This window comes from Capra hircus, chromosome 3, assembly GCF_001704415.2.
Source record: "Capra hircus breed San Clemente chromosome 3, ASM170441v1, whole genome shotgun sequence".
Lineage (NCBI taxonomy): Eukaryota > Metazoa > Chordata > Mammalia > Artiodactyla > Bovidae > Capra > Capra hircus.
This window is the reverse complement of record NC_030810.1, coordinates 2951096-3021372: the sequence shown is the minus strand read 5'-3', so window position 1 is coordinate 3021372 and position 70277 is coordinate 2951096. Positions and strand designations below refer to the sequence as shown.

The following is a 70277-nucleotide window of genomic DNA, read 5'->3' as shown; positions in this document are numbered from 1 at the left end:
CCGCTTAGCTCAATTACTTGATCACTTTCTGCTCTAGTCTGCACCTCCGGGGCCACCTGTAGGGTGTGTAGAGTATAGACTACGTGTACTTTGCTCGCTCCAAAGTCGGTTGTCACTTTGGGCTAAGGCTGGAGTATTTACATCAGGGAAACCGGAAGATCTGACCCAGTGAGAGTGATAATAAAGTGTCTGTATCTGCAGCCATTCCAAGCGGAACAGCACAAAAGAAATCGAGGCAGTTCATTTCAGTATTCAAAAATGATCATTCAGTTCAGCAGAGTAATCACTCACGTCATTGCTGAACAAGCAGGTTCCTCTGCAGAAATTGGTCGAATATCTTTCCTCTCACTTGTGAAAACAACTGGAACTGTTAACCCACATTTAGGCCAGGGCTATGTTTGGCTACTGCAACCGTAGGTTGACTGTGAACCCAAGTGTTCAGCAAAAATCCACAAAAGCATTCTGTGAGACTTGATTATCGACCTATATGGCATTTGTGATAAAGAGTATTGTGTATTTTATGGGGTTTCCCAGGTGGCTTAGTGGTGAAGAACCCACCTGTCTACGCGGGAGACCTTGGTTTGATCCCTGGGTCGGGAAGATCCCCTGGAGAAGGAAACGGCATCCCATTCCAGTATTCTTGCCCGGGAAATCCTGTGGACTGAGAAGCCTGACGGGCTACAGTCCACGGGGTCGTTAAAGAGTCAGACCTGACTTAGTGACTAAACAACATCGTGTGTTTTATTATTTGTGAATTATGTGCTACACATACTTGCACCACTGCCATTTCGAGACTATATTGTTACCTATGGTCTCACTGATGCTATTTGTCATTCCCCTCCCTCCGGTCAGGGGAGGAGAGGTCTTCCGTGTGGCCTCTGGTTCTGACGGGGCCTCCTCAAAGTTCTGGGCCTCATCCCTGCGGGAGGCAGGGGATCTGGGCTCCGGGAAAGATCAGGGGCTCCCAGCCCCGGGCAGGTCTGCAAACTCTTCTCAGGAGCAGTGATGGCGGGGGTGGGGGTGTCTGTCCCCCCTCCCAGACCTGACCTTTCGCAGTGGGGTCTTCAGGCTGCATTTCTGCCAAGTCCCCAGGTCCTTGTAAAGGGCCAGTCCACTGGAGCTGCAGGGGACGCAGGCGAGGTGTGCCGATTGCTTTCTAAGTGACCACACCTGTCCTGCTTCCTGACAAAACAGCCTTTGAGCTGACAGCTCCTCCAGGCTCCGCTTTCTCAAACACACACACTCAGGGGCTTTGGGTGTGGGCCCCTGCCCCTGGATTTGGTGGGCTCGGGTACTGAGGTCCTCCCCAGGGTCAGCTGGGTCTCCAGGATCAGAGAAGAGCCAGAGGATTTGGGGGCGGGGTGGGATGGGAGCACTGCAGACAGAGCGGATCTGGCCTCATGGACCCGGGCCCGCCAGTGGCACCCTGCACCTGGGAAGGCAGGGGGCGGAGGCGCAGGTCTCTGACCGCCCAGCACCCTTCCGCTGACCCTGCTTGAGTGGCTGGTCCTGGGGACCAGAAGGTGGCCCTGGGGGTTCCCTGGGCTCTGCTCACACAGCTACTGCTCTACTTTCTCTTAACGGCCTTCATTGTTTTAGCTTTCCGCTTAGTTACTATTTGTTCAGGGGCTTCCCTGGTGGCTCAGTGGTAAAGAACCCGCCTGCCGATGCAGGGGACACAGGTTCGATCCTTGGTCCAGGAAGATCCCACATGCTGTGGGGCGAGTGAGCCCACGCACGGCAGATACTAAAGCACGTGTGTCCAGAGCCCGTGCTCCCCGACAAGAGAAGCCGCTGCGACGAGAAGCAACAAAGGGCGGCACCTCGACTGTGGACCTACATGGAGTTTATAAAAAGGTATTGTACGATTCGTGGGGCCTCCTGGTGGCTCAACAGTAAAGAAAGGCAGGAGACACGGATTCGATGCCTAGGTCAGGAAGATCCCTTGGAGAAGGGAATGGCAACCCACTCCAGTGTTCTTACCTGGGAAATTTCATGGACAGAGGAGCCTGGTGGACTATAAACCATGGGGTCGCAAAAAGCTGGGCACGACTTAGTGACTAAACAACAGCCCACTATGATGATTGATTTCTCCTTGATATGTTTTTTCATCCTTTGCTTTTAAATCTTTCTTAATTTTTATATTTTATCCGTGTCTCTTGTAAACACTTAAGCTGCGTAGCCTTTGTTTTTAACCTGGACAATTTACTCTACTTGGATTTATTATTCTGTCTTATTAAGAATACTGTACTTTTCCTACTCTTTTGATTTTTGTTTTTCTGGCCTTGTTTTGGAAACCGGAAAGTTTTTAGCCTCTTTTTCATATTCAGTTTTCCTAGAGCTCTCTAATTTGGGAGTTATGCACTATATGGTTGTTAATTTGATATTTAATCTACTTTAATCCCACTAAGTTTGATCAATATCTTTACTTTCTTCCAAGAATACAAGGGCAACCTCAATTAAATACTGTATCATCTGATTTTTAGCTTTATCCTGTTGTTTTTTGCTCACAAGTAGTTTTAAAAGTTTTTTAATTTTAATTTTTAAAATTTTATAGATTTACTGTTTTCGAATTAGTTTTTTTATTTTATACTGGTGTTCTTGCCTGGAGAATCCCCGGGACGGGGGAGCCTGGTGGGCTGCCGTCTCTGGGGTGGCACAGAGTCGGACACGACTGAAGCTTTAGCCGCAGCAGCAGAGTCGATTTACAATGCTGTGTTTGTTCCAGGTGTACAGCAAAGTGATTCAGTTGTATATATAGCTATGTCCGATCCTTTGCAGAGTCTTTTCCTATGTAGGTTATTGTAGAATGTTGGCTAGAGCGGCCTGTGCTGTCTAGTGAGTCATTGTTCACCGTCTACTTTGTGCCGGGTATTGTGCATGTGGGGACTCCCAGGGACGGGGGAGCCTGGTGGGCTGCAGCCCATGGGGTCGCTAAGAGTCGGGCACGACTGAGCGACTTCCCTTTCACTTTTCACTTGCATGCACTGGAGAAGGAAGTGGCAACCCCCTCCAGTGTTCTTGCCTGGAGAGTCCCAGGGACAGAGGAGCCTAGTGGGCTGCCGTCTAGGGGTCGACAGAGTTGGACACGACTGAGCGACTCAGCAGCAGCAGCGGAGCATATGTTACCCTCAAACCCCTAATTTATTGCTCCCCCTCCCTATCCCCTTTGTTAACCTTAAGTTTGCTTTCGAAGTCTGTGAGCCTGTTCCTATTTTGTGAATAAGGTCATTTTATCATGTTTGAGATTCCACACATGTGACGTCATATATTTGTCTTTGTCTGACTGAGTTCACTTAGTATGATAATCTCTGGGTCCGTCTCTGTTGCAAATGGCATTATTTCATTCCTTCTTATGGCTGAGTGGCAGTCGCTTATATAGATGTATCCCATCTTCTCTGTCCATTATTCTGCTGATGGACCTTCAGGTTAACTGCATGTCCTGACTATTGTAGACAGTGCTGCAGTGAACATCAGGATGCGTGTATCCTTTCAGACCATATTTTTCTCTGGATATATGCCCAGGAGTGAGGCTGCAGGGTCGTGTGGTAGCTCTATTTTTAGTTTCTTAAGGAACCTCCCTTACTGTTTTCCATCCTGGCTGCACCATTTTACATTCCTACCAATAGAGTAAGAGGGTTCCCTTCTCTCCACACTCTCTCCAGCATTTATTTACAGACTTTTGATGATGGCCATTCTGACCAGTGTGAGGTGGCACTTTGTTGTACTTTTACAGATTAAGGATTTTGTTGTTGTTTAGGCAACCAAGGTTTGTCAACATTCACTCACAAATTTACCAATATCTGCTTATCATTTCTTCTGGCATCTTAGACCTTCCTTCTGGAACCATCTCCTCCTCTCTGTAAGTGTCCTTTTAAAAAACTGGTCCTTCAAAATTTCCTTTAAGGAACCCGTGATGCAGCAGGCAGAACTGGGTAGGAATAGCCCTGCCGTCCTACTAAAGCTTGGCGAGTCAGTGGGAGGCACGCCGCCCTCCGTCACTTTGCTTCGTCTCCATGGGGTTGGACCGCTCACCCAGCATCCCCAGCATCCGCGCCCACGACGTTGCCATCTCTGGGGCTGCTGGCTGCCTTCTCAGGACCCCTGTCTTTGCAAAAAGTTGTGCTCAAAGTGGGACTTAAACTAAACAGACTTCCTCTAGGAAACACACACAATCACACTGCTGCGAACGTTGCTTTTATGGACATTTCCCCGAGAAATATTTCTCTCTGGAAAAAAAAACTCACAGGATGTAATTAAAACCATTATATGTGTATGTTGGCCTGGGCACGTCTTAAGTGCTTCACCAAATGGGCCACCAAATAAAGAAATGAAGGCCGGCTTTGTTCACGTCTCGGAACAATGACCTTTATTAACTGTAACCCAGGGTGTTTTTCTGTTCCTATGTGGATTCAGAAGCAGCCTTTCACCGGGACCCGGGTGCCGGGTATGCGCCTTTGGTCCTGACCACAGTGTGACCGACCGCTGCCGGGAATGGCAGAGCAGTCCGCGCGGTGTCACTTGGACTAAGGTGACCGTTTCAGGGCCCGTGGACGGTTGAATGGCCTGTGTTTTCCGACTTGCCACCTTTGAGAGAATAAAATACATGCCTCTTATCTTCAAACATCATAAATTCTAAAGGAGAAAGTGACCAGAGTCCTGAGCCTTGAGCTACACGGCTTAGGGAGCTGTGTGGTATATTGTCTCCTTTTTAAAAAATTTTTTTCGTTTATCTATTTCTGTTTGTGCTGGGTCTTCCTTGCTGTGTGAGTGCTTTCTCTAGCTGCAGCGAGTGGGGGCTTTTCTCTATTTGCGGTATGCAGGCTTCTCACTGCGGCGGCTTCTCCGGCTGTGGAGCACAGGCTCTAGGCTTAAGTAGTTGTGGCTCTGGGGGCCCAGTTGCTTCGTGGCCTGTGGGGATGAAACCTGTTTGCCCTGCAGTGACAGGCAGGTCCCCAGCCACTGGGCCGCCAGAGAAGCCCCTGCATTGTCTCCTTTTTCCAGTTCGCTGGGGAGTTCTTCCTTCATCCCAGCGCCCTGGTGGAAGACACAGCCACGGTGTGCACCAGTCCTCACGGTGGGCGTGTGGCCCAGCAGGCCAATCAGAGTATTCTCCGGGATGGCTGTGTGATGCCGGCGGAGGGGTTTCTCCTGCAGTTACTGAGCGAGGAGCCTGAAGGCCTGTGGGGATACAACACAGAAGAAACGCGGAGGAAAGCAAGCCTGGAGAAGGACGAGACCTAGTGCCAGGCCCTGAGCCCCTGGATCCAGCTGCTCCTGAAGACCGTCCCATCCTCAGCTTCCCATTCTATAGACGTCTTGGTGGGTGTGATGATTCAGTGCTGTGCGTCGTCTTGGCTAGGTCACGATGCCAGTTATTTGGTCGAACACCTGCCTGGGTGTTTCTATGAAGGTATACTATAAATAGGATCAGCATCTACAATCCACTGACTTATTTATTTAAACCCTTTGTCTGTGCGATGGACGTGTGGGATCTTAGCTCCCTAACCAGGGATCAAATCCACGCCACCTGTATTGGGAGCACGCAGTCCCAACCACTGGACTGGCCAGGGATTTTAAATTAAGGAGATCACCCTGAATAATCTCGGTGGGTCTTAGGCAATCAGTCAAAGGCCTTGAGAGCAAAAACAGGTTTCCCTGAGAAAAAGGAATCCTGCCCCAAGACTGCAGCACGGAAACCCTGTCTGAGTGCCCAGCTTGCTAACCTGCTAAAGAGTCAGACATGTCTTAGTGACTGAATGAACAACAGCAACAGTTTGCCCTACAGACTTTGGACTCAACACCGTCTCTTGTCTGAGTTTCTACCTGCCAGCCAGATCTCAGACTTGCCAGCCAACTCTTCGTCCCTAGGACAGACCCCAAGGCAAGGATTGTGTGCCTGTGATTAAGGGTGGAAATGGTGGATTCTGATTTCAGCTGGATTCTGGGGCCTCTGAGGTGTGAGCCACAGTCAGTTCGCCCTGCCTTAAGTAAGGGCTGCCACTCCCAGGCCCTCCTGTCTCTTCCCCCGGAGACATTCCAGAGCCCGTGGGCTACAGCAGGCCAACAGAGTCTATTGTCCTTCACTGGCCTGAGTAGAGCCTCTTCTGACGCCTGCTCCCTGTGTGAATGAGGGCTGCCCTCACCCTCACCTACAGACCATGCCAAAGGCTTTTAATTATTCAGGCGGCCAGACTCTGCTGGGCAGCACAGCCTTTGGAGTTCAGGCTTGGAACGGTGGTTCCTCTGCCACAGGAAGCTGACTGCAGCCAACTGGCTGGCCAGGGCTCTGTCCCCAGAACGTCCACACTTGGGAGAGGTGGACACCTTAACTGATGGTCATGTAGGGTCCGATTGGAGTTTCTCACATAGCCCTAGTGAGACTGAGGGCTGCCAGGGCAGAAGCCGAGAGGAAGTCCATCGGCAGAAAGTGGGGGCATGTGCCCAGCACAAGCAGGCAGAGAGACAGGGAGAGTGCTGGAGAGATAGAGAGATGGAGAGACAGAGAGAGAGACAGCAAGGGTCAGGGGAACAGTGAGAGGAGGCGAGACTGTATGACCCCAGACAGCTGCAGCAAAGTATATCCCCTCTCACATCTGTCCTCTGGAAGTGACGCTGACGCTCCTGCACAGAGAGATGGGCGGGGTCCGTGCTGGCCCCCTGACCTCGGGTGGACATCGGTCACTTCTTGGACCAACAGAATGTGGTGGGAGTGATGCTCACAGCTTCCAAGGGGTCATAGGACAGGCGTCCCCCCCAGTTCTCTCCCTCTCTCCCCCTGCCTGCTCTTGTCTTCCCCACCCCCGGACCTCCCACTGGCATCCAGTCACCATGCTGTGAGAAGCCCAAAGTGTGGGTGTTCCTACCGCAGCCCCAGATTTGAGATACAGCGTGAGAAGGCCATGTGAGCGGACAGAGCTGGAAGGGATGGGGCCACAAGCCAAGGAAGCCGGGACCACCAGGAGCTGGAAGAGACAGCAAGGCTGCCCGAGAGCCTCCAGAGGGATCATGGCCCTGATGACACCTTGAGTTCAGACCTCTGCCCCCAAGAACACGTTTCCTCTGGTTTCCAAGTCTGTAGTAATTGTCATGGCAGCCACAGGAAGCTCACACCCAGAATCGCTAATCCCCTGGGAGTGAGGGTTGAGAAGGATGGAGTGGAGCCAGGGAGCAGGAGGCTTCCATGGGAGTCAGGGAAGGTGAGAAGTTAACCACAGACAGAGAGGCGGCCTCGCAGCCAAGAGACTGGACAGCCAGCAGCAGCCTGGGAGCCCTGTCCCTTCAGGCCACCCCACCCCAGCCTCGGGGTCTCCCGGCCGAGGCCCCCGTCGTGAAGCAGAGACAAGCCGCTCCCGCTATGTCTGTCCACACTCCTGTCCACAGAAACCACGTGCTGTTACACGTGGTGACACCAGCTGGTTGTGGCTTGAGGCTGTTGCTTTGTTAGCCGGTGACACAGAGACACAGGCTCGGCAGGTCAAGGAGAGAGACAGGATCAGAGAGGCTCCTGGGTCCCAGGCAGCCAGGCTTCTGAGGTCAGCTCAGCCAGACACCCTGGCTACCCTGCGTCTCCAGACCAAACCAAAGGCTCCTTGGACTTGAACCAGCTTTAGGGGATGTCTGGCTAAGATCGTGGCATCTGGTCCACTTCTTGGCAAATAGATGGGGAAACAGTGACAGACTTTACTTTTGGGGGCTCCAAAATCACTGCAGATGGTGATTGCAACCATGAAGTTAAAAGATGCTTACTGCTTGGAAGGAAAGTTATGACCAACCTAGATAGCATATTAAAAAGCAGAGACATTATTTTCCAAGAAAGGTACATCTAGTCAAGGCTATGGTTTTTCCTGTGGTCATGTATGGATGTGAGAGTTGGGCTATAAAGAAAGCTGAACACCGAAGAATTGATGCTTTTGAACTGTGGTGTTGGAGAAGACTCTTGAGAGTCCCTTGGACTGCAAGGAGATCCAACCAGTCCATTCTAAAGGAGATTAGCCCTGGGTGTTCATTGGAAGGACTGATGCTAAAGTTGAAACTCCAATACTTTGGCCACCTGATGCAAAGAACTGGCTTATTTGAAAAGACCCTGATGCTGGGAAAGATTGAAGGTGGGAGGAGAAGGGGATGACAGAGGATGAGATGGCTGGATGGCATCACCGCCTCAATGGACATGGGTTTGAGTGGACTCTGGGAGCTGGTGATGGACGGGAGGCCTGGCGTGCTGCGGTCCGTGGGGTCACAGAGTCGGACGCGACTGAGCGACTGGACTGAACTGGTCTGTGTTTTGCCACCTGGCCGTCTCTTGCAGGACAAACTCTTCGCTCCCGGGGATGCGCACAACCATGCAGTGTTGGATGTGAGGGCAGCGGCCCTACAAAGGCCCTCATCTTCTGTCCCCTTGGGTGGCATGGCAGGCTAGGTTGCCTGGGTCTCTCTGGAGCCCCCCCACCCTGTTCTTCCTTGATTTCCCAAGCAGCCAGTGTGGCCTGTCCAAACTTGGGTCAGATCACAACACTGCTTGGTAAAACCCAGTGACACAGGACAGGACCGGGCACCACTCAGCCGACAGAGCCTCCCTCCTGGGTTCAGAAAGGGCCTCTCCCGCCTGTCTGGTCCCTTGACTTCGGGGCCTTTCTCTGTGGTTAACTCCCTACACCTTGCCTCCTGTTCCCCAGCCTCACTCCCTCTTTCTTGGCCCTCACTCCCAGGGTGATCTGTGATTCTGGTCCGTGACTGGGTGTGAACTTCCTGTGGCCACCATGACAATTACTACACACTCAGAAACCAATGGAAACGTATTCTTGCTCAGTTTGGGGGCAGAGGTCTGAACTCAAGGTGTTGTCAGGGCCATGATCCCTATGGAGGTTCTCGGGCAGGACCCTTCCTGTCTCTTCCAGCCCCTGGGTCCTGGCTTCCTTAGCTCGGGGCCACATCCTCGGGCAGGACCCTTCCTGTCTCTTCCAGCCCCTGGGTCCTGGCTTCCTTAGCTCGGGGCCACATCCCTCCAGGCTCTGTCTGCTCGCACGGCCTTCTTGCTTCATGTCCGAGTTTCAAATCTCCCTTTTTGTTTCAGACTCAAAGGCCTGCTGGATTTAGGGCCACTCTAAATCCAGGATGACTGAGATCATTAAGTTAACTACATCTGCAAAACCCCTTTCCTCCAATCAGGTCCGTTTCACAGGTCCCAGGAGTTAGGAGGGGGACTTATCTTTCCTGAGAATCCTATTTACTCCCTTACTGAACCACAGGCTCCGTGGTCAGCGTCCACTCCGGTTCACCCGCACCAGGCCGAGTGGCTGTCACTTCTGACTATTTGTTCAATATCAAGTCCTGGTGAGCTCCTGTGAGTGAATTAAGACATCTGTCTGAGCAGAAACAGCTTTCGAGGGAGCCACGTCTCTGCCCGGAGAGATAAGACGGCTCCTCCCGAGCTGTAAGTCAAGGTGAGATGAGATGGGGGCCCAGAACGTGCGGGTGGAGGCTGGCAGGGAGCCCGGTCACCCAGCTGGCGGGGTGGGGGCTGAGGGAGCTTCTGGTGAGCTGGGGGGGAGGTCTATGGCCGAGGGTGCAGACAGGGGGCACCCTGGGTGCGCAATTTCTGCTCAAGGATTACAAACGTTTTATGCCAAGCTACCTTCCAGAAAGATTGGGCCAGACTTCAAGGAGGGGTCATCTGGGGACGTTGGGTGTTTTATTTTGGGGACACAGATGAGTGGGTGGCTGTGGGACAGCCCTGAACTACCAGACGGCAGGAGGCGATGCAGGTGGGAAAAAGCTAGCATGCCCCTGGGACCTGGAAGGGGCAGAGACAGTCTCCACTCTGCCAGAGGCAGCGCTGGCCCTGTGTCCACCCAGGACGGGTGTGCCCAGGGTGGTTGCGTGGTCTGATCATTCTGTCTGTAGATCCCCCCGCAGCTGGGTGTTGGTGGGTGTTTTGGGCTTACTGGACCCTGGCGGGATGGCGAGGCCTGAGGAGAAGCTGCAGGGCTGGATAGTCCTGGGTTTGAGCCCTGGCTGGGCCGCAGTGTGTTGTGGGCACAGCACTGAGCCTCCCTGACCTCAGGGCCCTGGGGGTCCGTGCCACCTCCAGTTCCTGCTGGTGTTGAGAGCACTGGGCCCAGCAGGCAGTTAGGGGGCGGGGTGGGACGCCTCTGATCCAGAGGGATCTCAGGTCTATCTAGAGAGCAGAGAAGATTCCCCAGGGCAGCATCAGATCCAGGTGCACACAGGAAGTGACACTCGCTCAGGCCTTTTAACCCCTTGGAGCCCAGGCCCTCATGAGGGGACAGGGAGCTGGGGGACAGGGCTGCTGAAGCTGGCGGGGACAGAGGTCTCAGCCTGGCTGCATGAGAATCACCTGGGCACCTCCAAAATCCCCATGCCCAGCCCACACCCTACATCGCCTGCATCAGGAGCTCTAGGGTGGGGTGGTACCAGGCCTGCCTTAGAAACAAAATTGCGGTAAGATGGGCTTCCCTGATAATTCAGTTGGTATAGAATCCGCCTGCAATGCAGGGGACCCTGGTTCAATTCCTGGGTCGGGAAGATCTGCTGGAGAAGGTATAGGCTACCCACTCCAGTATTCTTGGGCTTCCCTTGTGGCTCAGTTGGTAAAGAATCTGCCTGCAATGCCAACCTGTAACTCGTGCCCATTAAACAACTCCCCCTTCCCCCAGCCCCTGGTTCCACCATCCACTTTCTGTCTCCATGAACTGCCTCCTCTAGGAAACTCGTGAGTGGAATCAAGCAGCAGTCTTCGCCTTTGGTGACTGGCTTTTTTCATTCAGCATCGTGTCCTCAAGGTTCGTGCATGTCCTCCTATTTGTTAGGACTTCCTTCCCTTTTAAAGCTAGTAATAAGCCACCCCGTGACAGGCCACACTGTTTACCCAACATCTCTGATGGACACTTGAACTGTTACCAGGTTTCCCTGACTTTCGAGCTCCCAGGTGTTCTGAGGTGCAGGCCAGGTGGCTCTGGGCATCCCCCCCGGCTCCCTGGAGTGTAGCGTGTGGGCATCACGCCCAGCTCTCCTTCTGCTGGTGCTCTTGGGTGTTATCACGTCCAAACAGAGCTGGAGGCAGCCCCCTTCCCCCCAGCCAACACCCTTGCAGACCTGCAGCCCGGTGGTGCCACCAGTGCGTTTGAGCACCCCCCTGGGGACACCAGCCCCGCTGCTGTGGCTCCCCTTACACCGACCTGGTCCTTTAATTACAAGGCAGGACAGGCCAGCGGGTCACAGCACAACTGTTGGGGGTCTCCAGTCTCACCTGTCCTCAGCCACCTGCCCTCCCCCCACCCCTCCCCAACACCCCTCTCCTCCACCCCTCCCACCCCCCACTTGCATCTGCTGGAGCCCTTCTCCCAGGGGAGCATGGAAGGAGCCAAAGGAATCCCTGCTTACAAACCAAAACTCAGGTCTGACAATATTTCAATAAGCGAGTGTGCAAGAAAATGATCACCTTGTTCACTAACTTATTCAAGAAGCACTTTGTGTCAGGCACTGGGCTATACTTTGATAGATAGGATCCTTGACTTCAAGCAAGGAATTAGGCTTCCCTGGTGGCTAGTGGTAAAGAACCCTCCTGCTAATGCAGGAAAATCCCACGGATGGAGGAGCCTGGTAGGCTGCAGTCCATGGGGTCGCTCAGAGTCAGACATGACTGAGCGACTTCACTTTCACTTTTCACTTTCATGCATTGGAGAAGGAAATGGCAACCCACTCCAGGGTTCTTGCCTGGAGAATCCCAGGGACGGGGGAACCTGGTGGGCTGCCGTCTATGGGGTCGCACAGCGTCGGACACGACTGAAGCGACTTAGCAGCCAATGCAGGAGACCTAAGACACGTGGGTTTGATCCCTGGGTCGGGAAGATGCCCTGGAGGAGGGCCTGGCAACCCATTCCAGTATTCTTGCCTTGAGAATCCCATGGACAGAGGAGCCTGGAGGGCTACAGTCCATGGGGTCGCAGAGTCCGACATGACTGAAGCAACCCCAGAGCACTGCCCCATCAGATTGGCTCCCCTGGGATTCGAACCCGGAGCTAAACCCTCCCTTGGTCCCTCCCACATCCTCCCAGTGGGGGCGGGGACGGGCCCGACTAACCTGAGTTCTTAGGAGATGCAATTTAGACCCCGCCCCCAGGCGCCGTATTTTCCCAGACTCCTCCGCTCCCCCTGTGGACAAACACAGCCCAGGCGGTGCCCGACAGCCCGCCCCGCCCCTCGCCCCACCCCCACCCCCCAGAGCTCGTCCGCGGCAGCGCGCGCCCAGGCGCCGGCGCCCGCTGGGCCTCACGTCGCGAGCGTAGCGGGAGCGGGAGGCCCCAGAAGCCCTTGAGGGAGGCGCGCGCCCGCCGGAAGCCGCGTCCTCGCACGGCCACTGCCCGTGGCGCCGGAAGCGGTCGCGCGCGCTGTGGCTCCGGAAGTGGTTCCGGCCGGCGGGGTCTCTGAGGCGGGCCGCGCGGGGGCAGGCGGCCTCGGACGGGCTGGAGGCCGGAGCCCATGGCGGAGGGCGGCGGGCGGGCCGGGCCGGCGCCCGCAGGTAATGTGCGCGCGCGGCCGCCAGGCTGTGGGGGCGGCGGGGCCGAGGGGGCCGAGGCAGTCGCGCCCAAGCCGCGTCGGCTCGTGACCGGCAGGGCCTCACGGAGCCGCCGGGGTCGGTCAGCGCGCCTCGCCGGGGCCCGGGTGCTCGGCTTCCCCTCCTGTGGAGCTTGCCTGGGGGGTTGGAGGCGACACCCCCCGCCCCCAACCGTAAAGAGGACGTAGGTCATTCTCCAGTTCTGAGCGCACCCAGAGGTGTGAAAAGCCCCAGGGGTCAGCCCCTGGGAGGGCGGGTGCCCTTTTTTCTGTTGCCCCGACTCCAGCCCTAGCACGGGCAAGGGACCGCGATAACGCCACCCCATTCGAGCTGTCAGTGACACAGCAAGTCCGCTGCAGGGGCCCTGGCCCACCGCCGGGGAGGCAGCCCCGACAGAGTTTAGTTTAGCGGGCTAGAAAGGCGCACGCCCACTGCCCAGAATAGCCACGGGACTGGGGGGGTCTCCACCTTGAAATCTTCCTGCTGTGCAGGTGTGAATCTGCAGGGGAGTGCATTTGCTCGCGGTCGGGAGCGGCTTCCTCATAACCTGTGGGCTGGGGTGGGTGGGTGGCGGTTCCCCTCCTTGCCTGTTTGAGTTTGCCCTGGGTACCAGGTGCTTCTATATGCTGCGGACGGTACAGGCACATCCAATGAGACACCCCTCCACAGAGTTCGTTAGTTTGTAATAAACTAAGAATTTTTTTACTCTTACTCCTAAATGTGCCAGAATTTAAGGTATAACGTTGATTTGGAGACAGGTGCAAGTAGTGCTTTTCATCCTTCCCTCCATTCATTATCCAGTAAACAGTTGTTTGAGGAACTGATACCCCAGTGAGCAAAAACGCAAACAAAGTATCCCAGGCTTTGGTTGGTATCGACTAGCCCCAGGTACAGCCAGACCTTAGGGTCCTGGACACCATTTCCTGTGAGCGTGAGGGAGGGGCGGAGAGGTGTCCAGGAGGAGGAGGAGGGTTGCCTGCTGCTTCCCGGCGTGGAGGGTGGTCTGGTGGAAGGAAGGCAGACTGACTCTGCCCTACGCATAGGCACTCTAAGATCCAGGCGGTGCTGTTTCAGCGTTTACTGTGTTGCTGGCCTGGGAGTAGGGGTGTCAAGGTTGATGCCTAAATGGTGTATTGTCGTTGGAGAAGCTGATCAGAAAAATGCAGACATAAAGTTATCTTGAATCTGGAGCTGGGCAGGTGGTAGGTTGGAAGAGGCCAACAAAGGCAGGCTTGGAGGAGAACTTAGCACAAGTGTGTCAGTCTCCTTACAGCTTCCGAGTCTTATTCCTCCTTTGAACTTTTCCACTCTGTGGGTAACTCAGTGGAGAATAACTTCTGGAGGAGGATTGGCCTGGGGGCCCAAGGGCTTCTCGATGCCTTCTTGTTGATCTGCTGAGGCCTGGTCGTGGCGGGTGCTTGAGTGACCCTCCCGGCTCTGCCCAGTGACCTGGGGCCTTTGTGTCTAACCTCTGGTAATGAACTGTCAAATCCTGGAGTGTACTATGGCCCAGCCTTGTATACAGTCGGTAGGCAGAACATCTGATTTGGATATGAAAAGCAACTTTAGGATTGGAGAGCCCACCTGTGGCAGGGTCACATGTGCTAGGCTGCCTGGCACTGTGGGGACTTGGTGAAGCAGTCTGAGTTCATGCTGTTTCCTTCTGCTTCCTGTCAATGTAATTAAGTTTATGGAACTCTTAATTATCTGAAGACATTTAAGGCTCCATGGTGAGGTGAAGAGCTCAATCACAGTTGACCTTTGACAACCCAGAGGGTTACCAGAGCTCCGCCACAATCAGAAATCCTTCTTTGACTTTACAACTGACCCTCCATATTTGAGGTTCTGCATCCAAGAAGTCGCCAGCCGTGGATTGTGTAGTGTAGTGTGTTTTTAGTGAAAAAAATCTGTGTGTGAGTGGACCCATCAGACCATGTTATTCAAGGGTCAGCTGTAGGTATGTCATTGTACAAAATTTGTTGACTACAGTTGACTGTCGGGACAACTTGGGGGTCCTCTGCATGTGAGGTTCCTGGACATCTAGGGATTCCACCAGGCACCGACCACAGTGCAGTATTGTGGTATTTACTGCTGAAGATATCCACGTATAAGTGGACCCCTGCAGATCAAACCTGCATTGTTGAAGAGTGACCGGTACTTGGGGTCTAGTCCATTCAGGATGTGATAGCAGAGTAGACTGGATGGCTTATAAACAACAGAAATTTATTTTTCACGGCTCTGGTGGCTGGTAAGTCCAGGACCAAGGCACTGGCATATTTCGTGTCCGGTGAGGGCTTCCTGGTTCGTAGATGCCCATCTTGCTGTGTCCTCATGTGGCAGAAGGGCCATGGAACGCTCCAGGGTCTCTTTTATAAAGGTGCTAATCCCGTTCATGACAGCTTTGCCCTCATGACCTAATTAACCACTAAGGTCCTACCTACCTCTTAATAATCACCTGGGTGTTAGGACTCCCAGCATATTATTTGGCAGAACATTTTGGGAGACACGAGCATTCCATTTATAGCAACTCCTCTTCCCATTTCTCACTTAACTTTGATGCCGCTTTCTGACGTATTTATGCTAAGCTCTTTTCTGGGCAATTGATTGTTTTATTTATCTTTTGATTCTAATGAGAGATAATTTCTACTGTTCACTTTTCACTTTCATGTGTTGGAGAAGGAAATGGCAACCCACTCCAATGTTCTTGCCTGGAGAATCCCAGGGACAGGGGAGCCTGGTGGGCTGCCGTCTATTGGGTCACACAGAGTCGGACACGACTGAAGTGGCTTAGCAACAGCATCAACAGTAGGGTAGATGTCTTCTCATACATACTGAATAAGCTGAAAGTGTTTCTTATTTTTATTTCCAAATAAACCTTTAGAATATTTTGGTCATATCTCATGTAAAGGCCCCAAAGAGATTTGTTAAATCCATTAATTTATTTGGTATCACTTAAAATTTTCCTAGCATTGACTCTTATCCCAGTACACTGTGTGGTTTTCAGCATTCATTCTAGCCTTTATTGTTTCTCAGTTTTATAGTCTGCATTATATAGGTCTGGCTTTCTATTTATATCATTGTATTTTAAATTTTTTTTTCCTTTTTACTGAGGTGCAGTTTACATTCAGTAAAGTGCACCCATCTGAGGTACCAAAATGTGTGTCACTGACGGGGACTCCTATGTAGTGAGGCTGTTACCTAGATTAGCATGGCAGAGTCATTCGTGTTACATGGAACAGTACTTTTTTGGTACTGAATTTTGCTAAATTCAAGCATCTTTTTGTAGTGTAGGAGAGGATTTTATGTTTTTTTCCCCAATACTGACATTTTTGGAATAAATTAGAGTAATTTTATGTTGATTTATTTTTTGGCCACACTGTGGGATCTTAGTTCCCTGAATAGGGGTGGAACCCAGGCCCCCTTTAGTGGAGGTTTGGAGTCTTAAGCACTGGACCACCAGGGAAGTCCTGTGGTGACGTTTTTTTGATTTATATTTCAAATTTTGCTTTGTTAATATATTATTTAGGATCTTCTCTGTTAAGTAGGTGTGGATTTTGATGCCTCACCCCGCCAAAGTTTTAAACGTTAGATTCTTGCCTGGTTTGATGTTGGGCACATGCTAGCTTTATTCAAGGAGATTTTCTACGTCTCTCTGGCTCTGGATGTTTCTGGAAGCAGGGGAATGATGTACTATTGTTGAAAGTTGGAGAGCACCCTCTCGGTGGGAAGGGCTGCCCTGGTGGCTCAGGCAGTAAAGAAACTGCCTGCAATGCTGAGACGAGAGTTCTATCCCTGGGTTGGAAAAATCCCCTGGAAAGGGAATGGCAACCCACTCCAGTACTCTTGCCTGGAGCATTCTATGGACAGAGGAGCCTGGCGGGCTACAGTCCATGGGGTCGTCAAGAGTGGGACACGACTGCAGGGCTAACCCTGTCCTGGGTGGGCGGCGCCCCCTGCTGGCTGTCCCGGCAGGGCCTCCTGGAGCTGACAGGCGCCCCTCTCTTCAGTGCAGGTCCTAATCTGAAGGAGTGGCTGAGGGAGCAGTTCTGTGACCACCCGCTGGAGCACTGCGAGGACACGAGGCTGCACGACGCCGCCTACGTGGGGGACCTGCAGACCCTGCGGAGCCTGCTGCAGGAAGAGAGCTACCGGAGGTGAGCGCTGCTGAGGCGCTGCCCGGAGCCGGGGAGCCCCTGATACTTTCCAGCTCCAGAGGGCGGGGAGAGAGGGGACTGAGGGAAGCGCCGTCAGGCTTGTGGGCGGTAGCCAGAGAAACAGGGCCTGGAGACGTGAGTTCAGGCCCAGCTCTGTCAGTGACCGTCTGGTGCTGTCCGGGTGTCAGCTTCCCTGAGGTTACCCCTGATGCCAGCCTCGCTATCTCTTCAGCAGCGGCCCTGCGCCTTGGCGAGCCTCATCTGGCTTTTATCCTGAGTCGGGTACAGAAAGTCTCTCCTTGAAGTGTTGCATCAGGCCCCCGTGTGTCCAGCCTCCCTGGCGGGCTGCACCTGACAGCACCCTGACATGCTCTGCCCTGGCTGTTCAGGCCCCCAGGCGTCGGCCTGCGGGGCCCCGGGCTCAGCCTCTGGTCCGCTGTCTCCTCGCCCGGGGGGATCCGGGCGCCCACCTTCTGGCTCCTTTTGTTGATAGCGCCCTGCCTTGCCACATCCCGTAACCAGTGCAAGCCCTTCCTTGATCAGTAGCATCAGAGTCTTGCTATCACGTCTCCCTCCTCGAGACACCCGGGGGAGCACAGAGACTCTGCTGGCTGGCTGTGTGTCTGAGATTGGAATCTCAGATAGGTTTGAAACTCATCTGCAGCTGGAAACTCCAGGCTTTTTCTGTGTGTCTGTTTCCCCTTCGGGCCTAGGCTGGCAGTGCGTTGATGGGAGAAATGTCTGCATATTGATTCTGAAATTTGTACCCCTTTTTTGTGGGTAGTTCCCCAGAGAAGGATTTCTAACAATACAGAAATAGGTTTCCTCCTTCCCTTCTAATGTCTTAGCATCATTTCATTAGAACAGATATTTTATTTATTAAAAATAGTTTCAGATATCCAGAAAGGGTCATCATACAGAGCAAATAGATGGATTGCACATGAATATTTAATATCAATGACTCAAGTCTGAAGAAAACATTTAATTTTTGTGGTACTGCAGATGTAACAATAGAATAAAGGAGAGTTAAGCTAGGTGTTAGACCAGCTAGTTTCATATTGCTTTTTCAAGTACTGTTTTTGTTTCTTCTAATACTTGGGTTCCACGAATCTCCGGTATTTTGACGGTATTTTTCTGTTGGGATGTATTTCTTTGGTGATGAGTGCTTGGAGCATTCCTTGGCCTCCTTGGCCAGTGGAAGCTAGTTCCCAGCTGAAGGAGGAGCGCTGGCCCGCCGCGTGTTTCTGGGTCACTGCTTCGGTGGTCTGGATCCTTGGGCTTTGTTCAGAGCCGGAGCGTGAGGTGACCTGCGCCTCAGCTGGAGACGGGGTGGGTCCGTGAACTGCACGGTCTGAGGGCCGCTTTCCGTGCAGGCTGAGCCTGGCGGGGGTCCCTCTGCTGTGGCGCTCTTAGCGCCGGTGCTGTCTAGCTGTGCCTCAGGTTTCCTGGTCCGTGGGCTGGGGCTCCTGTGGCGGGCGTGGGCCCGGCAGGGGGAGTGTGTGAAAGCGTCTCCTGCAGCGGAGTCCCTGGAGGCGTTCTTAACGCGAGGGCCGCCCTGCTCCCGGCCGGCGTGTCCCGCGCCTCCCAGCCCGGCTCCCTGTGCTCTCTCTCAGCCGCATCAACGAGAAGTCCGTGTGGTGCTGCGGCTGGCTCCCCTGCACACCCCTGCGCATCGCCGCCACCGCGGGCCACGGGAACTGCGTGGACTTCCTGATCCGCAAGGGGGCTGAGGTGGACCTGGTGGACGTGAAGGGGCAGACGGCCCTGTATGTGGCTGTGGTGAACGGGCACCTGGAGAGCGCCCAGATCCTCCTGGAGGCCGGCGCTGACCCCAACGGAAGCCGGCACCACCGCAGCACGCCCGTCTACCACGCCTCGCGCGTGGGCCGGGCGGACATCCTGAAGGCCCTCATCAGGTCAGTGCTTGGGCTGCGCCCCGCCGCCGCAGCGGCCTTCTCATTCCTTATTTTCTCCCCATCTCAAAGTAGGCTTGTGACAGGATTTGTCTGTTTGTCTTTTTTAAGAGTTGCTTCTTAGCTTTATCAGTTCTCTTATTTTCTTACTGGTTAATTTCTATTTTTATCTATCTTTGTCCCTGTTTTCCTTGGTTTTCCTCTACTTTTTCTCTAACTTTTTGAGTTACATGCTTATTCATTGTTTTCTTGATTAACAATGTAAACTTTTAAGGTTATTAATTTACTTTTGCCTAGAGCTTTGATTTTGCTAAACTTTTAAAATTCTAAGTTGCTTCAGTCGTGTCCGACTCTGTGCGACCCCACAGACGGCAGCCCACCAGGCTCCGCCGTCCCTGGGATTCTCCAAGAAGAACACTGGAGTGGGTTGCCATTTCCTTCTCCAGTGCATGAAAGTGAAAAGTGAAAGGGAAGTCACTGAGTCGCGTCCAACTCTCAGCGACCCCATGGACTGCAGCCTACCAGGCTCCTCTGTCCATGGGATTTTCCAGGCAAGAGTACTGGAGTGGGGTGCCACTGAAGTTGATTTCCTCTTTGTTTTTATAGGTTTTGAGGCTCTTAACAGTTTAATAAAAACTTCTGTGAACTTTTAATTGTATTGTATTGTGCCCAGATAATACAGATCATATAATGTCCATGTTGAAGATTCTTTTTTTAAAAAATTATTTTTTAAAATCAGACTGCTTTTTTGTGGATCCTTGTAACAAAGTACAAATCACAGGTGTTGTAGTTTCATAGTACAAGATGGTAGCTTCAGTTAATGCTATTCAGAGTCCCTCTCTCTGTTTTTTACATTTTTAACTGTTGGATCTGCCCCAAATTCAGAGAAGTCTGTTAGTACCTAATTACTGTTATGATTTGTCAGTTTCCCCTTGTATTTCTCATAATTTTGCTTTCTGTATTTTGATGCTAATTGGGCTCATAAAAATTCTTGCCTGTGGATTCTTCGCTTTATGAAAGCAAGAGGAAACCATCGGTTTCATTGAGGGTTCATTTTCGTAGCATTCTGTCACTTTTAGTTTGAATCTTAGTGGGTTTAAGTAACTCTTTGTGTGCTCAGTTACTGTTTGACCGTCTGGGATTCTTTGTTTCTGAATACAATTAACGTTATCGCTGTAGCTGATTTTAGGTTTATTTCTGTTCACTTTCTGTCTTAACTATACCTTTATTTTATGTCTGTGTTCCATGATTTGTGTTTTCTTTGCTTTCCCTTTCTGTTGTTTTAGATGGTTTATGGTCTTACTTTAATTGCACTAATGATTGTCATTTAATCAGTTTGAACAAGATTGCATCTTCAGTCCTGTGCCCCAGTGAGTCCTTTCTACCAGCAATGCTTTCTCTCCCTTCCCTTGCTCTGGAGGCAGTTTCTTCTGTGGTTGGACCGAGTGGAGTGTATTCAGCTGGCTGTCTGTGTCAGGAGGGACTGCGGAGGAGGACTACAGCATTGTTACAGGCACAGTGGGTGGTTCTGGGGGCATCTCACCCAGTGCAGAACGTGGTTTTTAAATTACGTATTGAAACTATATTCTATTAAGTCAGAAGGTGTTACGCATCCCGTGGCTCTGGAGTCGGCTTTTGGGGAGATAAATGCGGGTGACACGGCCGGTACGCTAGCAGGATAAAGGAATGCAGTGCCCCGCCCCCCCGTTTTTTTTTAAGGATTTTTAGCCCAAGAATCTAAGCCGCTTCAGTCCCATGTCTTTGCATCTTGGAGACTGTAAGTCATTAATTTGGAAATGGATCCAGTAGGGTCAATCCAGGGCTTCCCTGGTAGCTCAGCTGGTGAAGAATCCACCTGCAGTTCAGGAGACCCCAGTTTGATTCCTGGGTTGGAAAGATCTGCTGGAGAAAGGATAGGCTACCCACCCCAGGATTCTTGGGCTTCCCTTGTGGCTCAGCTGGTAGAGAATCCGCCTGCTATGCGGGAGATCTGGGTTCGATCCCTCATTTGGGAAGATCCCCTGGAGAAGGGAATGGCTACCCACTCCAGGATTCTGGCCTGGAGAATTCCGTGGACTGTATAGTCCATGGAGTCGCAAAGAGTTGGACACGACTGAGCGACTTTCACTTTCAGTGATAAAGAACCTGCCTGCCAATGCAGGAGATGTGAGTTTGACCCCTGGGTCAGGTAGATCTCCTGGAGGAGGAAATGGCAGCCCACTCCAGTATTCGTGCCTGGGAAATCCCATGGGCAGAGGAGCCTGGCGGGCTACATACAGTCCACAGAGAGACACAGCTGATGACTCAGCACAGGCATAGGATAGTCCGTGAAATTTCGTCCCGCTTCCAGACATCCCGTTGGGCACGTGAATCAGTTCATGATGCACTGGTGCTTTGAACTAGCCGCAGGCTTGACTCTGAGGTACATGCCCAGATGCCCTTCTTGATAAAGCGTTACTCAGACATCCTGCTGGAGCACAGGATGTCACTTGTATGGTGAGTTACCAAGAGCATATACGACTCTATTGTAAAGTTTCCTATGTTCTGAGTGACCCGATAATTGACTTCTGAAGAATGGGGTTAAGTTACTGAACAAGTAACACAATCTACATATAATCCAAACTCAACTCCTGCCTTCCCTGTGTCATGTCCCTCATGGGCAGGGCACTCTCTGTCACTGTTGTGGTCTGACGTCCCTCTGCAAGTAGCTTCCGCTTCTCATTTCCCTTGGTATTTTGTTTGTAAAACAAAAAAGGTAAGGAGTGGTATTTCTGTGTGTGCAAAAGTTATGTTGATTTATGCAGTTGTCCCATGGTTCCTGGCCAGCAATATTAAAAGCAGTACGGGAATTTTGGAAAATACTCAGGATTAAAATTAACTGGATTGCAGCCAGTACGTTTTTATGAGCGGATGAAGGCTGTCTTTCCCACAGCTCAGCTAATACCAGATTGTCGTGTTGCCCAAAATGACAAACATTCTGGAAAACATCTTCCTAAGAATAAGGAGGAAAAAGATTTCAGTGCTTGAAATCGGGTCTCTTAATTGGTCGTATGAAGTGAAATGGCAGTTTCTGCCTGGTTTGGTTTGTGGGTCAGAAGGTTTCTCTGGTCGCTCCTAGGACAGCTTGTGGGACAGGTGCCACGTGCATCTGTCGTGGCTGACGGTGCTCCGCGGCGTCAGAGGGGAAGCGCGGTGTCCTGTGAGCCCGTGGGTCCGTGTGCCGCTGTTGTCTTCCTCAGCTCCGTGCTGCTGTGACGCCGCGGTATCTGTTCTGGGGAAGAGACGGATGATGAGACAGGATTGCTGGCTGTGAGTGCTGGCCCGAGTGCTTACCAAGCCCTGACACTGCTGCTCTTCTCTGCACCCTGGGCCCCTGCACAGTGGACCCCGTCATCATGCCTCCTGCCCTCACGTGAGACAGACTGTGCCGACAGCGTCCGCGAGGGGTCTGGGAGGGCGGTGGGGGCTCCGTGCGCGGTGCCGCCTCCAGTGGGAGCTCCGGGGCGGGGCACACTCTCTCAGAAGCCAGGCTCTGTTCTCCGTGCATCCGGTCAAGCTGTGCGCGGCTTCATTGGTCCCAGTACTGCTGACCTTCCCTTTCATTCGTTGACCAGGGCGGTGTCTGCCAGCTTTCTCTGTTGTGAAGCTCCTCTTTTTCCCTCTGTGATTAATAAATACTTTCGTGGATAGGTACTTTGCAACCATGTATATATCTTATTCCTCATCAAATTTTTAATCCATTTATGTTCGACTCATGGTTTCCTGTGGAGTTAGAGTTATTCTGGGCTCATACGTACTTTGCCTGATTCAGCCCTGGGTTGTCATTCTCCAAGGAGAATGATGTTGAAAAGCCAAGATCTGGACACCGGGAGCGCTCATTGCTTGTCGGGTGTTGCTGTCTGCAGGCCCTCTTCCTGGACACGTTTCCGTCTACATTCCTGTGTCTGCTATACGCCGATGCTTACAGAGTACAGCCTGAGGCCTTAGCCCAGTTCAGCATCTACACAGCTGTGAAGGTTAGCTCAGGGCTGGGGAGAGTGCTCCCGCCTCTGGGGCTGCTCGCAGCTGCTCTGTGTCATCCTGCTCTTCTCCTTTTCCAAATTTATGATGTCGACGTTGAGAGACCTGGTTCCCCTTACTCTTTTTTCTTTTCTCCTCTGGCCACACATCGTCGCCTCCCCAACCAGGGATCGAACCTGCACCCCTGCAGTGGAAGCAGTCTCAACCCCTGGGCTGCCCTGGAACCCGCTCCCCTTACCTCTGATGTGCTTGCTTCTTATTCCTCAGAGTAACCAGCTTCCTGTGCTCCTGCCCCTCCCACGCGGGGCTCCTCACCACCCTCACCAGGCAGCATCCTCAACAGGCACCGTCTTGACTAGGCCTGGACTCTGGCACTCTGAGCCAGGCCACCCTCCCTGCTGTAGTCAGTGGCCTCTGCTTAGAATAAAATGACCAGTAGGTCGTTTGCGCTTGGCCCGGGAGAACCTTACATGCCTGACAGAAAGCCATGTATTTGGGTGTCTCTGAGCACAGTGACAAGGGCAGGTGCCTCGAGGGGATCCTGAAGGCTCTGTTGGAGAACGAGGCTTCCAGGTCAGGTGGCTGCTGTGTCTGCCTGTGTTCTGTTCATCCTCACATCCAGGCTGCCTCTGAGAGTCGGGAGAGGCATTCCTGGACAGCTGTGAAGGTTAGTTCAGGGCTGGGGAGAGTGCTCCCCGCTCTGGGGCTGCTCGAAGCTGCAGGCCTTGCAGGCGACTGTGGTGCTCAGAGCAGTCTGGCTGCTCTTGATGCTCCGTGGACCTGAAGGAAGAGCCAGCTTGGTGGGCAGGACAGACAGGCACCAGCTGGACCCACAGGTGGGTTACGGTGTGTCCTTTTGCTTCTGTTTTTAGGGATTGCTGTTCAGTTTTTTACAGTGTGTATTTACATGGTTCCAAAGTCAAATCTGTAAAACAGTGTATTAAAAGAAGTCTAGCTTCTGCCCTCACCTGGTTCATCCCTGCCCTGTAGAGAACCATTGAAGAAGTTTTGTGGTTTATCTGTGCATCACTGAACACTAAGCAGACACGCCTGTGTGTCTTGGTGTGTCTGGGTGTGTGTCGTATGCACGTTTGCCGTGAAGCCTTCTTCCCAGGGTGGACAGCAGCGTATTGCCTGCTCCTCGTCCTGCGTTCCGCACTCGTCAGTGGCCTGGAGACTGCCAGAGCAGCACCTGCCCTGCCCCTTGTCCCTTGTCAGATGGGCCACCTTGGGTTGGCCACTGATCACTCGGTCCCTCCTGATGAACTTGTGGGTTGTCACCTGCCTCCAGCTGCCGTGGGTGCTGTTTTAATGGACTGTCTCGCATATACGGCTTTTTGGAGTTTCGCAGGTTTTACAGATTTCCCTCTGCAGGGATTGCTCCGTTTGGTATGACCCCAGAAATGGAGAAGACTCCCTTTTTCTTTAAAGCCTGGTCAGGAAGCTTTTGCATTTTCCGCAGTCCAATAGGTAAGAAGTGATATCTCTCAGTAGTTTTAACGTGCGTTTCTGTTACGAGCAAGGCTAACCGTCCTTTCCTCTGTCTCTGGCTCGTGTACCTGTTGATCTCCTTTCAGAAGGTCTTTATAGAGTAAGGATGTTAACCGTTCGTTACCTTTTCTCCAATTTTTCCCTTATTGCTGCTGTTTTTTTGGCATGAAAAAGGTTTTCTTTAATTTTCATGTTAAAAAACTTTGTTTTTATATCTTGTCCTGTTTGGTCTTCCCAATGAACTTTATAATTGACTTATTTAGCTTCAGGGATGTTATTTTTATGTATTTATATTTATAATCAACTTATTTAGGTCTAGGAAGAGTATTTTCATTTATATTAATAAACGCAGTGATCTCTTAATGATGTTGGGTGTTCTTATCCAAGACTGTGGTATGTCTTGCTTGTGTCTGCTTTTGTGACTTTGAAAATTTTTTTTTTTTCTAATTATAAAATACAGTTTTCCTCATGCAAACTTTGGACGTTTACTGTTACGTTTATGCTTAGCTATCTCACTTTAAAGTTTATTTTGCTGTTAGAAATGAAATATTTGTCACTTTATCTTGTAACTTGTTTTTGTTTGTATATGTAAAGGCTATTGGTATAAAACCTGCTACTTCATTGCTTCTTAGTTGTGCTTTCATTAATTATTTAGGGCTTTCCAGACATAGTCATGTCCTCTGTAAATAGGAAAAATTACCTCTTCCTTTCCAGTTTTAATCAGCTAATTGCTTTCTGTTTAGTTGCACTAATACTTTAAAAGATAAACACGCCTTTAGAAATAGTGGGCCAGAAAGTGGGACGGTGTGTCTTGCTCCTGGCCAGGCTGCTGCTCATGTTTGTCCCTTAGGTGAGATGCTGACTTCTAGGATGAGGAAATATTTTTCATCATGTTAAGGAAGTATTCTTCATATTCTATTTTATCAAGTGTTTTTAAACATGTCTAAGTGTTGAATTTTGTCATATGCTTCTTTTGCGTTTGAGAGACAATTATGGCTTTTTCCCCTACAGTTCAGTTCAGTTGCTCAGTCGTGTCCGACCTTTGAGAGCCCATGGACTGCGGCACGCCAGGCCTCTCTGTCCATCACCAACTCCCAGAGTCCACCCAGACCCATGTCCGTTGAGTCGATGATGCCATCCAACCATCTCCTCTGTCATCCCCTTCTCCTCCTGCCTTCAGTCTTTCCCAGCATCAGGGTCTTTTCAAATGAGTCAGTTGTTCATATCAGGTGGCCAAAGTATTGGAGTTTCAGCTTCAGCATCAGTCCTTCCAGTGAATATTCAGGACTGATCTCCTTTAGGATGGACTGGTTGGATCTCCTTGCAGTCCAAGGGACTTTCAAGAGTCTTTTCCAACAACACAGTTCAAAAGCATCAATTCTTAAGTGCTCAGCTTTCTTTATAGTTCAACTCTCATGTCCATACACGACTACTGGAAAAACCATAGCCTTGACAAGACAGACCTCTTTGTTGGCAAAATAATGTCTCTGCTTTTTAATATGCAGTCTAGGTTGGTCATAACTTTTCTTCCAAGGAGTAACATCTTTTAATTTCTTGGCTGCAGTCAGTACCTGCAGTGATTTTTGGAGCCCCAAAAAACAAAGTCTGCCACTGTTTCCACTGTTTCCCCACCTATTTGCCATGAAGTGATGGGACTGGATGCCATGATCTTCATTTTCTGAATGTTGAGCTTTAAGCCAACTTTTTCACTATCCTCTTTCACTTTCATCAAGAGGCTCTTTAGTTCTTCTTCGCTTTCTGCCATAAGGGTGGTGTCATATGCATAGCTGATATCTGTTATTGATATTTCTCCCAGCAATCTTGATTCCTGCTTTTGCTTCTTCCAGCCCAGCGTTTCTCCTATTGTACTCTGCATATAAGTTAAATAAGCAGGGTGACAGTATACAGCCTTGGCGTACTCTTTTCCTATTTGGAACCAGTCTGTTGTTCCATGTCCAGTTCTAACTGTTGCTTCCTGGCCTGCATATAGGTTTCTTAAGAAGCAGGTCAGGTGGTCTGGTATTCCTATCTCTTGAGGAATTTTCCCCAGTTTGTTGTGATCTACACAGTCAAAATTGCAGTTGGTGATTGGAACCATGAAATTAAAAGACGCTTACTCCTTGGAAAGTAAGTACTCCTTGGAAAGTTATGACCAACCTAGACTGCATATTAAAAAGCAGAGACATTACTTTGCCAACAAAGGTTCATTTAGTCAGCAAAGGCTATGGTTTTCCCAGTAGTCACGTATGCATGTGAGAGGTGGACAATAAAGAAAGCTGAGCGCTGAAGATGGTTGATGGTTTTAAACTGTGGTGTTGAAGACTCTTGAGAGTCCCTTGGACTGCAAGGAGATCCAACCAGTTCGTCCTAAAGATCAGTCCCGGGTGTTCCATTAGAGGGGCTGATGTTGAAGCTGAAACCCCAATACTTTGGCCACCTGATGCAAAGAGCTGACTCATTTGAAAAGACGCTGATGCTGGGAAAGATTGAAGACAGAAGGAGAAGGGGACGACAGAGGATGAGATGGTTGGATGGCATCACCAACTCGATGGACATGGGTTTGGGTGAACTCCAGGAGTTGGTGATGGACAGGGAGGCCTGATGTGCTGCAGTCTATGGGGTCGTAAAGAGTCAGACATGACTAAGTGACTGAACTGAACTGAACTGAACACAGTCAAAGGCTTTGGCATAGTCAGTAAGGCAGAAATACATGTTTTTCTGGAACTCTCGTGCTTTTTCAATGATCCAGATGATGTTGGCAATTTGAACTCTGGTTCCTCTGCCTTTTGTAAATCTAGCTTGAACATCTGGAAGTTCACAGTTTGTGTATTGTTGAAGCCTGGCTTGGAGAATTTTGAGCACCATTTTACTAGTGTGTGGGATGAGTGCAATTGTGCAATAGTTTGAGCATTCTTCGGCATTGCTTTTCTTTGGGATTGGAATGAAAACTGACCTTTTCCAGTGGCCACTGCTGAGTTTTCCAAATTTGCTGGCATATTGAGTGCAGCACTCTCACAGCATCATCTTCCAGGATTTGAAATAGCTCAACTGGAATTCCATCACCTCCTCTAGCTTTGTTCATAGTGATGCTTCCTAAGACCCACTTGACTTTACATTCCAAGATGTCTGGCTCTAGGTGAGTGATCACACCATCGTGATTATCTGGGTTGTGAAGATCTTTTTGGTATAGTTCTGTGCATTCTTTCCACCTCTTAGTATCTTCTTCTGTTTGGTCCATACCATTTCTGTCCTTTATCGAGCCCATCTTTGCATGAAATGTTCCCTTGGTATCTCTAATTTTCTTGACGAGATCTCTAGTCTTTCCCATTCTGTTGTTTTCCTCTATTTGCACTGATCGCTGAGGAAGGCTTTGTTAATTCTCCTTGCTATTCTTTGGAACTCTGCATTCACATGGGTATATCTTTCCCTTTCTTCTTTGCTTTTCACTTCTCTTCTTTTCACAGCTATTTGTAAGGCCTCCTCAGATGGCCATTTTGCCTTTTTGCATTTCTTTTTCTTGCTCCCTGTCTCCTGTACAATGTCACAAACCTCTGCCCATAGTTCATCAGGCACTCTGTCAGATCTAGTCCCTTAAATCTATTTCTCACTTCTACTGTATAATCGTAAGGGATTTGATTTAGGTCATACCTGAATGGTCTAGTGGTTTTCCCTACTTTCTTCAATTTCAGTCTGAATTTGGCAATAAGGAGTTCATGATCTGAGCCACAGTCAGCTCCCGGTCTTGTTTTTGCTGACTGAATAGAGCTTCTCCATCTTTGGCCACAGAGAATATAACCAATCTGATTTCGGTATTGACCATCTGGTAATGTCCATGTGTAGAGTCTTCTCTTGTGTTGTTGGAAGAGGGTGTTTGCTATGACCAGTGCGTTCTTGGCAAAACTCTTAGCCTTTGCCCTGCTTCATTTTGTATTCCAAGACCAAATTTGCCTGTTATTCCACCTGTTTCTTGACTTCCTGCTTTTGCTCCAGTTCCCTATAACGAAAAGGACATCTTTTTTGGCTGTTAGTTCTAAAAGGTCTTGTAGATCTTCATAGAACCATTCAACTTCAGCTTCTTCAGCATTACTGGTTGGGGCATAGACTTGGATTACCGTGATATTGAATGGTTTGCCTTGGAAATGAACAGAGATCATTCTGTCATATTTGAGATGGCATCAAGTACTGCATATTCTGACTGTTTTGTTGACTGTGATGGCTACTCCATTTTTTCTGAGTGATTCTTGCCCACAGCAGTAGATATATAATGGTCATCTGAGTTAAATTCACGCATTCAAGTTCATTTTAGTTTGCTGATTCCTACAATGACGACGTTCATTCTTGCCATCTCCTGTTTAACCACTTCCAGTTTGCCTTGACTCATGGACCTAACATTCCAGGTTCCTGTGCAATATTGCTGTTTACAGCATCGGACCTTGCTTCATCACCAGTCACATCCGCAGCTTTTCCCCTTAGTTCTGTGAATATGATGGATTATGTTAATAGAGTTTCTGATATAGGAACCACCCCTGGAATAACCCCCATGAGGTCATCGTGTGTTGCTGTCTTAATGTGTTTGGAGTCCCTTTACTGACGTTTAATTGGAGGTTGTAAGTTGATGCTCCTAAGTGCAGGTCACTGATAAGTTTTCTTTATGGTATGACCTTTGTTTGGTTTGGGATTTATTCTGTTGTTCTTTGCATAAGATGAATTTGGGAATTGTCCTTCTTTATCTTTGTTTGAAATAGTTAAAATAGCCGTGGGATTGTTGGGTCTTCACAGGTTAGAAAGAATTCCCTTAGGAGTTCCCTTAGGAGTGTGAGAGGATCCCAAGGTTCTTAGCTGCCGTGGTGCCTGCTGGGAGTCATGGGTCCACTGTGAGCAGGGGATGCTCCGGTGCTGGGGCGTCGGGCCGTCCCTGCAGGTGCGGTCGGGATCTGCCGACCATGCTGGCCTGACTCTCCGTGTGTCTCTCTGCAGGTATGGGGCGGACGTCGATGTCAACCACCACCTGACTCCTGACGCCCAGCCCCCTTTCTCACGGAGGCTCACCTCCTTGGTGGTCTGCCCGCTGTACATCAGCGCTGCCTACCACAACCTGCAGTGCTTCAAGCTGCTGCTGCAGGCGGGGGCGAACCCGGACTTCAACTGCAACGGCCCCGTCAACACGCAGGGCTTCTACAGGGGCTCGCCCGGCTGTGTCATGGACGCTGTCCTGCGTCATGGCTGCGAGGCGGCCTTTGTCAGCCTGCTGGTGGAGTTTGGAGCCAACCTGAACCTGGTCAAGTGGGAGTCCTTGGGCCCAGAGTCAAGAGGCAGGAGGAAGGTGGACCCCGAGGCGCTGCAGGTCTTTAAAGAAGCCAGAAGTAAGTGGCCTTAATTCAGCTCTGCCTGGCTGTCTCTTTAAACTGGTTGAATGAACCAAGTTGCAGAATGAAAAAACCTCCTAATTAGCACCTGGTCAGAACCTTCAGTTAGGATTAGGAATTTTTTAGAATGGTCTTCCGGATTAGTTTCTTTTTAAATTCCTGGACACCAGGGGTTAATAGCAAGGAATCTATAAAAATACACGTTCTCAGAGTTCCTGGGATTATGTTCTCTTTACTCCTTCGCTCTACTTTGTGATCTGAAATTCTTTCACTCTTGCGTTTATGGCTTTTAAGTGTTTGCTTTACAATAGATTTCAAGTTTTTCCTTCTCTGGGGCGCCTGACTCCCTCTTCTTCAATTCCACTCAAATACCATCATTCTGGATTGTGAACTAAGCCTGATTTTTGCTAGAATTAAGTCTGAGGTTTGCTTATTTATGAAGAAGGCCTCTGCCAGGGAATTAAGTTGATGGACACGGAGTCTGGGGTTCATCCGTGGTGTGGTCTTATTATCATTCTCCGGGACTCAGGAGTTGACCCTCTTTCCCGCCTGGGTCTTGAGCGCCTCTGAGTGACCACCCTTCCCCAGTCCCTTACCTCTTGAGAACGTCTGTGTGTTGTGTTCTTGTTACTGGCTTTCCCTAAAGCGGTCATTGAAACCCGCTCCTGTTGAGAGTTGGTGCTGGTCAGCTGGAGCCACCCTGACAGTTGGGCTGCCTGTGTTCATGCGTGTTTCACAAGGCAGAGACAGTGAGGCTTTTCTTCACCCAGAGTAAAGTGATCAGCCTACCCTCCTCTATTGCTTGGTCTGTCTCCCTCAAACCCCTCTGGAGCTTCTGGGGTAGACCAAGAGCAGAGGCTGACAGAGGGCAAGGATCAGGGCTCGTAGTGATCAGCTCTGTTTCTCTGCCTAGAGGTGAGCAGATGCTTGGATAGTGAAGATTTTGCTCCTTGTGCTGATGAAGGAGCAGGTAACAGGCCTTTGTCACCAGCGCCGGCTCGCCTCTGAAATTGGGATGCTGGCAGCAAGCATTGTTGTATCCTGCCTGCCGTCCCCACCAGCCTCTGGTCCGAGAGATAGGGGAGAAACTGGATTAACCCCCCCTCCCTCTGTCTCTCCCTTTCCTCCCACCCATTCCAGGTGTCCCCAGGTCCCTGCTGAATCTGTGCCGTGTGGCTGTGAGAAGAGCGCTCGGCAAATACCGCCTCCATCTGATCCCCTCGCTGCCTCTGCCAGACCCCATAAAAAAGTTTCTGCTTTACGAGTAGAATTCTGGAGCGGCGTTGATTGCAGTGAAGAGGCGGCAGTCACCTGCCGTGCAAGTTGACACCGACTCTCGCCCCGTGACCATGTCCTGTGCTGCCGAGTCCCGCCTGGCTGCAGGTGAAGCAGGACCAGCCTTGTCCCCCCGGACTGTGTTCTCTCTCAGGCGTTTGCGCATCGGACAGTCTTGGGGTCAGTATCCGTGTCAGCCGGGAGTCTCCTACACAACTTTATTTTGTGCTTCCTCAGTCTTTTTGGAAATTAATGCATTGAGCCTTGAAATATGAGCAAGTTGGGGCCGCTGATATCCTGGAGGTCCTCAAGCTGGAGGTCTGCTGATATCCTGAGTAGAGAGGACTGGCATCTTCCAGACTGCTTCTGGGTTCACGTCTCAACTTGATGGCTTGATTGCAGTCAAATGAAAAAGGGAGTTTTGGTAAAAAAGTAGAGTACAGAGACACAGTTCCTGAACTTGTGAGTTTGTGTTCCCAGCTCCTGGGTTGAATATGTGATGTTTACACACACACACAGACACAGACACACACACACACACACACACATGCTTTCCTTGCCACCTCAGTGTTCTCTCCATGTGGTGGGGGCATCATGTCAATTGGCTTCATTCAAGGATGGTTTCCTGGCCACTTGGGTTGGCTTTACTGTCTCAAGGTCCGTACCTACAGTGTTCACAGTCTCTTTAGGTAATGCTCAGAGCTCGACACCTAGCCCCATACCCAGCTGTGCCCAGCATCATGCCAACAGGTCTCACGAGTTCTCTGCCATTTCACTCAGGGGAGCTTCCAGAAGTCCGCTGATTTCAGGAGGCCCACTGCCTCCACTTGGACCAAGGACCGTCCAGCAGCATCCACTGCCAGTTCTAACAGAAGTCCACGCATGCACCGCGAAGTAGAAACTTGACTCGTCTTCTGGGTGGTTCAGAGCTTTCAGTTCCGTGGTGTCCTGTGGACAGAACATCTTGTGTTTGGCTGATTGCGCTTCACTTGTTTGGACCTGATGTCTTGGTAGTTGCTCCTAGAACTGAACAGGGAGATAACAGTGAGGTTAGAGGTCTCCTGTGGCCTGCCAGGGGATAGGGGAGGGAGAGAACTGAGCTGGGTTATCACCCAACAGCTCGGCTATGGGCAGGGCTGCGTGGCCAGACGTGTGTCATGCTGGCACAGGTGGGCCAGTGGCTGCCTCTTTGAAGTGTCCAGGTGCTGTTGTTTGCAGGGAAATCACATCTGGTTGTTGAGGCCTCAGGACCATTGTGTGGATCCATGGAAAGTGTTTAGAAATGGGCAGATTTCACATCTGTGTTTAGCTTTTCTGTAGCAGTTGAACAAATGATATGGGTTTATTTAATTGTCAGCATTGTTGTGTGTCTTCACTGGCCAGACTGGCAGTGTCTGGTCATGGTCTTCCGTGATTGAGGCTGGAATTCTGAGTCTGCCTCTTGGCGTTGATGGACGTGTGTTGGAAGCCAGGCCGGCCCATTTGCACAGGCATGAATTCTGAGGGGAGAGAAGTCATCGGTGATTCAGAGGGGAAGATGCAGCCACTGGAGCTTGTTGCAAGCTGAGGCCGCGACCGCGGCCTTGGGGGCTCAAAAGCGGGCTGTGTGCTGCCGCTCTTGGCTGCGAACCTGCTGGGTGGGTTGCATTCAGAGCTCGGGGTCCCACCTGCAGCAGGAGAGGCGTCCTAAGAGAGGAGGGGCCGTGGGCGGGTAGCAGATGGTGCCTTTGCCACCAAATCCGAGCACTGTGGGGCTTTGGTCCGGGAGAGCGATAGTGTGCCGGTGGCCCTCGTGGTGGGACTCTCCGGCTCTGGGCAGTGGCTTCCATCGCAGCTGTTGGGGGAGGGCTCTCCCTCCATAGGGCAGGGTTGTGGGATAGCTGGAGCCTCTGGAGAGGGGTGGAGCCACAGGAGGGGGCCGAGCTGCCAGTGAGGGGGCGGAACCACTGGAGGGAGTGTCCCTGGGGCGCAAGGTAGCACGTCCCCTTTTCAGTCTGGCTAGAGGAGTCTCAGGAGCAGCTCACTCACCTCACTTTGCGCTCCGGCAGCTGCCCTTTGGCTTGGATTCCCTTCCCAGGGGCCGTGCTGCAGGCTCACGGGACCCTGTGTGCCCTGCTGGGCATTGTTTGCAGGGGTTTGTTAGGGACAGAGCCTCCCTGGGGTAGGAGGTGACTGTTCACAGACCTGCAAAGCAGCACCCGGGGCGCTGGCAGGCAGGAGTGTCGGACTGCCTGGAGGCGGGGTCCCCTGGCTGGCGCGGTGGAATGGCTATCAGGCTGCTGTGCAGGGTGATGTGAGTGCAGGACTTGTTTCTGGGGGGTGGAACCATTTTTCTGGGGTCTCTCTAGAAGGACTGGACTGAGTGATCCTCACTGTTGGGCCTGGCCCAGACTTCGCCAGGGAGGGACTGGAACTGGGGAGGGGTTGAGCCAGGGAGTGAGGGGCCCCGCACCGTGTGCCCCAGAGCGTGGTGGGCTCAGGGCCAGTCGTCCTTTATAGAGGCAGGTTGACTTTCTGTGTCCAGCCAGCCTTTAGATAATTTTTTCAGACTCCCAGCAACTGAGGTTCAGCCTCTAGCTTGAAATTCCATACATGCCACACATGACTCTGAAAACAGCATAGCTATGTACTTAGGGCCATTTCTTCTTGTTTTGAGCCTCACGTTACTAAAGCTCCCTTTTTCTGTTGTTGGCAGGGATAGGTAGGGTACAGGCTAGGAAGGAATCACTCTCTCCACAGAGCACTTTATAAAAGCCCAGTCTCCAAACCCTGGGGTGCCCACTGCCACGTAGCCAGGAAATATGGACCTGGGTGATGAGGTTGTGGTCCAGAGCACTGTGCCCATGGGGCACGACAAACCGATGGGCAGGAGCCGGGGCCCCCAGCCTGGCTCAGGAGTGTCCTCACTTGCTCGGTCACCTGAGGGCCGTTGGGCCGAAGGAGTCCTGTGCTCAGGGCCTCGGCTGCAGTGGATGGGTGGGGCTGGACCTGGGGAGGTGGGGTGGCGCTGAGACCTCTGAGAGGGTTCTGCTTTGGCGTCCTGCTGGGAGTTCTGAATGTATTTTCAAAACCCATCAATGTCATATGTATCCGTGCCTTTTCATATTATTTCTGGTATTTATGTATTTATTTATTTATGCCCTGCTTTGTTCCAGGAAAGGGTTCAAGGTTGTCATGCTTAGTTTTGATATTCTCTTTTGATGTTTGATAAGTTTTAGTCAACAAGCGCTTGTTAAACAGGACATTTTAAAAAGAAAGGACAGTTTCTTTCTTTTTCAACACAGTTTCCTCATGTTGAATATGTTTCTGTTATCAGACCTACGTGCCATCATTTTTCCCCTTTCTTCTGTGAATTGACTCTTCAAATGGAAGGTTCATGCAGCAGTATAAGAGGAGCCTGCAGGCAAGGCTGGACCGAGGCAGGGAAAGTCCGCCTTGGAGAAGAATGCTCTTCTGTGCTGAGCTGCCTCCTGCCTGGCCCTGAGCAGGCCTGGCCCTGGGGAGGCCACCTTCTGACGGCAGGGCCGGCCATTCCTTTCTCGTGGGGCTCTCATGAGGACACACGGGAGAATGTCTGTGAAAGCACTGGGCACTTGAGCCGTCCTGGTGGTGTGTCAGCGGTGTCTCTGTGCGCATGGTCCCTCTTCTCGGCGGATGTGCCTTTGAGGTGGTGGCGGCCTGTGGCCTTGCTGGTCGGCTGGGCTTTGTGCCCGGGGGACGGTGAGAGTCGTGGCAGCCGTGACACAGGCGTCCCGCGCAGGTAGAAGGGCAGGGACGTGCGTGGAGTCACAGGGGAAGCGAGGTGTGCTCCATTTAGAGGGTCGTCTTAGTCTGAGATATGTTCTTCCTAATTTGGGTGATGAAACGTCCTTTTATGTAGTGAAGGTGATAATCGAGGGCGACGTTGGTTTTTTTAATGCACCTGGTTGCAGAATAAAATGTTGGCTGCCCTTCGTCAGATCCCAGAACTTCTTTTTAAGTTGGCCAGGCTCTGAGACCCAGCGTCGGGACCCACAGTCTGTCTATAGCCTGTGTTCATGACTGAGGAGTTCCTCCTGGAGTCTCCAGCGGCCTGTCCGCAGCTGAAGGAGAGCCCGTGGCTCTGCTGCCTGGTAGTCCGGGGACAGGCCCTGTGGTCACCGGGAGGATCAGGAGCGCGTGCTTGTGTCTGTGATGACAGTGCCGTCCCTGTGGTGGTGGGCCTCTGGCCACCCCTGAAGGACCCTCCCAGGAAGCTAGCGTGGCTCCTCAGTGGGGCTGCCGCTCACCCTGGGCACCTGAGGCACCCCAAGGCTTGGCGCTGGCGATGGGGTGGGCCTTCTGGTGCCAGGGCTCAGGCTCTTCCCCTGCCCCTGGGGCCACCTTGCCAGGCATTCAGCAGCTGGGCCCGAGGGGCCTGGGTGCCCCCTAGCTCAGCGCTCTCTCCTGGAAGTGTCTCATTCGGCCGCCTGACATCTCTCTCTCGCTCACTGAGGCCTCACTCTCCTTCTCACGCTCCCCGCCCTCCAGCCTGACTCCTTTGATGTGGAATAAAACAATTGAAATGTACACGAGTGGTCAGTGGGATCCTGTCCTCGGAGAGTTCCGCGGGAGGGACGTGCAGGCTCTGAAGTGCAGTGGTCTGTGGAGTATACACCGTAAATTGTAGGGAGACGGTTGGATGGGGAAGTGAGTGAGGGTGGAGGTGGCTTCTGTTGCCTTAACTCATGCTCAGTGTCTGGAGGGCACGAGGGTCCTTTCTTTTGGACCTCAGGCCTCTACCACGCGATATGTGCGTGTGCATGTGTCCAGGTCCGTGTGGTGTCTGAGCATGGCCCTCCCGGGTGTTAGCACCTCAGTTTGCTGCTGTGGTTTAGCCGCCAGCACCCCTGTGCCTCCCTGCAGTGTTCGCCAGCCCCCGTGATTTCTGTCTGGTGTTGGGCATGTGCGGTGTTTCACACACTGGAGCCCACGTGCTGCAGGAGCGCTGGCATCAGTCCTGGGTCTTCCTTTCTCTTTGGTAGTGACCGCGCTTGTCTGCAGCAGCTGGGACCATGGCTCTTGCTGCCCTTGGGCCTGGTTAGGAGCTTTCAGAAATGGGATGGACATCTTTGGTAGGTTATTGTAACTGTAATGAATGCTTTACTCCCTGTTGACTCCCCCCAAATGCCTTAATTCTGTGTACTGTTTATCTCATTGGAAAGAAGAATTGATCATGTGGTATCATTGTATATGCACTTCAGGTAGAGACAGTGGCTCTCCAGAGAGTTTCTCATGGTTTGCAGAGAGGGGCATCTGTAAATGGGAGTCTAACCGGCTTCTTTCCACTGCTCTGGGGGCCCCCAGTGCTCCCAGGAGGCGGTCATAGTGCTGCATAGGTTTAAACTGGGATGAGCCTGTTTCACTTTGTGGGTTTTTAGTCTGGAGAGAAAGTGTGCCTAAAGTGTCTGAAACACATGGCTCTCCATCGTGGTGACACTGTCCTACAGCGCTCTCTTGGGTAGGGAGGTGGTGGGGACTGTGTCATATGTGACTTATTTTGACAGTGGGAAGGTGAGTTGTGAAGCTTTGGGAATGAATGAACTAAATAAAGCGTTTATTCATGTCTCCATGGCATGTCTTTGTATTTGCTATTAATATTTCAGATATTTTCTTTGTTCCTCATACCAGTCCCTAAGGCCCATCTGTAGACGTACACCTCTCCTGCTCTGCTGAAAAATGGCCTCACTTTCTGTCTCAAAAACCAGCTGCCCGTGTGGCAGGGATTGCTGGTTATCCTCCACTATCCATTGTCTATGTCTGTAATGACAGAACCCACAGTTACAGCTGGAGACTTGAATCCTCTGAATAAAGTCTTCACTTCCCAGATTTCTTATAACTAGATGTGGCTGTTCACCATAGTTCCTTCCTGAAATCACATTAAAATTATAGGGAATTTTAATTTTTTAAAAAAGCATAAATCCACTAAGATGCCTATAAATGGCAACAAAGTTTTGGAAACTCTCAAGAAAATAGATGAATGGTAAATGACTTAGAAGTGCCTGAGAAAACGACATCGTAGGAAAGAAACGAGAACAGTTGAGAACATGGTGTTACTGCAGAGCTCCGGGAAGCTCTGGGGCTGGCAGTTCCAGGCGCCTCTAGAAGTGGATGTGAGGGGTGAAAGCAGCAGGACTGGCCAAAAGCCAGTTTGGAAGCAGCTGTAAGTCTCCACTGCATACAGTCGGGCACTTGTCGCTGCCCTAGCCCATTGGGAGCGGAGACATCAGCGTTCAGGATGTAAAGTCCTCAGCTTAGGAAATAGGCCGTGTCCTCCAGGCAGGAAATAAAGGAGGAGGAGCGTTCTTAAGGAGTCTCACCAACCTGAAAGGAAACACTCAAAAGATAGCAATACTGAATGGGACCAAAGAAAATCATCCAGTGGATACCGGTAAAGAATTCAAGAGAATTCTGAGAATGAAGGCTGTGTTCCCAGATTACAAGGACCAGCTAGAACTAACCGTGGCACGTGACCAGCCCTGACACATCACTGTGGGATTCCAGATCACTGGGGAGAAAAGATTCTATAACTCGGGTTCCCAACCTCTGGGACCAGCCTGCGGCCTGTTAGGAGCCGGCTGCACAGCAGGAGGTGAGTGGCAGGTGAGCGAGCAAAGCTTCGCCTGTATCTACAGCTGCTGCCATCACTGGCATTACCACTTGAGCTCCGCCTGCTGTCAGCTCAGAGGAGGCATTAGAGTCTCACAGGAGCTCAAACCTTACTGTCAACTGTGCATGCAAGGGATCCAGGTTGCATACTTCTCGTGAGGCTCGCCACCCCTGTGTGCGCACCCCTGTGCCTCTCCACCATCCGTGGAAAAATTGTCTTCCACAACTGGTTTCTGGTGCCAAAAAGGTTGGGGACTGCTGCTATAACTTCTGGAGAGAACAGGACGTACACAGGTTGAGTGAGTTGAGTTCAGTCACTCAGTTGTGTCCAACTCTGCGACCCCATGGACTGCAGCACACCAGGCCTCCCTGTCCATCACCAGCTCCCAGAGTCCACGCAGACCCATGTCTGTTGAGTCGGTAATGCCATCCAACCATCTCATCCGCTGTCTTCCCTTCTCTTCCCGCCTTCAGTCTTTCCCAGCATCAGGGTCTTTTCCAACAAGTCAGTTCTTTGCGTCAGGTGGGCCAAAGTGTTAGAGCTTCAGCTTCAGCCTCAGTCCTTCCAATGAATATTCAGGACTGATTTCCTTTAGGATGGACTAGTTGGATCTCCTTGTAGTCCAAGGAACTCTCAAGAGTCTTCTCCAGCACCACAGTTCAAACACATCAATTCTTTGGGGTTCAGCCTTCTTCATGGTCCAAATCTTATCCATACACGACTACTGGAAAAACCATAGCTTTGACTAAATGGACCTGTGTTGGCAAAGTAGTGTCTCTGCTTTTTAATATGCTGTCTAGGTTGGTCCACGGAGCAAGCGTGTTTTAATTTCACGGCTGTAGTCACCCTCTGAAGTGCTTTTGGAGCCCCCCCAAATAAAGTCTGTCACTGTTTCCATTGTTTCCCCATCTATTTTCCATGAAGTGATGGGATCAGATGCCATGATCTTAGTTTTCTGAATGTTGAGTTTTAAGCCAACTCACTCTCCTTTTTTACTTTAATCAAATTCTTCACTTTCTGCCATAAGGGTGGTGTCATCTGCATATCTGAGGTTATTGATATTTCTCCCGGCAATCTTGATTCCAGCATGTGCTTCATCCAGTCCAGCATATCTCATAATATACTCTGCATATAAGTTAAACAAGCAGGGTGACAATATACAGCCTTGACATACTCTTTTCCTGATTTGGAACTGGTCTGTTCCATGTCCAGTTCTAACTGTTGCTTCCTGACCTGCATACAGATTTCTCAAGAGGCAGGTCAGGTGGTCTGGTATTCCCATCTCTTGAATTTTTCACAGTTTATTGTGATCCACACAGTCAAAGGCTTTGACATAGTCAATAAAGCAGATGTCTTTTTTGCACTCTCACTTTTTTGATGATCCAGCGGATGTTGGCAATTTGATCTCTGGTTCCTCTGCCTTTTCTAAATCCAGCTTGAACATCTGGAAGTTTTCGGTTCACATACTGTTGAAGCCTGGCTTGGAGAATTTTGAGCATTACTTTGCAATCATGTGAGATGAGTGCAATTGTGCGGTAGTTTGAGCATTCTTTGGCATTGCCTTTCTTTGGGACTGGAATGAAAACTGACCTTTTCCAGTCCTGTGGCCACTGCTGAGTTTTCCAAATTTGCTGGCATATTGAGTGCAGCACTTTCACGGAATCATCTTTTAGGATTTGAAATAGCTCACCTAGAGTTCCATCACCTCCACCAGCTTTGTTTGTAGTAAGGCCCGCTTGACTTCGCATTCCAGGTTGTCTGGCTCTAGGTGAGTGAGCTCTGGGTTGTGAAGATCTTTTTTTGTATAGTTCTTCTGTGTATACTTGCCACCTCTTCTTAATACCTTCTGCTTGTGTTTGGTCCATATCATTACTGTCCTTTATCATGCCCATTTTTGCATGAAACGTTCCCTTGGTGTCTTTAATTTTCTTGAAGAGGTCTCTAGTCTTTCCCATTCTATTGTTTTCCTCTGTTTCTTTGCATTGGTCACTGAGGTTATCAGGAATCAAAATAGCTTTAGACCCCTCAAATGTGACATTGGACAAGAGAGGAATCAGACCTTTCAGAATCCTCAGAATTTGGAAGGAAATACATATAAAAGTCATGCTAAAGACTTGCAGTTTTTTGAAAATGTCTGTTCCACTCATCCTTTCTTAGGAAACTTAGAGGATGTATTCTTCCAAATGAAAGAGTACACCAAGAAAGGAGAAAACCTAATATTCAGCAACTGTGGATCCAACACAAAAGAGGAAGGTGACTCCCAGGAGCATAGTGAAAGCTTCGGGGGTGGCAGCTGTGTGTCTAGTTCAAAGACAAGGAGCTGAGACCCCAGAGAAGACATCCTAATTACTAGGATACCTGTTGTTTCTGAACATATTTAGGTAGGAGTTGGGAGTGACTTATTAAGTACCTGAGAAACCAAGGAACATAACTCCAAGGAAAACAAAAGGTTGGGGAAGAAAGAAAAAGTTACCATGGTAATAGTAGCCACCTCAGCTGTGATTAGTGTTCACATAGTCATACTACATCCACTTACGACCATAAATGCTCTGGGGGTGGGAGGTGGGGTTGGAAGGGTGGGGACCTGTGTGTGAGTGAAAGCTAAAAAAGCAGAATTCATTACAGCTAATGGCGGGCAGCAACAAAGCCCAGTGTTGCTTCTTTCTAAAGAAAATTGATAGAAGGCAAAAAGGGCATTCAGTTCAGTTGCTTAGTCGTGTCCGACTCTTTGCGACCCCATGGACTGCAGCACGGCCAGGCCTGCCTGTCCATCACCAACTCCTGGAGCTTACTCAAACTCTTATCCATCAAGTCGGTGATGCCATCTAACCATCTCATCCTCTGTCATCCCCTTCTCCCGCCTTCAATCTTTCCCAGCGTCAGGGTCTTTTCCAAAAAGGCCATACAAGTCACTTAAAAATTTAGTAAGTTAGTTTAAGTGTTAGCTTCTCAGTTGTGCCCGACTTTTTGCGATCCCATGGATGGCAGCCCACCAGGCTCCTATGTCCGCGAGATTTTCCAGACAAGGAGACTGGAGTGTGTTGCCATTCCCTTCTCCAGGGGATCTTCCCAACCCTGGGATCGAACCTGGGTCTCCTGCACTGCAGGCAGATTCTTTACTGACTGAGCTATAATTTAAGGGGCAATTTTATATATCACGTAAAAAGATAGGATATATTACAACTTTATGATAGTAAATGTGAAAATGTAGAGGAAACGGACACATTCCCAGAAAAATAGAACTCTTCTGATGCTGGAAAAGATTGAGGGCAGGAGAAGGGGACGACAGAGGATGAGATGGTTGGATGGCATCACTGACTCAATGGACATGGGTTTGGGTAAACTGCGGGAGTTGGTGATGGACAGGGAGGCCTGGAGTGCTGCAGTTCATGGAGTCGCAAAGAGTTGGACACGACTGAGCAACTGAACTGAACTGAATTTAAGGAGATGTTGGGACAGCCACCAGTCCCACTGGTGGGCGGCCACCACTGCAAGGAAGCGGTATTGGAGTCCTTACTGCGGAAATCGCAGCGCGTCTCCTTTAAGAGGAAGTGAAGCCCCGCCCCGTGTGGAAACACCTCTACGTGCCGTTTAGGTAAATTCCCACTGGACCGGGGCTGGAAGGACCCAGGAGGGGCGTGTTCCCCTGCGTGCGGCTACGTGGGGGCCTGGGCTTCCAGAGCGGTCCTCTGGGGACGCGGCCCGCTCCTGGGTCGGCCATGATCCCGGGTCCTGAGAGGTGGGTGGGCCCGTCGTGAAGGGTTCCCTGGGTGTAGGGCGCGTGCTCCCAGAGGACGTGGGCCGGGCTTCTTCCAGGAGGGCTGGCCCCGGGCCTGCTTCGGGGAGGTGGGCCGGCTCTTGCGGCCCCTTGCGGCCCCAGCGTGGTTGGTGTAGAGCAGAGCGGAAGGCCGCTCCCCCGCGGGGCGCTTTTGTAAGAGTCTCAGGTCTGGACTCCCCCGCGCGTGTTGCCCGCGCAGGCCCGGCCCGTGCGGCCTGGAAGCCGCAGCTGGCCTGAACTACGGCGGGGAGGCGTGTGGGAGAGGCTCCGGCCTCCTCCTCTCAGGCTCCAGAGCAGCGCGGCCGACAGAGCGGATGCGGGCAGGAGAGGGCCTCGAGGCGGAGCGCTGTGGAGTCCACGTGTCAGAGACGGGGCCTCGGAGCGCCGCGGGCAGGGCGGCTGTTCACCACCCGTCTCCCTTGGACATAACAGCAAGTGTGAGGAAGCCCACGGTAGCCACACCAGGGGCAGGTGTGAGTGCAATAGCTCCTGCCTCGTTTCGACACCAGAGAAGCCAGGCTGGAGAAGAGCCTTCTGAACGCACGCCGTGGGAAGGATGCGTTCAAAGGATACACGCTTTTTTGCCATCAGAAGCTTCATAGCAGAAAGGCCTGATGAATGCAGTAACTATCAGAGAATCTTCAGTCACATGTCTAAGCTCATTCAGCAGCAGGAAGTGTATACCAGAGAAAGCCTGTTTGAGTTCACGGAATGAAAACTTTTTGCCAAAGGTGTGCCCCGATTTACACTGGAAAGTTCACAGCCCGGAAAAGCGCTAGGAGTGCAGCAAACATGGGAAAGCCTCCTGCCCAAACGTCCAACTTGTGATGCCCAAAAGCCTGGTAGGTATGACCAGTGGAAGGAAGTTTGAAGCTGTAGGTCCAACCTCATTCACCCCTGGCAGGCTCACTCTAGATTACTAACCAGTAGCAGATGTGAGAAAATGTTCCGCAAAAGGCTTCACCTTGTGAAGCATCAGGAAGTTCATGCCGGAGAAAGGCCTGAAGTATGCAGGGAACGTGTCTTCTCCTTCAGCGGAAGAGGCCCTGTGTCAGCCACAGCTTTGATAGCCTTTGTGAAGATGCTGGAAGTTGAGCTTCATGTGGTCAGATGCCCGCACAGGATATTCCTAAGGAGTGCTGCGTGCATGGGGAGCTTTCAGGTGCAGCATCAGACTTGCTCACCTGGCTGGGGCTCTTGCCAGAGTTCTCTCACTGTCAGTGTCTGTGGCAGAAGCCATACCACTGCTGTGCTAGCTGGGAGGGACTTGTTACCTGTGATCCTTCGGGTCCCTGGAGGCCCCTATGAGCAGCTTGAGCACATGGATGGGCTGCATCCCTTTCCTGACTAGTTCAGGCATAGGTGTGACCTGCATTGACCAGGAGGACCTCAGCCGGCCTCTCTCTGGCTCTTGGGATGGTTTTCGTTTTTTTCAGGGACACTGTTGTCCTCAGGTGACTGGATAAATCTGTCCAGCTTTTGACTTAAACTTCCAGGGAACTCTCGCTTCCCATTATTCTGCTGGAGTGGAAATAAAGACCTTGTTGTTTAAGCCACCTTGAGCCTGGGAATTTCTGCTTACTGTGTAGGGTGAGCTTAGAACAGAGTTGGGGGCTGTCAGCATTAAGGGTGTGGATGAGGGAGGGGAAAGAAAATGAGAGAACTCTACTTTTGGCCTGGTTTGTATTGCTGCCCAAGACTTCCTGGGAATTACTGAAGCTTTGAGGCTTAGTCCTTTGGTCTAGAATCTGGATTGTTTTTGGACAGGAAGGTCGCCCCGAGTTGGGATGGTTGGTATGACCCCCCGAGTGCATTTCAGAGCTGCATCAGTTTGGTCCCTTGAATGCAGGTTGTGTCTCGCACTCCACAGCACTGCTGATGGGAAGCTTTTTCCTAGCGCCTGCCTAGGAGCCTTGTCCCTTGAAGTTCAGAAACCGACAGGTGTATGTCATTGGCCATAAGGCCTGCGGGGCTGTGTAGGAGCCATAACTAGTGCAGAAACACTAGGCATGATAGTAGGGAGTAGGGGAGACTGTGTCAAAGTTGGGGGGCATGTGCCCCTTTTAATGGACGTTCACAAATGTTTGGGTGACTTTGGCTGTGAAAAAGAGTGTACAGCGGTTCTCACGATCTCTAGATGGCATGTCTCTCCTACCACTAAGCTCACTCTCAGTAAATCATCCAAAGGTCTGTAGTGACTGAGTGCTTAGTCCAGGGCAGAGAGGTTCACTGGGCGGCCCTGGGCTGCTGGGCCAAGGCTGGTGGGCAGGAGGCCACCTGTGGGCGTGCCCAAGAAATCCACTGGGCAGCTGCTTGCAGGGGCTTCTGTTGAACTTGTTGGAAAGCTGATGGGAGCAGGCCAGACTCCTGGGGAGAGCTGGGAAGCTGCCTGTGGGGAAGTTGAACTTGGTGGGAAGCCAGTCAGGATTCCTGAAGAACCCAATCAGGAAGCTGCCTGCTGGGTGCTGCTGGGAGTTGAACTCCACTGGTGTCTCATGCCAACCGAGCGCCGAGGGAGTCAGAGAAAGGAAGTGCAGTGGAACCATGAAGAGAAATGCCCTCCTTCCCAGCATCCCCCCGGCAGCCGCTCCTGACAAGCTTCACATTGTTCCAGCTGGCAAGTTAGCAACGCTCCAGGCTCACAGCCGAGCAGTGGAGCTTGGATTTGGGAAGCTTTGGAAGAGGATTCATGTAGTGTTCTCGAGGCAACGTGGCAGGCTTCTTCCTCCAGGGCCCCAGCCTCCCCTTCAGTCAGGGAGTCTGGCCTGTGAGTTGAGTTAGGTCCGGGCACTGCGTGAGAGGCAGTCTCTATTACAGTTGTGACTCAAGTCGGGTGTTTGACTGTTTCCTGTTTTAGAAATTAGTCAGTACTCATAGTCTGAAGGTTTGTTTTTTTTTTATTGTTTAGTCACTAAATCGTATCTGACTCTTTGCGACCCTATGGACTATAGATTGCCAGGCTCCACTGTTCATGGGACTTCCCAGGCAACAATACTGGAGTGGGTTGCCATGCCCTCCTTCACGGGATCTTCCTGATCCAGGGATCAAACCCGAGTCCCTTGTTTTGGCAGGCGGGTTCTCTACTGAGCCATCTGGGAAGCCAATTCTTGGAGTACCATGTTCAAGTAACTGCTGTCAGAGATCCCTGTGGATCAGGCTGTTTTGATTATGGGTGCACATCTGTTGTGTTTCTTGGCAGACATGTCCCCCTTCCCCTGGCCACCTTTGAGGGTTAATTCCTGCCATTTGGGCTCTACTCATCTGGAATTTCATCATCTCTGTTAAAATTGGGGAGCTCATCTTGGTGCAGCAAGCCCCCATCCCATCTGCTGCTGAGGAGAGCAGCTGTGGAGCTTTCCAAGGGTGTGAGCACTCTTCTTCCTCGTGTATCTCAGCACCTTAGTCTTCCTGGACTTCCTGAAGGCTGTAGCTGGGAGGTGGTGTGTGGATTACACAGCCTCTATCCAGTCCAACCATCCTGTGTCTCTAGGCGTTTGGATTCCCTCTTCTGTGCCAGGGCAGCTCTGGCATCTCAGCCTTGCTAAATGTGGACTGTTTCTGAGTAGAAACTTTGCCAGACAAGCAGACCTGTTGTTTAGAAACTCCTCCAGCCACTCAGGTGAGTGTACTGAATCTGGACTCCAGTCCCTTCTCCATCCTCCATGAATTTGGCCTCGACTAGTATCATGTTCCACCCTCCGTGGTTTGACACCCTCAGAGTCAACTTGACACGTTTCCCATGTTTCTGATATATGTTCCCGATACGTATGTTAGAAAGGGCTTGCTCATTGGAAAAGACACTGCTTCTGGGAAAGATTGAGGGCAAGAGGAGAAGGGGGATGGTTAGAGAATGGGATGGTTAGATGGCATCACTGACTCAATAGACGTGAGTTGGAGTAAACTCTGGGAGATAGTGAAGAGCAGGGGAGCCTGGCATGCTGCGGTCCATGGGGTCGCAAAGAGTTGGGCACAACTGAGTGACTGAACAGCACCAGTTTTCTAGGTGTGCAAGCTGTTCTACCTGGAGTTACCAGGTGTGTTCCTGGCCTGTTGGAGCATGTGATCTGACCTGTCGTGTGTCTGGTGGCAGCAGAGCGGTGGTTGTGGGTCTTGAGAATAGACCCACAAGGCCCCCTTCAAGGCATCTACCCTTGGCAAGGTTCTCCCAGGCTTTTCAAAGAAGAATCTGTTAAGACATAATGGACAAACGACTTCTACTGGCGAGGGAGGCTTGGAACACCCGTGGGGTTTCAGATGCTCGGTTTCCCTGGGCCCGGCCAAAGGTCGCTGTGCCGTTTCGTGCTCCCACACATTCCCGGTCCCTGTCTGACTTTCCCTGAGACGCTGGCGAGACTGAGTCCAGCTGCTGTCCACAAGCAACATAACTTTTCTGTATGATTTTTAGAGCTATCAGCCCTGTGACTGCAAGAAAAAAGGAGATTATTCTGAGAATTGAAGTATTCTGGTTCTCACTGCTGCTTGTCCTGGGAGTTAAGTCGCCGTAACTTGTCATTTTTCCTCTGTGTGCACTCTCATGCCCTTGAGGCTCTATTCCATACTGTACTCCCTATAGTCAACATTACTACCATTTAGGAAAAGAAGCTTCAGTTGCACAGGGACTCCAAGTCCCTTGTTTCTGTCAGTACTTCACAGGCAACCCAAGGCCGTGGCTTGATGAACTTGTTGCCAGGTGCCTGCAGGCATCTGTTTCCCACCGATGGGGAGCTCAACGCTGCTGGAGCTGGAAATTGCAACAGATCAATCCGATCTCATCTCCTGCCAGTCTATGTCCCGCGACCATCTCCTGCCAGTCTATCTCCCGCGACCATCTCCTGCCAGTCTATCTCCCGCGACCATCTCCTGCCAGTCTATCTCCCGCGGCCATCTCCTGCCAGTCTATCTCCCGCGACCATCTCCTGCCAGTCTATGTCCCGCGACCATCTCCTGCCAGTCTGTCTCCTGCAGCCATCTCCTGCCAGTCTATCTCCCGCGGCCATCTCCTGCCAGTCTATCTCCCGCGGCCATCTCCTGCCTGTCTATCTCCCGCGGCCATCTCCTGCCAGTCTATCTCCCGCGGCCATCTGCTGCCAGTCTATCTCCCGCGGCCATCTCCTGTCAGTCTATCTCCCGCGGCCATCTCCTGCCAGTCTATCTCCTGCGACCATCTCCTGCCAGTCTATCTCCTGCGACCATCTCCTGTCAGTCTATCTCCTGCGACCACCAGTTCTGTATCAGGGTCCAGTCTAGCAGACAGGAACCACATAATAATTTGAGCAAGAAAGTATCATTAATTACTTCCAGGGGGGAGAAAGAAGATTCTAAGATACCTCACAGGACAGCACCCAAGAACGGAACAGACATGGAAGGGAGGGAGCCCTCCCGGAGGCTGGATCGAGACCTGGTCGGAGACAGTGTTGTTTCAACTCAACAGATGGCAGAAAAGTTGGCAGGGTTGATCTAGACCAGCGGTGGTCCATGCTTGTTGGACCAGAACTCTGAGCTGTCAGAAGGTGGGAACTTCCATCGCCAGCACCCCCTTCCCCTGCACTGGGATGCCTACATGCTTCACCTGGAAGCTGGCACAGTGGAGGGACGTGCTGTCCACTTTGCCTAGGAGCCTTCTGGGGCATGGCTGGGCTTGCTGGAGAGCTGCTGAGAAGGCCTTCAGGGGTGCCCTTGAACCCACTAGAAGCTACTTGCGGGGGTACACTGAGTCCCCACCAGGAAGCCATTTTAGGCTCACTGCGGGGGCGAGCTTCTGGGTTCACAGTACTCCTGTCAAGCACCTGGGGAACCAAGAGGAAGGAAGGCGCCTGGGACCAGGCTTTTGAATTGGGTCCACTGAGGCAATTAGCAGTCAAACAAAGAAAAACAAATGATAGGAGAGTTGGGAAGGTGAAAACAGAACTCGCTGTTTGACAATAGGTATACCAAATCCAAAAATATTTAGTTACATTTTTAGATTAATAAGAAAGCTTATAAGGTTGTTGAATATACCTAATCAACTCTAAAACCAATTGCATCCTGTGCACCAAAACCAGAAAATTAGAAATTAAGGCTTAAAAAGTTTAATTTACAGTGGCAAAGAAATCAAATACCTAGGAATATGTGTGGCAAAAGACATGTAAGAAAACTTCGGGAAATATCAGAAAAGACACAGAGTATAAAGTATGTCAAATTTCTCCACATTGGCCTATATAGATTTACACAATCCCAGTTAAAATCCTTCAGTTCAGTTCAGTCGCTCAGTCGTGTCCAACTCTTTGCGACCCCATGAATCGCAGCACGCCAGGCCTCCCTGTCCATCACCACCTCCCGGAGTTCACGCAGACTCGCGTCCATCGAGTCAGTGATGCCATCCAGCCATCTCATCCTCGGTCGTCCCCTTCTCCTCCTGCCCCCAACCCCTCTCAGCATCAGAGTCTTTTCCAATGAGTCAACTCTGCATGAGGTGGCCAAAGTACTGGGGTTTCAGCTTTAACATCATTAAATCCTTAGTGGTTTCTTTTTGAATTGGAAAGATGGTTCTGATAGTCACATGGCAGCGTAAAAGGAGGAAGCTAGTCAACAGGTTCTGGAAGGAAAAGGACTTGCTGAGAGGCCATGCTCTCCCGGATAGGAAGACTTAGCCACAAGCTTAAGAGAGAGTGGAGCTATGTAGGCGAGGAGACAAGAGGACCACTGGGCCAGATCAGAGAGCCCAGGGATGGATCAGGGTACACGTGCACATGTTTGTGCTTGATGAACAGTGAAACGGACACTGCAGAATAGTGGGAGAAATGGGCTACTGAATGATAGTGTTGGAACAACGGGGATCCATATTTACACACGCACATGCACAAATGGGTCTCTGTGTTTCACCATACTGAAAAGTCAATTCCAGATGCATTATTGATAGACAAGAGAATGGCCAAACATGCGCATAAAAGGGAAAATGTTCATGATCTCAGGGTCTTAAAAAAGGCACAAATATAAACCACAGAGCAAAAGACTGACAATCTGCATTAAAATGAATTTCTGTTCTTCAAAAGATGTTATAAATTGAGAGACAAAGCAGTAAGTGGGAGAAGATACTTGGGATGAGACAAAGCTCTTACATCTAGAATAAGTAAATAATTTATACAAACCCATGAGAAGGAAAGGCTGAAAACCAAATAGAAAGGAGCTGAACAGGAGCTTGATGCGAGAGGAAAGGCATATGGCCGGTAGACACCTGAAGACTGCTCCGCTCAGGGGCGCTCAGGGAGGCACGCACACTAAACCACGGTGGGAGCCTACACCTGAGTGGCCGGCAGAGAGCTCAGAGTCCTCGCTGTCGGTTGGTACGCAAACGGCACTCAGTTCAGTTCTGTTCAGTCTCTCAGTCGTGTCCGATTCTTTGCGACCCCATGAATTGCAGCACGCCAGGCCTCCCTGTCCATCACCAACTCCTGGAGTTCACTCAAACTCACGTCCATCGAGTCCGTGATGCCATCCAGCCATCTCATCTTCTGTCATCCCCTTTTCCTCCTGCCCCCAATCCCTCCCAGCATCAGAGTCTTTTTCAATGAATCAACTCTTCGCATGAGGTGGCCAAAGTTCTGGAGTTTCAGCTTTAGCATCATTCCTTCCAAAGAAATCCCAGGGTTGATCTCCTTCAGAATGGACTGATTGGATCTTGCAAAACGGCGCGGCAGCGTCTAAAAAGGTAAACTTGCCTATGGTATCCTCTGACCGTAGGACCCGGCGATTCCACTCCCAGGGGTTTCCCCCAAAGAAATGAAAACATTTGTTCACTCAAAGACTTGTATTCACATATTCATGTTTGTTTAGAAGTCTCTAATTGGTAAGGGCTTCCCTTGTGGCTCAGAGGGTAAAGCGTCTGTCTACAATGCTGGAGACCTCGATTTGATCCCTGGGTTGGGAAGATTCCCTGGAGAAGGAAATGGCAACCCACTCCAGTAATCTTGCCTAGAAAATCCCATGGGTGGAGGAGCCTGGTGTCCATGGGGTCGCAAAGAGTCAGACACGACTGAGCGACTTCACTTCACTTTCCCTTGTGGCTCAGCTGGTAAAGAAGATTCCCTGCAGAAGGGAAAGGCTACTCAACTCCAGTATTCTGGCCTGGAGAATTCCACGGACTGCATAGTCCATGGGGTCGCAAAGAGTCAGACATGACTGAGCGACTTTCACTAATTGGTAAAATCCCAGTACCTATTGAGAGGAGGTAAACCAGGATGCACCCCTATGATGGAGAACGGCCTTGCGATTAAAGAGGCTTGGACTAGCGTTACTGCAGCAACGTGAACCCTGAAAACATGCTTGGTGAGAGGAGCCAGACACAAAAGGCCACATATTCCAGGATTCCACTTACATAAAATTTAAAAGAATGCCAGCTATAGTGACAGAAAGCCGCCCAGCATCACCTGGCATGGGGCAGTGAAGCAGTGCAGACGAAGGGTCACCAGGGGGCACGAGGCACTCCCAGGGCGTAAGGCCCTGTTCCCTGCCTTGAACCTGGTGAGGGCAGCCCGGGGGGAGGTGGAGGCCCAAGGGCGTGCGTTTGTGCACTTCCAGTGTGTGCGGCTCACTGCATGTAGCTTTGCCTTGCAGGAGAGCTGCTAAAACCACACACCTTGTGTTTGATCAAGAAGAAAAATAAACCACATGACTGTGCCAGTGCCTGATGAGAAGACTGCGATAGTGCCAACTGCAAATTACTTTTAAGTAAAAACCCCATAACTTTCTAATGAGCCCGTTTCTCCAGCTCTGACTGCAGCCCCTGGTGGGTGCTCTGGTTTGGGGGGTGCTTGCCAAGCCCTCCATGTTGGCCCCCAGTGCCATCTCCTGGCCATCACAGCTGAGGAGGGAAAGGCCATCTCCCCTGGGCATGGCATGCCACCCCCCCCCCAACCCCTGTGCTGTTTGTGCCCCTGCCCCTCTGCATACCATGGTCCGCTGATGCTGGCTACCCCCGACACCTTCAGATGGCCCCTGAAATGCCCTTGGCACGCCAGGATGAAGGTCGGTCATGCGTGGGGCAAAGCATGGCCAGGGCAGAGCCTGGAGGCCTGCAGGCATGTGTTCAGGGGCAACGGGAAGGGCCTGGTGTCCCAGGAGGAGGGAGGTGGCCATCAGGAGATTCTGCAGATCCAGAATGTCTGGGGTGCCCCCCAGGGGCAGGGACGCTGGAGCACAAGCAGGCGGAGCCCCAGAGAGCATGCACGGAGATGAGCTTAGGTCTTGCCACACAGTACGGTGTTTCTCAACGTGTGCCCGTGGGGCACCTGGTAGCCTCAGCAAACACGCAGGAGGTCTGGCAGATTCGTAAAGCAGCTCAGGGAGCTGGCATCGGTCGCATTTGTTTCACAGTCTGATGGTGGGTTTAACAGAGGTCTTGGGAGCTCAGCGATCACGTCCGGCAGGCTCCACAGGCCTGCAGAGCAAGGCTGTGTGATCTCTCGGGGCTGCCGGCAGGCAACAGGGTGCAGTGTGTCTGGGCTTCAGAGTTCATGTAGTTTACCAGTTACTGTTTATGCTGAAGTTTTCACTGAAGTTTCTATTATGCTGTGACGGCCAGAATAACAACTCTCCCCAGATGAGCCTGTGAATATGTTACCTTGAGGGGCAGAAAAGGGTAGGTCTCTCAGTCGTGTCCGACTCTTCGTGACCCCAAGGACTTCAGCGCACCAGGCTCCTCTGTCCATGGGATTCTCCAGGCAAGAATACTGCAGTGGGTTGCCGTTTTTTTCTCCAGGGGATCTTCCCGACCCAGGGATTGAACCCAGGTCTCCTACATTGCAGGCAGATTCTTTACCATCTGAACCACCAGCGAGAAGCAGAAAGGACTTTGCAAATGGGATTACGGTAGGGGAAAATGAGCTGGAACAGTGACTGGGGTTTTCTAGGGAAACCAGTGCCCTTTGCTCTGAAGAGGCAGCCCCTTCATTGGCTTTGTGTACTTGGCCCCTCGTACAGGGCTGGCTTTCAGTAGGTGCTTCATAAATGCTGGCAAGTGATGTCTTTCCACAAAAGTAAAAGCATGTGGATTGAAAGAGCCCCCGGAGAGCCCCTCGCTGAGACCCTGGTGTGCAGCAGTGGGTCCCCAGCCTCCCCCTCCCGCCAGGGTCTCCTATCTGGAGTATCTGGCTTCACGAACCTGGGGAGGGGGGTTGGAAAATGTGCACTTAATTCAAATGCCATATCCATACGGTTTCAGAAGGAACGAGAGCCAAGCTGTGGTAAGTGGTGGGTTCGAGGGCGGCTCCAGACCGTGGAGGGGCCCAGGACCCCGGAGAGCTCGAGTTTCCAGGCCTATAAAACCCAAACGGAATTCCAGGTGTGTGAGACGAAACCACACTTAACGTGCAAGTTACAGCCAGGGTGGGCGACCTTGAACAGCTTGGAAGAGCCGCATTGCCAACTTCAACTAGCTCCCACCTCCCTCTTTGTTGCTATGACAGCTCAGGGAAGGCCCCCATCCCCAGGCTCAGGGCAGGGACTCAGAGAATGCTGTGCAAGAAACTCAGCTGAACTGGGCTTGAGTGGGGAGGCGGGTGGGGGCTCCTTGGTGCCTCGCACCACCTCCTGCCCCACCCTCCCCTTGCATCCTCACCACGTCCACCGCCTGGGTGCTCCCATGCCAGCTGGGACAGCATCCTCATGCCTCTCCTGTCCCGTCTGCTCTGTCCTCCCCACACTGCTGGAAGGAGCTTTCCCGAAGGTGGCTCCACCTCCCACCTGCCCGTGTGAAAGTGAAAGTCACTCAGTCCCGTCTAACTCTTTGCAACTCCATTGACTGTCCATGGAGTGCTCCGGGCCAGAATACTGGAATGGGTAGCCTTTTCCTTCTCCAGGCGATCTTCCCAACCCAGGAATCGCCCTGCATTGCAGGCGGATTCTTTACCAGCTGATCCACAAGGGAGGCCCAGAAATACTGGAATGGGTAGCCTTTTCCTTCTCCAGGTGATCTTCCCAACCCAGGAATCGCCCCACATTGCAGGCGGATTCTTTACCAGCTGATCCACAAGGGAAGCCCAGAAATACTGGAATGGGTAGCCTATCCGTTCTCCAGGGGATCTTCCCCACAGGGATCGAACTGGGGTCTCCTGCACTGCAGGCAGGCTCTTCTGTGTAAATGTCATCTCCAGCTCTTTCCTGGCCCCGCTGCCCTCACCCCCTAGTCACCTGGAGCCACTTCTTCTCCCGCCACCCCGCCTCCCGGCCCCCGCTCCTTCCCACAGGCGGTGCTAGAAACCGTGGGGGGCAGATACCACTTCTGCTGGGACGTCTTCTCTTCCCTCCCAGCTAAGTGGTGGCCTCCCCCAATCCCCCGTGCTCTGCACCCTGGAGGGTTGTTTTCCTGCTCAGGAAGAGCTCCTATCCTATAGACCCTGGTGATTTATACCCTATAGCATTGCCAGACAGTACAGGAATCCTAGTTACATTTGAATTTCAAGGAATAGTTTAAATAGTTAAATTTAACTGGGTACCACATATTTTTATTTGCTACATCAGGCAGTTCTGTTTGGAATGAACTTGGGGATAAAATTAAAGCTTTTACAAATATGTAATTCTGTCAGTGGGAAATCTGACCTATAGATAGGGATGGGGAGTATCTGGAGAAGCAAACAAAGTAGCCAGAGATACATTGTGGTTCAGTTCGGTTCAGTTCAGTCGCTCAGTCGTGTCCGACTCTTTGCGACCCCATGAATCTCAGCACGCCAGGCCTCCCTGTCCATCACCATCTCCCGGAGTTCACTCAGACTCCTGTCCATCGAGTCGGTGATGCCATCCAGCCATCTCATCCTCTGTCGTCCCCTTCTCCTCCTGCCCCCAATCCCTCCCAGCATCAGGGCCTTTTCCAATGAGTCAACTCTTCGCATGAGGGGGCCAAAGTACTGGAGCTTCAGCTTTAGCATCATTCCTTCCAAAGAAATCCCAGGGCTGATCTCCTTCAGAATGGACTGGTTGGATCTCCTTGCAGTCCAAGGGATTCTCAAGAGTCTTCTCCAACACCACAGTTCAAAAGCATCAACTCTTCGGCGCTCAGCCTTCAACAGTCCAACTCCCACATCCATACATGACCACAGGAAAAACCATAGCCTTGACTAGACGGACCTTAGTCGGCAAAGTAATGTCTCTGCTTTTGAATATACTGTCTAGGGTGGTCATAACTTTTATTCCAAGGAGTAAGCATCTTTTAATTTCATGGCTGCAGTCACCATCTGCAGTGATTTTGGAGCCCCCCAAAATAAAGTCTGACTCTGTCTCCACTGTTTCCCCATCTATTTCCCATGAAGTGATGGGACCGGATGCCATGATCTTCATTTTCTGAATGTTGAGCTTTAAGCCAACTTTTTCACTCTCCTCTTTCACTTTCATCAAGAGGCTTTTTAATTGTTTCTAAGTTATGAAAATCGAATGAAACTCTTCTAAATTAGCTTTAAAAAGTATAGTAAACTTCAGTCATCTCCCAGGTGCTCACCATGCGTGCCTCTGATAATGCTAATCATTGAAAAAGCCTGAAAACATACGAATGTTTAGCAAAATATTTTCCTAAAGCCTGACCTGGTGTATTTACTTACTGATTTACTTTTTGTGTTATTTCAATCAACATCCTTCTTTTGTCATTTCCTTTCCATTTCAAGCACTTCCTTCGGTCATTCTTGAGGGCAGCTCTGCCGTCGACAGATCCTCATGGTTTTCCTTCATCTGAGAATGTCTTGGACCCTCTTTCATTTCTGAAGGGCATTTGCACTGAAGGTTCTATTCCGTGCCTGACAAATACTGTCCTACTTCCTTCTGGCCTCTGCAGGTTCTTTTTATTTATTTATCTTCATACAGGGAAAGCTTTCATATCTGGAATTAGCCAGCTGGACTCAGTTTAGATGATCCCAGTTTTGTCGGCAATATCCAAAGCACCGTAGTCAGGAGCCAGCTGAACAACTGCCTCCTTCTCTCCATCAGCCTGATCAGGGCATTGACCTTAGCCATGGCAGTCTTAGAGCTTCTTCACAACGTGTTTAGCTTGGTGCTTGCTGGCCTTGAGATCTGCAGTGAACTCTGCTGCGTTGGTTTCTTCTGTTTTCCTTGTGGCTGACTTGGTGGTGATGGGGGAACTTGAGGATGGCAGAGTTGGTCAAGCTTGTCACTCCCGGGAGTGCCCCTCCGAGGACATTTGGGCTGCCTCCTGAGCCGCAGTGTTTTTGGCCAATGGAAGGTGATACCCGGATCTTCTCTCTTTTGTGGCTGTGGACACCTTTCAGCACTGCTTTCTCAGCCTTTAAGGCCTTGGCTTGAGCTTCGGGAGGGGCGGGGGCTTCCTTCTTCAAGTTCGGTGCTGTCTTTGTGAAGAGCTGGCCTCTGCAGTTTCTGATGAGAAACCATGTCATTCAGGTTGCTTTCCTCATGGAAGTATGTGTTTTGGTGCAGATTTCTTTGGATTTATCCTCTTTGGTGCTTGCTTAGCTTCTTGAATCTGTAGGTTTGTGTCTTTTGCCAAATTTGGGAAGATTTCAGCCATTATGTCTTTGAGGATTTGTCCGTCTGCCCCCCTTTCCAGGTCTCTGATGACGTGAATGTGGCATCTTTCATTAATAATCCCACAGACCCCTGAGGCTCTGTTATAATTTTTTTAGTTTTTTTTCCTGTTCTTGAGATAGATAATTTCTGTTGTTCTCTCTTCTAGTTCACCAGTTATGTTCTCTGCCTTCTCTGCTCTGCTGTAAAGCCATCTAGTGAGTTCCAAAAAAATACCCCCCAAACCCCTCAAACTTTGGTTATTATATTATTCCGTTCTAAAATTTTCATTAGCTTCCTTTTCATATCTTCTGTTTATTTGCTGAGGCTTCTGTTTTTTAAATTCATTTCCAGTGTATTTATGATTCCTTGTTTAAGCATTGTTATGATGATTGCTTTAAAAGCCTTGTCAGGGAACTGCCCTGTGATTAAGACTCTGTGCTTCCAATGTAGGGGGCCAGGGTTTGATCCCTGGTCAGGGAATTAGATGCCGTATGTTGCAACAAAGAGTTTGCATGCTGCAACTGAAGAATCTGCATGCCACAACTGAGACCCAGCATAGCCAAGTAAATAAATAAAATTGTTTTAAAAAAAGCTTTGTCAGATAATTCCAGCACATATGTCATCCTGGTGTTGGCATCTGTTGACCATCTTTCCTCATTCAAGTTGCGATTTCCTCAATGTGACTAGTGATTTTCAGTTGTATCCCAGACATTTTAGGTATTCAGGATTTTATTAAAACCTATTTAAGCAGGCACCCTCTGCCACCTGGTCACTGGGAGAAGGGAGTGTAGCCTTGTTCCTGTCAGGTGGGACTGAGGTCTGGGTTCCCTTCTTGGCCTCTGTTGACTCCATGGGGGCTGGAGAGGATGCCTCCCCTGGGACCCGTGGGGCAGGGTGGCTGCCCCATCACCACTGGGCAGTGGTGAAAGTCTCGGCTCTGCATGAGGCCTCCTCTGACCCTGCCTTGAATGATGTGAAGCTGATTTCCTTTTTGAGGGGAAGCAGGCATGCTTGGGTTTTAGTTCTCTGGCCAGAGATTGAACCCAGGCCCTCGGCAGTGAGAGCGCTGAGTCCTAAGCACTGGGTCGCCAGGGAATTCCCTGCTGATTTCCTGTAGACTACAGGGCTTCCCTGGTGGTTTAGATGGTGAAGAGTCCGCCTGCAATGTGGGAGACATGGTTTCGATCCTTGGGTCGGAAAAATCCCCTGGAGGAGGGCATGGCAACCCACTCCAGTATTCCTGCCTGGAGAATCTCCACGGACAGAGGAGCCTGGTGGGCTACAGTTCATGGGGTTGCAAAGAGCTGAACACAGCTGAGCAACTCACACTTCAGGTCTATGTCAGCTCATCAACCACCTCAGGGGGAGCCCTCAGCCCCGTGTCACCTTGTCACTGGTACTTAGAAGGACCTTGAGGATGTCATCAGAATCTTTACAGAAAATGGAATGAAAAACAAAAGCAGTGGCTTCGCAGAGCCAGGACGTCCTGCAGAGGCTGCGGGGGCTGGTCACAGCGTCTGAGCCCCGTACGGTCTTCATGCTGAAGGAGATGGATGCGCCTGCCCTAAAGCAGGTCTTCCTGTGGACACAGGACCTGGCGGGGGCGCTCCAGGGACTGCAGGCCTGGGGCCGCCTGGGGCTCCCGTCTCAGAAGGGTCACCTGTGCTCTAGGCCCTGCTTTCCTCATTTGTAAATCAAGAGGAGGGGCTCTCTCTGGTGACTGACTCTGAGCACCTTCGGCATTCGTCATGCTTGTGAGTGACGGCAAACAAGAAAATGACGGAAGGCCCGCAGGAGTGGGGAAACTGAATGTACTCTGGTGGCGAGCACGTGGGGAGCTTGCGCAGGGTTTGAATGCAGTTTCCATGAGCGATGAAACAGCATGAAGTCATGGGGGTCAGCGGTTCACAGGATCACTGTGTGATCTGTCTGATTTGACTCTAGAAACAATTAGCATTTCCCCCCAAGGGCCCTTAAAATCTAAGCTGACTTCACATATCCTCCAGCTCACTGGGCAGTCATGGGGCATCCTGGGGATGGGGGTGGGGCCTGGGGGCGGCTTGCACGTTGTCCTCAGGGCTGGGCCCTGACTGTGTCCCGGGCAGGCCTGGAGAGGATGCAGCGTCCCCGAGGGCTTCACAGACCCAGAGCTTCTCGGGGACACTGTCCTGTTTTGACCTTACCACGAGGCATGTGGGATCCTACTTTCCTGATCAGGGATGGAATCAGAGCCCTCTGCACTGGAAGCACGCAATCGTAACCAGTGGGTCTCCAGGGAAGTCCCCTGGCCTGCTTGTAGCGTCATAAAAGTCCAGGAAAGAAAGTGCATCATCCAGGGAAGAAGAAAGTGCAGACTGGTGTTGGGATGAAAGGAGGACTTTTCAGGTGCTTTAGGGAGAGGGACCTTCAAATCTTTTCTCCAAAATGAGCAGGTTAAGCAACGAGCCATCATGGGATGCAGGAGTGAGTGCTGCCCTGGGGAGAGAGAAGGGGCGGGGCAGAGGGCTGGGCCCTCACCGCCCGGGGGAGGTGGGAGAGGAGACACGTGAGGCCAGCCGGGAGGCCGCCTGCTTCCCAGGGCGTCTGTGCTGTTGCGGGCAGAGCTGCTCAGTTTGGGATGTTTGTGATCACGAGCCTGCATTCACTTCAGCAGATAACTGGACCTGTGCAGAGCTCCACGGCTTCCAGAGCCCCAGGTACATTCCGACCCCGGGGATCTGTCCTCTGCTGGGGGAGCTTCGAGCAGGCACAACGCACACAGCCTTTTCGTTCTGGCATGAAAAGAGTTTCTCAGTAATTATCCACCCCCAGTTCCCAGATGGTGCTAGGGGTAAACAATCTGCCTGTGAATGTGGGTTCTAGACTGGGTCGGGAAGATCCCCCGGAGGAGGGCACGGCAACCCACTCCAGCATTCTTGCCTGGAGCATCCCATGGATGGAGGAGCCCGGCGGAGTGTAGTCCACGGCTTTTGCAAAGAGAGGGACACGACTGAAACGACTTAGCCATGCACACCCCCCAGTTCCTCAGAGCCTCTCCAGGGTTTGGACCCCTCTGGCAGCAGCACGAGGTGTGGGCAGGGGAGCGGGTTAGGGCTCAGGCCTAGCAGAGTTGGGCCCAGTGACTGCCTCAGCTCCACCACCCACTGCATTTAATCCAGACCTCAGCCAAAGTTCCAGCAAGTTAAACGGGGCTTTTATCCTGAGTTTTATTGTTCTTTGATATGTAATTTGACCTGATGTAGGGCTGAGAAAATGCATTGTCTTATTTCACCCGTGACATATTTATTGCAGGGAATTTTCAAATCTGTGGGAACGTCTGTTCAGGCTGCTTCCTTGGGAAGAATTTAAAGGGAGATAGGTCAGCTACCGAAAGCAGGGCCGGAGGACCACGGCGGGGAGAGAGAAAGAGTGCTGGAGGAGAGGAGTTCAGGAGAGGGAGCCACCCTCACGGCGTTTTACTGCTCTGCTTGTTCTCGGCAGCATCGTTTTCTAGGTGAGATGAGCCTTCCTGATAGGTTTCGTCCCCCTCCGTTAATGAGATGTGACCGAGGCTCCTGTTCCTTCAGTGCGGGGGGCCTGTCCCCAGCTGTGAGCTCATCATCTCTTCCCCTGCAGGTGCATTGTCCGCTGCTTAGGCTTATTTGAGGGGTTAAATGAAGCTGAACAAGGGATGCCCAGGAAAGGAGCACTGTTTTATCAGGCATCAGGGCTGAATGTGTGCGTGTGTGTGAGAAAGGAGCCCTCATGGGAAGCCACACTTTAGCAGAAATCTGATCTCAGGGAGGAGTTTTCTAGGAGTGTGTGTTAGTCGCTCAGTCATGTCCGGCTCTTTGCAACCCAAGGACTGTAGCCCGCCAAGCTCCTCTGTCCATGGAATTCTCCAGGCAAGAATACTAGAGTGGGTTGCCATTTCCTTCTCCAGGGGATCTTCCTAACCCAGGGATTGAACCCGGGTCTCCTGCATTGCAAGTGGATGCTTTAACGTCTGAGCTACTAGGGAAGCCCTTACTAGGAGAAGGGTGTGAACTAAAATTCATTTTCTGGCACGGCAAGAAACATTTAAACAAAAATTCTTCTCTGCCCTTGGGCCCCCTTGCTGCCTTCCCTGTGTATCGCGTGTCTGCATTCTGCACGGACCAAAGCTCCCTGTGGGCAGGAATTCCCAGTCAACCATAAAGAGCAGCCTTCTCCCAGATCAACAAGACGACTCCTTAAAAGGTAGCGTTCCTTCCTGATCTGAAGGGGTCACACGGCCAGTGGGCTGAGACCCAGATCTGGACCGTGTGAGCCGTCAGTAGTCGGTTGTTTGACGTACAGCCCTCTCTCTCAAGCTGTGTCTTGATTTCTAATCCGCCCATCAGTTTGCAGAGCTTTCCGAGACGCTCTCGCCAGGTTTATAACCCTCAAGTTTGGCTCAAATAAAATTCTCCAGTTCTTTCTTAGGTTGACCGGTTAACTTTTCATCAGTGAGGGGCAGGTCTGAGCACAGAGGAAGTGGGGAGCTTATGCAGACTCCTGGGGTAGAAGGGCACCCAGTTATCTTGTGCTTCTGTCCCTCCTTCCAGCCGAGCTGCCTCCTCTCAGCCCCTCCAGGCGCACGCAGGTAGAGACCGTGGAGCACCTGCGAGGCCTGGTTAGCACTTTGATCCTCATCCCATGACCTTGAGAAGCCACTCACTGGCTTAAGCAGGGAAAGCCAGATGGGACTTGCATTTTGAAAGGAGCACTCTGTGGCAGGAGTGGTGAAGAATCTGCCTGCCAACTCAGGAGATGTAGGAGACGTGGGTTCAGCCCCGGGGTCGGGAAGATCCCTGGGAGGAGGGCATGGCAGTCCACTCCAGTATTCTTGCCTGGAGAGTCCCATGGGCAGAGGAGCCTGGAGGGCTACGGTCCTCAGGGTCACAAAGAGGTGGACACAGCTGAAGCGACTCAGCAGGCAGCATGCATCCTGGCCGTGGGGGCCATCCTCGACAGCCAGTGTAGGACAACGATTTGACTGTTGTCCAAGCCCAGCTTTGATCCTGGGAGCCTGGACCATGCTGGTGGCTGGTTGGGGGGGCAGTGGCAGAGGATGGAGAGAAGTGAGTGGGTCTTAGAATTGCCAAGGAGGTCGGGGCTTCTGATCGCGGTTGGCTGGTGGGATAATGAGTGAGGAGGAAAGGACGGCATCAAGCACGGCCCTACGTGTCTACCTTATGGAGTCCTTCTGCGGTTGGTTCCTTTGTGCTTCTCTCATTCAGTCACTCCTGAGGCAGGTTGAGTTGCACCCCTGAAAAGGGTGTGTTGAGGACTTACCCCAGGACCTGTGAACGTGGGCTTGTTCGGAAGCAGGGCCTTCGCAGAGGGAAATCAGTTAGGACAAGGGCTGCTGGAGTGGGGTTGGCCCTAAAGCCAACGACTGGTGTCCTTCAAAGAGGAAGGAGCAAGAGGTCTGGACGCAGAGACTCAGAGGAGGCCTGGAGGGGAGAAGCCTGGCTTGTTCCACTGCAGGAGACGCCAGGGCTGCTGGCGGCCTCTAACGAACTCCCCCCGGAGCCTCCTGCAGGAGCCAGCTCTGCAAAGCCCTGGCTTTGGACTTCCGGCCTCCTGACCAGCGAGAGACTGCGCTTCTGTAGTTTTCAGTGCCAACTGCGGTTGTTGTCATGGCAACCCCAGGAAATGCAATTCCTGGAGCATCTTTGAGCCCCCGCTGAGCAGCAGCCACTATGCCCGGGAATAGGACCTGCTCTGGAACTTTCAGCTGGTGGCCAAAGAGAGACAACAGGGTGGCTCGTGGAAGGAAGGGCTTGTTCTGTGGGCCCCAGGGGCGGGGCTCCACCGGTGACACGGGGATTCTGGCTACCACGTGACATGTCCTGAGGCCTGTGGACCTCAAGAGGAGCGGGTTTGTCCAGAACAATCTGAACGATTGGGAGTGGGGAGGGCAGGCAGAGGGGGGTGAAAGGTCACGGTTCAGGGTTCAGGTTTAACCCTGGCATCCTGGGCACGGTCGGAGTCAGCCTTCGGATGGCACGGATGCCCCTTGGGCCCCCCATCCTGGACTCCTCAGGCTGCACTCTGCCTGCGCCTTGACCGCACATTCTGCGTCCTTCCCGAAGCTGCTGCTAATGAGCCTCGTTTTCAGCCTCCATGGCTGTGGGCCTGAGGTGTGTCCGCATTCCCGTAATGTGTTTAGCATTTATTCCAAAGCAGGGAGGGTGCCCTCACCCTTAGACCAGGCTTCGAGCGTGTGAGCCCGTTCTGGCAGTCGCCAATTTCACAGACTCCGCCTCCTTGCTGCCTCCCCCTACGCTCCACGGTTCTGCCTGCGGTTCCTGCCGGAGCCCCCCATCCCCACACTCACAAAGTCCAGGGGGAGGGAGGGCTGAGACTGGGCCCGCGTGGCTCCACCACAAGTCTCATCAGGCCCTGGCGACCCTGCGGCGTTACTCATGGTTTTCAAGAGAATATTAACTTCCACTCAAATTGACTCCCCTTGGCGGGGCCTGTCCCCCAGAGGCAGCTTTTAGAACTGTTCCGCTTTCCCCTCAAAGGAAAAACGCGGCCGTGGCCAGCAGCCTTTTAGAGAAGGACTTCGGAATGAGGAAGTCCTCTGCCTGAGGGGCGCCGCCCATCTGAGCAGCCAGAACCCCTCCTGGATGGACAGATGGACGGACGGACGGACAGACAGATGGGCGTGGTGTAGGTGCCGAGCACAGGGCTCTGCTCCTCTGCAGAACCAGGAGGCCTGAGGGTTAGGGCGGAGCAAAGGAAGGGCTGATGGGTGGATGGAGAAGGGGTGGAACTTCCCTTCCAAGCGCTGACCGCGGCTTTGGGCCCAAGCAGCCGGGCGGCAGCTGTTCTGAAGCCCCTCCACTGCATTCTCACACTTGATGTTATGCACTGGGTGAAGTTCTCCAGCATCTCAAACCCTCCAGCCGCCCCTGGAGGTTGAAACAATGTGCTTTCTTGTGGGAGCAAGTGTGTGGGCAGCTCTGAGAGCTGTGCTCTCTGGACAGCGGCTGGTCACCCTGGTCTCCTGTTTCTCAGGGGGCGTTCAGCAAGAGGCATATGGTTTCCCATCTGGTTGCAAGAGGCGGTAGGAGGGACAACGCTTGGCCCAGCAATGTGGGCTGCTCCCCCGTGGAGGGGGGCTGGATGAGCCCCCCTGTGCAGTCCCTTGTACAGGGCGGGTGAGGGCACTGCTGTACGGATGCAGCGCTGCAGGTCGGGTTGATCAGATCCCTCCACGCTAAGTATCGAAACCTCACTTTTCTTCACGTCCCTTGACTATCCCCCGTGGATAATATCGGGCTTCCCTGGTGGCTCAGTGGTAAAGAACCGTCCTGCCAAGGCAGGAGACGCAAGTTTGATCCCTGGGTCAGGAAGATCCCCTTTAGTATGAAATGGTAACCCACTCCAGTGTTTTTGCCTAGAAAATTCCATGAGCAGAGGAGCCTGGCAGGCTACCATCCATGGGGCTGCCAAGAGTCAGACCCGAGTAAGCACATGTGTAGTATCAGTGTTTTAAACAGTTCTCCTAAAATGCGTTTAGAGCTACAGCACACGGTGTTCTAATTTTGTTTATCGATAATCTGGGAAACAGCTGGAGGAGAACAGCCTATTGCACTTCTCCGTATCTTTTTCTTCCTTTCTGACACGCCCCCCCCCCATGTCCTTCTTTTGTCTTCCTTTACGTTTAGAGGATTTTCTTAGTTATTCCTTAAGGCAGGTGTGCTGGGGACACATTCTGGTAATACTCCTTTGTCTGAGAATGTCTTGATGTCCTCCGTCATTTCCGGAGGATATTTCCTGTGGATATAGCTTTCTGGGCACAGCTTTTGTTCTGACATGTGAGGAATGTTGTGCTACTTTTTCTTGGACCCCTTAGTTCCTTGTGAGAAACCTGCTGCCGCTCTAGTTGTCTATTCTCTACTGTAAGATGTTTTTCTCTAGAAGATTCCAAGATCGCTCTTTTGTCTTGCGTTTTGAGTTTTCGGGTGTGTAATGACAGTTTATCTTGGCACAGATTTGTTTGGGTTTATCTTGTTTGGTGTTTGCTCAGCTTCTTGAGTCTAGAGGTTTATGTCTTTCGCTAAATTGATGAAGTTTCCCACCACTGTGTATCTGAATATGCTTCAACACGTTCCTCTCTCTCCTCTCCTCCTGGAACTCTGACGCCATACGCGTTTGATCTCGTTACATCCCCACAGGTCTCTGAGGCTCTATCGTCCTTTGCAGAATGCCTTCCCTCAGTGTTCGGTTTGGATGATGTCTGCTGTTCTGCCTCCTGGTTCGCTGAGTCTTTCCTCTGTCTTCTCCATTCTGTTGTGGAGCTTCTCAACTGAACTTTTTATTTCAGTTATTAAACCTTTTAGTTCTTAATTTTCCATTAAAATATATTTTATTTCTTAGTTGAGGCTTTCTTTGCTGAGACTTCCGTTTGTTTCATTTCAGTTTTTTCATTTGTTTCCATCATATTTGTAATTGCTTGTTGAAACATGTTTATTATGGCGGCTTTTAGCGTCCTTGTCAGACAGTTCTAATGTCTGCGAGCTCACTGTTGACATCTATTGATTTTTTTTTTTTCCCCACACAGTCTGAGGTCCTTTGGTTCTTGGTATGATGAGTGATTTTCATGTGAAGCCTGTGGACTGCTCTGGTGGAGGAGGGGGTCCTGCCTTGCCACTGCCTGGTAGAAGTAGAGGTCTGAGTTCCCTGGCAAAAAAGTCTGTGCTGTTGCAGGTGAAGAGGGGGGCACAGTTTTCGCTGTGGTGTTTGGCTGCAGCAGAGCAGTCATTCCCTAAATGTTTTCTGCCTGGTCAGGATGCCTCTTTTCTGATCCTTTGGCCACAGAGAACAGATTTTTGTTGTTTTCTTGGGGTGTTGGCCTATTGAGAGTTCTGGGTTTCAGCCTTGTTCATATCCAAGTCTAGAATAGATGAGGCAAAAGAGAAGCGAAGCATCCCCTACTGTGCTGTCCCTGGGACCCTGGTCTACCATCTTCTCTCCACCTCTCAGCGTGTTTTGTGTTTGTTTTACAGGTAATGTTCAGGGTTTTCACTTGTCCTTAGGGAAAAGTAGATCTACTTCATCCCAGAAGCAAAAGAAACGTGAATTCCTTTTATAATCAGAAAAACATAGGATGCAATAATGTTTCATCCAATGTTGCACGTTAATTGGGTCGCAGAGATTAGAGAGTGAACAGAAGACTGCCTTCCAGCTGAAATAAACTCGAGGGAAAACTCAAGGGGCTGGCTGTAACAGAACCGAGCAATAAAAGCAGCTCTTTTGCTCGTAAACTTTTCTGTTTAAGCATCTTGACCAGAATCACCAATGAAGTTCTGTCTGTTTACATTCATCCGCGACAAAGGGAGGTTGACGCAGGGAACAACTGCAACCCCGTGTAGTTCGTGAAATTAATAGCTGAGAAATTGGGCTTGTGCTTCCCCACTCTTATTTTGCTCTGGCTTTTAGCTAAACCAACGACTATTATTTTGTGCCAGAAAGTCCTTCCCAAAAGGTCTCCTTAAGTATTCCCGCAGATTGGGAAGGCAGTAGAGGGGGGAGGACGCGGGGACTTCGGCCCACAGCCGACCTGCAGGCTCTCTCCCCAAGTACAGGCGCCCCTTTCCCACTCCTCCAACCCGAACCGTTTCCTCCCTTGAGGGGAGAGCAGGGATGAGGTTTCCAGATTCAAAAGGAGGCTGGCCATGACCTCGGCCCTCTTTACGGCGCTTCCTTTCCTGGGCAGCGCGTGAAGGGAAGAGTCCGTGTGTTCTGAGGTCAGGGTGGGACGGAGCAGGTCCCTAGGTCCCCACCCTCTCTTCATGCCCTGGTCCTGCCGTTCTCACCGCGACACAGGTTGCACTGATGCACGTGGGGAGTGGGACTCTCACGACTCTCCTCATTGTCACGGCCACAAGGATGGTCAGTCCCTTTGGTCCTGGGGGCAGCGATGTCCGGCAGTTTGTTCATTCCTCAAACACGCAGAGTGCTGGCTCTCAGCCTCCATGCACTCAGCATCACAAGGCTCTTTTTTTTACAAAACATTTTACTTTTATTTATGTATTTATTAGACTGCCCTGGGTCTTAGTTGCAGCCTGCAGGATCTTTGGTTGCCACATGTGAATGCTTAGTCACGGCACGTGGGATCTAGTTTCCCAACCAGGGATTGAACCTGGGCTCCATGGAGTGTTGGCCTCTGGACTACCCGAGAAGTCACAAGAACCACAAGATTCTTATATCCTCTGGTGCTATCTTCATGGGGAAACATGTGATTGCCTACTTAACACCCACAAGGCGAGGCTCTTCACAGGCTGGTAAAAGGGAGACAGAGACTAGATGTAAGGAGGTGAACAGGCCAGTGGGCACCTGCTCAGATGAGGCTGTTCCAGGGAAAGTTGGTTTCCGTTCCTGGACAGACTCTTCCTGTCCCCATTTGTCACCACACTGCTTCCAAAGCACCAGGGGCAGAGCGTGTGCCCCCCTGCCCCATGCAGGTCGAGACAAATCAGAGTGTGTGCTCCCGCCCCCGGCACCCCCCATGCAGGTAGAGACAGATAGGAGAACTGGGTTGTGTTTTGCATCAAAAGCCATTTTCTGTCTTCATCACCCCCGCCTTCTTCCCTTGTGTCACCTGCTCCCAGCTGGACCAAGCAAGTCAGTATTAATTCCAGTTTCTTCCATCTTTCATTGCTCCTCAATAACTTAAAAATCCGATAAGCTAGGGGAAAAAGTGAATCACCCCAAACCCTGCTTTGGTTTCCACTCTGCCATAGACCAGTGAGGCCACCTTGGGCGTCGCCCACGTTTCCTGAGCCTCGGTTTCCTAACTGCCAGCAGAGGCCTGGGCCCTGGGGCAGCCCGTCACGGGGCAGCCACCTTGGGCATCAGCTGCGGGAAGGGAGCATGGGGCAGGGTCTGAAATATCTGCTGACCTGAGACGCCTGACCTTTAAGCTCAGTTTTCTGTGCTTACCCTAAGTGCAGCTTGCTTGTGCCTTCGGATTTAGATGTGCCCGCGATTAAACCCGCCTGTGCAGAGGACGTGAGACATGGTGAGATGTCGCTGGCAGAGATGCAGGGAGAAACTCTACACGGTTAGCGGGTGAACACCAAGCGGGGATGACCCTGCAAGGCCTGGGCACGGTCTGGGCAAGGGCAGGGATGCTCAAGGGCACCTCGTGGGGTGCTTGTGCTGGCAGCTCATGACTTTCTGATAGAGGGGAGATGAGATGAGGGAGGTGGGAGCTGGGGCAGGGGCCCCGAGGAGGAGTGTGGGGAGGCTGAACCAAAGTGTGTGCCACCTGTCACCTTGCTAGACCAGGGTCTGGGGCCCCAGGCCCACCCAAGACAAGGTTCAGTTGAGGGGGCTTCCTGAGTTTTCTGGACCACGTCACCAGCCAAGGGGGGTGTTCTCCGTTGAGTTAGTGGCGAGGCTGCTGCTAGGGAGAATAGAGCCGTGACCTGATGGTCTCAGGCAGCGATGGACACACAGGTGTGATGCAGGCCTCACGGCTGTTAGCTGATTCCACCTGCTTCTTTTCTGCTTTTTTAGCAAGTGGCTGTGAGAAAATTTAACATGACAGTTTAGTTCAGTCGCTCAGTCGTGTCCAACTCTTTGCAACCCCATGGACTGCAGCATGCCAGGCCTCCCTGTCCGTCTTGGTGATGGGGCTGGGGCTTGCTCAGACTCATGTCCATCAGGTCAGTGATGCCATCCAACCATCTATCTCATCCTCTGTCATACATCTATGCCACTGTTAAAACAGTGAAACAGGTGGCATTCATTTTAATAATATAGTTTACTTAACTCTTTTAAAATATTATTTCAATCCATAATCTGTACAGAAATTATCAGTGAGACATGGCACATCCCTTTTTGTGCCGAGTATTTGACACCGCAGTGTGTGTGACCCTCCCAGCGCCCTCCAGTGGCCTTGTGTGGCCAGCGGCCACTGTCCTGGACGCCGCAGCTGTGAGAGGCGAGACGGGATCGGGGCAGGGGGCCTGCTGTGTCGGTGGGTTGTGAGAGGGTCAGGCTCCATGAAGGGAGAGGTGTCTTCCTCAGCAGGAGGACCTGCCCCCCGGAAGGCATGGGTGGAGGTGAGTGGAGGTGAGTGGGTGGGGGCACCTGCCTCTGTCTGGAGGGACTCCTCCTGGTCTGGACACTACAGGGTCGCACGTCCTAAAACGCGTCCCCGGAGGAGGAACTGGCAGCCGCTCCAGGGCTCTCGCCTAGAAAACTCCATGGAAGGAGGAGTCTGGGGAGCTACGTCTATGGGGTCGCAAAGAGCTGGACACGACTGAGCAACTTAGCACGCTCTCAGACTCTGGGGAGACTGGCAGGACCCAGAGCCCACAGCTACATGGGAGGCCCTCCCCATCAAGCTGGGCTCCTCACAGGGCTCTGGTGCCTTCTCTGCGGCTCTCTGGTCCACGCGTCCCGGGAAGAACGTGGGTCTCCCATCATCTGCATAGAGCCGAGCAGGGGCTGGTCAGGAGCTGGTTATGAAGGTGGATTGGGGTTGAAGGTCCAGTTCTGGAACAGAAGTGCCCCCCCTGTGTGACTCCCACCATCACCACCCCCTACCGGGTCGTGAGTGTTGGGATGTCCGCTTTGACTGTCCAGATGCGATAATCATGTCAAAATCATGTCAAAACTGTTCTTTTTCTAGCAAAGCCCGAGAGCAGATCCGTGACAAGCGTGGCAGCCTGCATAATCTCACGCTCACCTTTAAACATCGGTTATGTGTTTATCGAGGAGCCATATCTTGACAGCCTGATTCACCTGCAAACCTTACTTGTGAGCAGTTTCTTTTCTCAAAGCTTTGTCTTCCCGTGGTGAAATCAGGGTCCCAGTGAGGACTGGAGGTCACAGCCTGATGGGGCAGCTGTGTGGCCAGGACCCCCTGGGAGGGGACCTGAGTGGAGGAGTGACCTGAGTGGAGCCCCTGTGGGCCTCGCGAGCTCTGGAAACCAGGGAGGGGGGCCTTGCTGTCCTTGCTGGAGGTGGATGCTCCCAAGCCTAGGCCTGCCTCAGGGGCCGGGGGTTAGCGCACCTGGGGTGGGCAGGGACTGGGGCTGGAGGCCTAGTGTGGGGAGGTGGGAGCTGCCTGTGGAGGCCCCCGGGGCGCGGTGAATGGGCTGTTTGTGCATTAGGAACACCCCAGTATCTCAGGAATGTGGCCCTGCCCACAGCAGGGAAAGAACCAAGCTGAGAGCCGAGAAATCCTAATAAAACACCACTCCCGGGAAACCACTTAAATGAATGACTGCTAAGGTAATAATAATCCTTTTGGCAAATGCATTTTCTCTGCCCCAAGCCAACACATATCCAGCCCCACAAAGGACCCTGTGAGGGGCGGCAGGGCAGCCCCTGCCAAGGGGATGTTCTCTCGGCTCTCCAATTCGGTTGCTTTCACAGGGCTGGGCCCGACCAGGAGTTTAGAGGACTCTGCTGCTTAATGAAATGCTCCGGGGCTGCATTTATTTAACAGATTCATGCATTTATTGGGCTCCCAGACAGAGCAAAATAACCTTTTAAAAATATCTTTATATTGATCTCATATATAGGTCTTTTTTTTTTTTTATTATTTTAAGCGATTTTGGGGGCAAAGAGAATGGAAAATACCCTGAAGAAGGCTGGCAGCCTGAGGGTATTGGATGAGCCATTGATCATTTTTTTCCCTGTTAAACTCAGCCCCAGGCAATACGGTTACAAGTGGCCAGTGGAAAGGCTGAGGGCGAACAAAATCAGTTCACCTCTTCTGCACTTGGCCATCTCAGGCTGAGGGCGGGTGGGATGGGGGTGCTCCCCCTCCAGCTGCCCCCTCCAGCTGAGAATCCCTGCTCTGCTGCAGGGGGACCTCCCTGGAGGTGGTTCTGGTGACCCAGGTTCTGGTGATGCTCTCTCCCGACTCAGATTGGTCTAGGGTCACCTGGAGGACCTCACTCTTTGCTCAAGCCTCAGTTTCCTTATGTTTAAAATTAGGGGGAAGGGCTATATAAGCCAGCAAGCCTGAAGCCCCAGACTGCCATGAGCCCCTCCCGAGCCTGCCCTGGACAACACCGTGTGTCCGTCGGAAATGTCACCATCACTGAGGACAGATGCGGCTTCAGGGGCACCCTCTGTGGATGGCCCGCAGGCCGCTGCTCTGCTGTGCAGGAGGTGAACCCTGTCAGCCGTCAGGACAGCCAGTGGTCCGCTGGGTCACGGACACAGTCACTTCTGTGGCTCCTTTCTCGCTTAACTGTGGTCAGTGCTGTGGGGGGCAAAGGTCACACATGACTCCCAGCCCCAGGTTGTCTGTTAAGCTGGAGTGACTGGAGGTCAGATGAAGATACATGATGAAGATTCTCGTGAATAAAGCAGGCGGTTATAGGGAGGACAAGAATCTCCTGGGGATTTATTAGGAGAAATAAAATAATGACATTCCCTTATTTACTTACTATTGCTGGCCTGTGACAGACAGCCCAGTCTGGGCTTTGTAAGAAACAGGAGTGTGGGTTAGGTGTGGATTGTGTGTGCCCCTGTGTGCAAGTACACGCACGCCCACGTCCTGTGCTGGGGCTGCTGACAAGGAGCTGGTCGCTTTCCCAGAAACATGCATGGATTCTCACTCAGTGTTTCACCACTTCTTACACCAAGCGGTGTTTATCAGCCGCTGCCTAAAAGCAAGAACAGGTGACCACACTCCTTAACTATAATATGAAACACTGCCTGGTGGCTCAGCGGTAAAGAATCTGCCTGCCAATGCAGGAGACAAGGGTTCGATCCCTGCGTTGGGAAGATCCCCTGGAGGAGGAAATGGCAACCCACTCCAGTGTTCTTCCTTGAGAAATCCCATGGACAGAGGAGCCTGGCAGGCTACCGTCCATGGGGTTGCAAAGAGCTGGACACGCCTGAGCGACTGAACAGTACACACACACGTGTGTTTGAGGAGACACTCAGGTGACGGTGTCGGCTGATAGGAGAGCGTGACGGTAGCCTTAACAGTGTGTGCATGTCTGTGTAGTATATGTGCAATCCAGCTGCATGTACACACGTACACACGTGCTGTAATTTTTCTGACTGTATTTGCAATGACTGCTCATTGTAGAAAATTTGGTAAACCTGGAATATATGAAGGAAGTATAGACCCAGTTACCCACCTTGCTGAGAAACACTTTGAAGAGTTTGTGTGTTCTCTTCCAGGCTTTTGTGGCATACACACTCATGTAATACACACTCATGGAATTGTGTCTTAGGGGGTGGGCGTCCAGGCCCATGTGTGTCCAGATGCTGGCACTTGTCCCCAAGCCCTGAGAGCCTGGGGTCCCTGCGATGTTGGATGCTCTCCCAGGGAGAACTGCAAGCTGCCAGTGATGCCGGAGCTCATTGCTTGTTCTCACACAGCCCATGGGCTGTCGAGGCCACTTCAGACCTTTGTCCCTGGGCCTGGCACCCTTTGTTACTGAACCAACCTTGCCCGCCATGTAGCAAACCCAACTTACTGACACTGGGGTGTGTGAAGACAAGTACAGCGTTTATTTGCAGGCAACAAGCAAGGAGAATGGACAGCCCATGCTCGAAAGACCCAGCCCCCTCAC

At 51.6% G+C, this 70277-nt stretch overlaps 1 protein-coding gene across 1 annotated transcript; it reads left to right on the top strand.

Moving 5' to 3' along the window:
- Positions 12410-36388, top strand: ASB1 (ankyrin repeat and SOCS box containing 1). Its single transcript, XM_018040160.1, has 5 exons — positions 12410-12541; positions 16590-16731; positions 18345-18647; positions 29133-29518; positions 30662-36388. Exons 1-5 carry the CDS (start codon positions 12502-12504, stop codon positions 30787-30789), a joined length of 999 nt encoding a protein of 332 aa, XP_017895649.1. The 5' UTR covers positions 12410-12501; the 3' UTR covers positions 30790-36388.

Coding starts and splice junctions, on each gene's coding strand:
- ASB1 (XM_018040160.1), top strand. CDS start 12,502: ATGGCGGAGGGCGGCGGGCGGGCCGGGCCGGCGCCCGCAG. Junction 12,542..16,589: donor GGCCGGGCCGGCGCCCGCAG/GTAATGTGCGCG, acceptor TCTTCAGTGCAG/GTCCTAATCTGAAGGAGTGG. Junction 18,648..29,132: donor ATCCTGAAGGCCCTCATCAG/GTCAGTGCTTGG, acceptor GTCTCTCTGCAG/GTATGGGGCGGACGTCGATG.